The sequence below is a fragment of the Danio aesculapii genome, chromosome 4, assembly GCF_903798145.1.
Source record: "Danio aesculapii chromosome 4, fDanAes4.1, whole genome shotgun sequence".
NCBI classification, from domain to species: Eukaryota; Metazoa; Chordata; class Actinopteri; order Cypriniformes; family Danionidae; genus Danio; species Danio aesculapii.
The window spans coordinates 39,184,562-39,256,650 of record NC_079438.1 but is presented as its reverse complement, the minus strand read 5'-3'; the positions used below and the strand labels follow the sequence as shown (position 1 = coordinate 39,256,650).

General features: G+C 36.8%; 1 protein-coding gene across 1 annotated transcript; it reads right to left on the bottom strand.

Moving 5' to 3' along the window:
* Nucleotides 1–12,038: 12,038 nt before the first annotated feature.
* Nucleotides 12,039–46,845, bottom strand: drd4-rs (dopamine receptor D4 related sequence). Its single transcript, XM_056455049.1, has 6 exons — nucleotides 46,505–46,845; nucleotides 25,185–25,355; nucleotides 24,580–24,854; nucleotides 22,208–22,320; nucleotides 17,081–17,784; nucleotides 12,039–12,801 (listed from the first exon to the last, which is right to left on the bottom strand). The coding sequence occupies exons 3-6, from the start codon at nucleotides 24,814–24,816 to the stop codon at nucleotides 12,599–12,601; spliced, it is 1,257 nt and encodes a 418-aa protein (XP_056311024.1). The 5' UTR covers nucleotides 24,817–24,854; nucleotides 25,185–25,355; nucleotides 46,505–46,845; the 3' UTR covers nucleotides 12,039–12,598.
* Between the last annotated feature and the right edge of the window lie 25,244 nt (nucleotides 46,846–72,089).

Below are 72,089 nucleotides of genomic sequence, written 5' to 3'. Positions count from 1 at the left end.
GATTCCCACTAATTGTAGTGGCTCTTTTGGGCATGGAAGAAAATACCTGGAAGACCTATCCAGGGGTCTTTAGAAAACCAAGCTGCCCCTGAAAGAGTGAGCGATTCCTGCTAATTGTGGCGGCCAATTTGGGCATGGAAGTAAGGCCTTGGAAGTCCTATCCAGGGGTCTTTAGAAAACCAAGCTGCACCAGAAAGAGTGACCAATTCTCACTAATTGTGGCAGCCGTTTTGGGCATTACAACACATATTGAGCTCTCCAAATTCTCTTGCAGAAGGGTGCTATCATTGATGCTATGACCAAGTAGTAAAGGCTGTGGCAGAAAGCATATGCAATGCCATCATCTTTGGTAAACACCATCTTGCCCTAAAGGGGAAAAATGCTTTATAAAAGATGGGGAGGATCCTTCCAACTGCAAAGGGCAAGGTTGGGTCTCCTTCACTCATCTTCTGACTGTCGACCCAGGAAAGCAGTTGAAGTTGCTGCAGCATATTGTCACAACAGATATACCAGACATATATAATTATCATTTCTGAGGCAACAAAACAGCTGATTGTGCTTCAACTCAGAGTACCCTCGGGAGAGCGGATGGAAGAGACAAAAAGTGCAAAGTCCCAGGGACTAATAGAGAATTGTAGGAAAGGGGGCTGGAATACTCACTGTAAATAGAGGTTGGCTGAATAGGTTCTGCAGAGCATTCACTCTGCAAAGTCCTCAACCAACTAGGCCTAACAGCACTAGCTGAGAAGAGGACCATTAAGTCTTTATGTAAAGTTGCAGAAAAGACCACAAGGTGAATAAAAATAGCTGATTTGTGAACAGTTGCAGCTGGGATGAAAGCTGGGTTCTGATCAACCTCAGCTGGGTCACTAGGGCGAGGTTCTCTAATGTTGAAATACCCATAAAAACCCAGTGACCACATGCAGGGAACATAACTGATGATGCATCCCAATGCATCCAGATGATGTATCTTGCACACTGCACACACACTGGTGTCACCATTTATGACATTTAACAATGAATAGAATACAATATGAAGATGTGGTGTAGTGGGCTTTAGTATCCCTTCCTCTGCTGTTTCCAAAATAAGTCCTACATACATAGTGAGTTTAAACTAATCTACATACAGTAACCTTGAAAATAGCAGAAAATGCTATATTATCACTTGAAAATTGTGTAATGTGTAATATCACTAGGAAAAATATAATATCTCTAGGCCAATCAAACGCAGCCTGAGGTGTGTATATTAATGATCCAGTTTGCAATGTAACAGTCTGTGTTTTGTTTACGATTGGCCTGGTTTTCACCAGTATTTTACACCTATGAGATTTATATGAGAACGAGGAAGCAATGGTGTTTGAAGCTGACAGTATGCCATTTCCATGTCCTAACCTCTTATTATTTAGTAATCCCAATATATACAGAGTTCATTATATATAGCACCTTTAAGATTTTTTTTTTATTAACATTCATACTAACTGCCTAAATCTAACTCTCTCAAATATTATTAGTTCTAATTGTTGTATCAGAGATTTTTGATTTGCTCTAAAAATGTTGCAAATACAGAAATAAGTCTTTGATGTGTCTGGAGCAGCAGTTTTTAAAAAATGATTATAACCTAACAACAATATTGACTCTGCTTACCACATAACTTTACATAACACAACTACTGCAGAGAAATGTAACTCAACCTCCGTACAACTGTTAATTGGCAGACAAATCGATGCAAATGTGCTTAATGAAGTGTAGTAATGGTTAGAATCCTGTCTATTTTAGCAGAACAGTGACACGGAGACCCCGCTTTAGCCTTCAGCATTGTCTATTTACTGCCTGTATCAGATGTCTTAAATTGCCTCTCATTAGACACTGTACTGGGTAAAAATTACTTTTCTTTTTCAGACATATTTTATAAAAAGATCGACTGATTATGGATGGACGGACAGACGGACGGACGGACGGACGGACGGACGGACAGACAGATACGGAAGGACAGACAGACAGACAGACAGACAGACAGACAGACAGACAGACAGACAGACAGACAGACAGACAGACAGACAGACAGACAGACAGACAGACAGACAGACAGACAGACAGACAGACAGACAGACAGACAGATAGATAGATAGATAGATAGATAGATAGATAGATAGATAGATAGATAGATAGATAGATAGATAGATAGATAGATAGATAGATAGATAGATCTACCTTTTGTTTGGTAAATGATATTGTAAAGAGGAATTTAATTAATTCTCAATCATTTACTAATAAATTGGGAGCTCCATTAGTTTTTTTTCTGTGAACACTGTTGAAATTAGTTTTCTTTAAAAAAGTACAATCAACATATTTAATTAGTTTGCACCCATTAAAACATTCACTTTGACAGCCGTAATACAAATACATCTGAGATACCCTTTCATCTTCTATGATTATTTCGCTTAATTAGACACTGAAACAGAAAAAAAAAAAAACAGGCTGGCAGTGACGAACCTCACCAGCGTTTGTGAAGCTAATATCAGACTCAGTCTTTTGTATGAAGCAGATCCCCACATTCAGAAATAGCTTGAAATAGTTTTTTGTTCTCTGGATATTGTGCAAAAATAATTGAAGATTATGTCTTATTAGATATTGAGTATAATATACTACAAAACAGGATGACCAGATCCATATGACCCTGATCAATGTAGCATTCTCCTTCATAGCTGTTATTATTATTATTATTATTATTATTATTATTATTATTATTATTATTATTATTATTATTATTATTATTATTATATGATTCAAGCGAACCATTGACTCTCAGACTAATGGAAAAACTATGCCTGTAAAAAAACATGGTGTTAATCACAGAGTATGGTATATTTAAAAATAGTGGGTGTGAGATGTTGGTCGAAACTCTTTCCAGTAACACTGATGGCTCGGCTAAACATCATTTATTTTGCTAACTGGAAAGTAGTTCTTGGAAAAGTACAGATCTTGGTTTTAAAAGGATTAATAAATGTAAAACGACAGCAATATTAACAGCACACATTTCTTTTTCCATGAGTAAATCAATGATGCAGAACTAATTAAGACATTCAGATATTTCTGGAAACGAGAAACAGCGTTTACTCTCTAGATGAGATTTTTAACTGTGGTTTGATCTCATAGTGAATAAACTGACTTTTTTTTCTCTCTGCTACATTATAATTATTTTTTCTATCAATGCCCACCTTTCATATTTTATTTTTTCCGTTGTATGTTTGACATAGAATTGGTTTGATATTTAATTTAAATTTATTTATTTATATTTTCTTATTTCTTTTTAATATGATTTTTTTATGTAAATCAGATTCACTTAAACTAGTATACAATTTTTTCCAACATTATTTGTCTGAAATTGCTGTGTGCCATGTCTTTTGTCAAAAACCTCCAGTTTACAATTGTTACAATTATGAGTTCTAAGGGAATGTGAACATATATCACAAGTCAGAATCTATTAATTACAGTAATTATGATGTGGAGGGAATGCAATTGAATACAGGACACGAGGACAGAAAGGAAGTGCTATGAGTGCTAGATGTTCATTATTGGCCGAAAATGAACATTAATTTTTCTGTGGGATATAGGATTTGTTCGTATAATAACTGGAATTGGGAACTACAAGCATTTTATTTATTGTGAATAGTTCTTTCAATAATGTTTTTTGGTGTTTATATTTTCAGACCTGAGATGTAAATAAGAGCTTATTAGCTTAAACAATTATTTATTTACTTAAATCAATTATTGTGTACATTTCTTTTTACTTTACAAAACAAGACATTAAGTATGATTAAGGTAACTGTTGAATTCATGTTTCATTTTGTTCATATTGTAAACAGTAATATTCAGTTTTGTACATACGGTATGTGAATGTGGTAATCATTCATTAAAACAAGGTAATATCTGATATGATCACTTTGCTGCTAAGTACTATCATGAGAGAAAATGAGAGGAAAACAAGAGAAGAGGAGTGAACTGACACTGTTCAAGTTCAACCACAGGAGTTATGTTGACGCCATGGTCTGAGTAGAATCAGTGGGGTTACATTGGTGCCATGGAGAAAGTAGAAACAGAGGGGATGTATTGGTGTTGTGGGGTTATACTGGTGTCATGGTGCAAGCAGAACTGAAGAAGTTATGATGATGACATGGTGCAGGTAGAACCAGAGGGATTTAATTGATGCACTGGTGTTAGTAGAACCCATAGGGGTTGCCATGGTTCAAGTTCAACCACAGTGGTTATGTTGATGCCATGATCTGAGTAGAAGCAGAGGAATTTTATTTGTGCTGTGGGGTTGTATTGCTACACTGGTTCCATGATGCAAGTAGAACTGAAGAAGTTAGGATGATGCCATGGTGCAAGAAAAACCAGAGAGGTTGTATAGGTGCTGTGGGGTTATAATGGTACACTGGTGCCATGTTGCAAGCAGAACTGAAGAGGTTATGGTAATGCCATGGTGCAGATAAAACCAGAGAGATTGTATAGGTGCTGTGGGGTTATACTGGTACACTGGTGCCATGGTGCAAGCAGAACTGAAGAGGTTATGGTGATGCCATAGTGCAGATAAAACCAGAGAGGTTGTATAGGTGCTGTGGGGTTATACTGGTACACTGGTGCCATGGTGCAAGCAGAACTGAAGAGGTTATGGTGATGCCATGGTGAAGGTAAAACCAGAGGGGTTTTGCTGATGCTATGGTGTAAGTAGAACCAGAGCAACTAAATCAATGCCATGGTGCAAGTAGAACCAGAGGGGTTTTATTGGTAATGTGTGCGAGGAGAACTTATGGCATTATAACGGTATGAGTCAAACTAGAGGGGTTTTATTACTGCACTGACATTAGTAGAACCTAGAGAAGTTGTACTGTGCATTGGTGTCATGGTACAAGTACAGCCCAAGGGGTTTTGCTGATTCAATTGTGTGAGTAAAAGCAGAGGGGCTAAATTGTTGTCAGGTTTTGAGTAGAACCAGAGAGACTAAATTAGTGTCATGATGTAAATAGATCCAGAGTGGTTGTACTAGTGACATGGTGCAAGAAACAGGGGAGTTTTATTGGTGCACCGTTGTAAGTAGAACCCATAGGGGCTGTACTGGTACATTGGTGCCATGGAGCAAGTGCAACCAGTGAAGTTCCATTGATGTGACGGAGCGAGTAGAACCAGAGGGGTTGTATTAGTGCTATTGGGTTGTATTGGTACACTGGTGCCATGGTGCAAGTAAAACCAAAGGGGTTTTATTTGTGCACTGGTCTTAGTAGAACCCATAGCAGTTGGTGCCATAGTACTAATAAAACCAGAGGGGTTACGCTTATGCTATGTTTTAAGTAGAACCAGAGCAGCTAAATCAGCGCCATAGTGCAAGCAGAACCAGGTGGGTTGTATTGACAACGTGGTGCAAGAACCATAGGGGTTGTATTGGTGCTGTGGGGTTGTATTGTTGGTGTAATGGTGTAAGTAGAACTTATGGCGTTATGATGGTGTGAGTAGAACCAGAGGGGTATTATTACTGCACTGGTGTTAGCAGAACCCAGAGAAGTTGTACTGTGCATTGGTGTCATGGTACAAGTACAGACCAAGGGGTTTTGCTGATGCAATTATGTGAGTAAAAGCAGAGGGGCTAAATTGGTGCCATGGTTTAAGTAGAACCAGAGAGACCAAATTAGTGTCATGATGTGAAAAGAACCAGAGGGGTTGTACTAGTGACATGGTACAAGAAACAGGGGAGTTTTATTGGTGCACCAGTGTACGTAGAACCCATAGGGGCTGTACTGGTACATTGGTGGCATGGAGAAAGTGCAACCAGAGGGGTTTTATTTGTGCACTGGTCTTAGTAGAACCCATAGCAGTTGGTGCCATGGTACTAATAAAACCAGAGGGGTTACGCTGATGCTATGTTTTAAGTAGAACCAGAGCAGCTAAATCAGCGCCATAGTGCAAGCAGAACCAAATGGGTTGTATTGACAACGTGGTGCAAGAACCATAGGGGTTGTATTGGTGCTGTGGGGTTGTATTGTTGGTGTAATGGTGCAAGTAGAACTTGTTTAGTGCCATGGTGCAAGTAGAACCAGGGGAGTTGTATTGATGACATCGTGCAAAAACCACAGGGGTTATATTAGTGTTGTGGGGTTGTATTGGTACCATGGTGTGAGAAGGAAATATGGTGGTGCCATGGTACCAGTTGAATTAGTGACATGGTGCAATTAGAACCAGAGAGCTTGAATTGATACATTGGTGTGAATAGGACCAGAGTGACTGAATTAGTGATATTTTGCAAGTAGAACTAGAGGGATTGAATTGGTAGGTTGGTGTCATGGAGTGAGTAGAACCAGAGGGGGTAACTTGAATAGGATCCAAATGAGAGTGTTAGCTAATGTTATGACGCTTGTCACTTGGAACATGATGAGTAGAATCAGAGGATTTACACAAAGACATTCCTATTATCTTAAAATGAAAGAGGCTGTGTTCCATACTAATTGGTTCATGCCCATTCCCCAATCTCTTTGAATAGTGAAGGAATGAAGTACTCTATGAGGCCTTCCTTTAAAGCAGGGGTGTCCACACTCGGTCCTGGAGGGCCGGTGTCCTGGAGAGTTTAGCTACAACCCTAATCAAACACACCTGAACCAGCTAATCAAGCTCTTACTAGGTATACTAGGAACTTCCAGGCAGGTGTGTTGAAGCAAGTTGGAGCTAAAGTCAGCAGGACACCGGCCCTCCAGGACCGACTTGAGACACCCTTGTTTAAAGGAAACTAATGTTACTATACTGTACATATAAGTTAGAAATAAAAAAATAATAATGTTACCGTAAGATTTGTCACAACTTCAAAGCTAGCCAGTGGTTTTAATTTATGTTATTTCATTTCTAAGCCAGCAGCTCAGCTATTTTATTTATTTTTAGAGAGCATTTGATTGGACAACAATCTATGTTGTCCAATCAAATTCTCAGTCTGATCAAATCTTCAAAAATAAAATTAAAAGTTTTATCCAGTCAGAAAAGCTAAAATAATTAAACATAGTTGGCTAAAAAGCAACTGAACAAGTTTTTATGCACTATGAATGCCCAAACAACCTGCAATATATTTAGCCTGACAAGTAAAAGCTTAATTAAATCACAACTGGAATATTACATTTGTATTCTGTCAAAGAATAATGTGAAAATACATTGTGTAAATTAAAATAAAACCCCATTTTATCAACCTAATGAGTGAACAAGCATCCCACAGCACTCTGTAGTCATGTACTAAGTCATAAAACTTGTGGTGGTTTTTAAATGTCACATTCACTGATTGTCAAATTAGCAGCCTTAAAAAACCTCCCATGGAGCTGAAATCTCTCACACAGAGTTACATCCAGTTTTCTGTAGGAGTGTAACCTTCACACCAACACCTATGACGTCCATAATCCAGCACAGAAGTTCAGTGAATTAACGTCACTTGCGGAACTTCCAACTCATTAACCGTTTCTCATTAACCGATAATTTGACATTTAATTTTGGCACCGCGGCCAGTTTAGTGTTATAAATGACTAGAGAGCTCTGTCTGACCTGCCCTTCAACGTGGCCTGTGCTCCATCTCGCTGTGCCTTGTTTCCCTGGTTACTTGACGCTTACACAATCCCATTTAATCTATTTTTGCGGACACCCACTTTTCGCAAGCATGAAGAAGTCATCAAACCTGGTTAAACAGACCAGCATGTGGTTTATTCCCACCGGAGGATCTTTTTGTATGCAACCAACCCCACATCAAAACAAGGAGAACCAGCTGACTGTTTACATCTCGAGGAGCTCGTCTTGTCAGCTGGAGATCTTTTCCAAAAAGAATATGCATTTGCTTCAGCTATGAGAACATCCTTTTTCACAACATAAAGCCTTTATGAGGACTCCTCTGTGAATTTCCTGCCGAGTGACACTATTTAGGGCACAAATTGCCTTCATTTCCTCCATAGCTCTTGGTTGTGTTCTCATCTGCGTTTTGACAGCTGTGTTTATAGGGCAGAAAGAGATCTGAAAGTAGATAAAGAGTTGTCTAATTGAGGGTTTTAGCATCGCGCTTGAGAGGGAATTGCATGAATGCTGGTATATTTGATTGCCAGATTCTTGTATAGATGGATTTGAGAAGGATTTCTGAAGACAACTAAAAATGCTGTATTATGCATGCCAGGTCAGTAGGCGGTGGTGTAACTTTGAAAAATTCAACAAGTCTGCTTTTGGTTTGCATGTATCATTCATAGCTGTGGACTGAATGCATAGGCTTTATCCGAAATCCCATCTATACCCTTCAACAGTGTACTATTTGAGAGAGCAGACATTTGTAGTGCTGTCTAAAACCAAAGTGGACGTTCTGAAGTGCACTCAATTAATCCCATAATGCATCACTCCACCAATTCTCTCGATGTGGAGGAGTAGCAGCTCTACTTCGAGCTCCTCCGGGGTGACAGAACTCCTCACCCAATCTCTAAGGTTGTGTGCCCTGCCACTCTGCAAAGGAAACTAATTTCGGCCGCTTGTATCCGAGTTCTTGTCCTTTTGGTCATGATCGAAGGCTCAAGATCATAGTGAGAGTAGAACCGTAGATTGGTCAGCTTTGCCTTCTGGATTAGCTCCTTCTTTACAACAGCAGACTGGTACATTGTGTTCCACAGCCTGGATGGGTACTGGATTCTCCTCTCCAGTACCCTGGCATAGACTATTCCAGGGAGGCTGAGGAATTTGATCCCCCTATAGTTGGAACACACCCTCTGGTCCACCTTCATAAAAATGAGAAGCACCACACCATCACCTGCTTCGGACTCGATTGAATGGCCGTTATCAGTGGTTATCAGCTGATAGATATAAGCCAGTAGGACCTTTCTTTGCCTACTGGTAGGCTTAGAAGGCTGTTGTCATCCATCCACATGGTTAATCAGCTAACTGGTGGGTGCAGAATGGCTTATATCTGGCTTATATCTATTAGTTGATAACCAATGAGAATGCCCATTCAATTGAGTGATAACATTTGAACCAGCTGCACCCCAGTTGCCCAATCCAGATATATTGTCCTCAACATGCAATATTGCAGAGGCATATCAGCCAAGACAGCCCATCACAACTGATAAACATGCCATTTTTATACATTGTTATGAATGATGACAATGTATTTTAAGACAAATAAGTAAAACAAAACATTTATTTTCTCCGTTGGTTTGTGGTCGTAATTTAAAATCCCACGTTATGAAATTAACATTTATTATGAAGAACTTTGATTTATTGTATATACAACTACTATTCAAAAGTTTGGGTTTGCTATGGTTTTTATTTGTTTTCATTTTTATTGTATTTATTTATTCATTAAATCTATTCATCTCTTAAATTTCAATTTTATCAGAAATATTTTTTTTTTGTATATACATATTTTTAAAAATGTAATTTTTGATTAATTATTTCAGCGTTGTTACTTCAGACATCAATGTGACATGATTATGTATAAAATAATAATTATAATATGCTGATTTGATACACAAAAATATATTTATTTGTATTATCAATGTTTAAAAGACTTGTACTGCTGTAGTTTACTGTAGTTTTGTAGGTATTTCAAATAGAAACAACTCAAAAATCTTTTGTAATTTTATGAATGTCTTCACAGTTATTTTTTTTATTAATTTAATGCTTCCTTGCTGAATAAAATAATTAATTAGACATTATAATAAATGAAAAAATAATTTTCTTAACCCAAACCTTAGACAAAGCCCAAACCTTAAACAATATTGTATGTAGTATATTATGCATGCACTGTCGTCCAGATGTCTGAGACCACATATACTGTAAATAGTTATGTAAATTACCTCACAAATGATTATCAGCACAAAATGAAAAAATTGAAGATTTGTTTTTAAATTGTCAGTGTATTATCAGTAAATTGTCAGCGTAACCTCAGACGTATGGATCCCACAGCATGGCGTAAATATATTATTGGTACAATTTAAGCAGCAAAGCACATACATCTCCATAAAGTGACAGATGCACAGATGATCCTGTACAAGAACAGCAATACTCATTCCACAAGTCTCTTTACGACACTGATTCTTAGAAGCACAATTACTATAATCCACCCCAGATAATACCCACAATCCCCTGTGCTATTATGCAGTTTTATTATCACACACCGCTGAGCATATCTACATGTTTTATGAGTTTCATGACACTTGCAACAAAACTAAATCGGCAGACTGTGTGCACAAGGGCAGAGAAAGGCATTGATTTTGGCAACTGTATGTACAACAGTTGGCACACTTTCCTTTTTGTATGAAGCCACAGGATTAACTTCTTAGTGTCATTTTTTCTGACTAACAGCATTTGAAGGTGAATCAGGTAAGAAAATGAGATATTAACTTCTGATTAATGTGTCACTCTTTCCCTGTTTATGTCGACAAGGGAAGTCAGAGGAAAGAATTGTAATAAATCTCATGTGCACCTTTAGAAATCAATTGCTGAGTTCAGAATAGCATAAGCATACTACCCTACTTTTAGTAGACAACATATTTCTAGTATGTAATATGCATACTGTTTGCAGTACGAAAATTAAACACAATTTCAACCATATAGAATGCAGCAGTTAAAAAACTTGTCATTCCATATTGCATACAAACATTTACTACTGTGCATTATTTCTTATTATTTAGCAGAATTTATCAAAAAAAGTTGCAATTTGAGAGTTAAATGACCAGACCAGTGAGTGCTGCTAAAAAATGGGATAATTTATATGTCTCGCTGTAGCTGATTTGTAGGGTTGGGGGCCCGAAATGGTCCCATCACCTATAAAAACATTAATTACTTAATTAATTACTAGAAGGCAGATTTTGATGCTGCATTGCACTGCCACTTAAATTCCTGAGCATGTTTCTTTATATGAAGAATACATTTAGCTACATTTTGAATAACTAAATTCATGATATAACTGTATTTTGTAATTACGGTAAAACCTGCTTACTGTATATGTTCAGCTTTTCATTCAATATATGAGCAGCTAGCACATGTGCTTTGAACAAATTTTGCACTACTTAATTTGTCCACACATGTCAGTACTCAACCAGGCTTTTGTTTGTTTCATAGGTAAATAAGAAATGGAGAGACAGAACAACAAAAAGGAATTGACATGTGCATGCGTAAAGTGAATAATCAATATCAGCCACTGCACACTAAACAAGTACAAAGTTATTTGCATCATTGACACTGCAAATCTTTCCAACCCAGTCTCGATCTGAAAACGTACCGCTATAAACATTTATGGAGAGCGGCAAATACATCCCAGGAGGTAGTTTTTGCAGTTTTTGGTTTTGCGGCTCCACCAGAGGCCACTGTGTACATATTCGCGGCTGCTGTTCTCACATAAATCCACCAGAGGCCGCTGTCAACTGACTGACGGATCGACTGACCCACCCACCTCCTTTACTAAACCCAACCAATAGTGTTTTCAAAAGCATTAATTGACCCGAAATGTATATAGGGTTATGTTTTCAGAAATGTCCTGAGGACATTCAGGACAAGTCAGGAAAATGCTGCTGTTGCCAGTTTGTCCAATTAGCTCGTCATATATGTTGGTGGACTTGAGACCCAGAGAGGAGTTGACCACAACGACGAGGTTCGAGTGCGACAAAGAACGGTTCCAGAAAGTAAGACAAAAACAGAAAGTAACCAAATAACAGAGTGAGAATGTGGTAAAATCTGAAAATGTGGTAACAATCAGGCAAGGACTTTTCTTTGTTTTGGATTGTTTTATAAAACTGTTGGTTGGGTTTAGGAAAGTGGGGGGGGCGGGATGCGCGGGTAAATCGGTGCTTTTGAAAACAAAATCAGTTGGGTTTAGGAAAAGAGGGGGGTGGGTCAGTCAGTCAGTCATTCGGTCAGTCAGTCAGGAGTGAATAACAATCGGAGAAGATATTTGAGATCTCACAAAGCATACACAGCAGCCTCTGGTGGATTCGTGAAAACAAAAACTGTGAAAAACGTAGCTCCTGTTGTATTTAGCCCTCTCCAGAAAAGTATATAGGGGTACGTTTTCAGAATGAGCCTGGGTTGAATAAAATAATTATTTTAGTTCATTCAGCTAAAACCTGCAAAAATTCCATTGCATGTATGCTGTTATGCCATTCCAAACACAGCTCTTGATAACATCCAAATGTGTTGACTTAGCTCTTAAACCATGAAAAAAGCTTCCTGTCCACACTGCATATCTATTCAAAACAAACAACATAAGAAAATCCATTTAAAAAAAGAATTAAATGAACACTGATACCAATCACATATCAAACACAGACGACTGTTATTTCCATTGTGGACATTTTCACATATTTTATGCCTCTGGGCTATGAAATCAGCAGTATTCTGTTATCTACTGTAGTGTTCAAGCAATCGCTTTACAAGAAAAAAAATGGTCCAGTTAACTAAGGCAAGAAATTTTCCTTGATGGTACATTCCACTGCACACCCTATTATCCATAGTTCAAGCATTCCTATGCTTGGAGATCACCGTGTGCTCAGATCTTGATTTTTTAAATCAGTATTGTTTGAATGGTTGAATTACTGCACATTCAACCTCAGGAACGACAGCAGAGAAGTTTGTGAAAGACGTTCCTGAACTCCACATTGAAGGCAGTGTAGATAATGGGGTTGACGGCGCTGTTAACGTAACCAAGCCATGTGACCACGCTAATCAGTGTTGGTCCAATATCACATGACTCGCATAGTGCCTTAGTCACATGAACCACGAAGAATGGAGTCCAGCAGGCCAGAAAAACACCTGAGGGTGAGAAGATCATGTTAGGAGTTTATGTAAATTCTTAGTAATTCATCCAACTCTTTCATGTGGCCGAATGAAGTCCAACAGCAAAAAGAACACACCGTTTGTTCCACATTGTGTCTAGTTTGTTCTCTCCGGGCACATTGATAACAGTGTCAGTTTTCTATTGTATTCCAGCACACTTTGATTTCAGCCTTTGAAAGTTGTGCAGAGAACAATGGTGTACAATCAGGATGCTTTTATACCTGATAGGACATCTACTAGAACATAAACCAAGGGCAGCAGGTGTCACATTAAACCGTAGAAAATTTCCTGTATTTCTGAACATGACATTCTAGAAGTGTTTTCATCATACTTGACCACCCCGATGGCAGTCATTTAGTTCTCACAGCTCATGCATTTATTCATGACTGGATTAAATATTTTCACATAAAGCAACATTCAGACACGCATTGTATCCATTGATGTATACCCACACAGATTTGGTTTCTAAAACCTTTGAAGATTTAAAAAGAGCAGCATGGCCCAACACCAACATTTGACTTAGATGCCTAGAGTATGTTAGACTATTATCTTCTCATCTACGGTTTGATTTCAAAAGGCAGTGTACATCATTGAGGCTGACTTGAGGCAGATCTAAATGCATATACAGAATGATATATTGACAGCTGATAGCCCACCAGAAATGCCTAGAGGTGTCAATTGAAAACCAGGAATGGGGATGGGGAGAATCTCCCATTAACAATACAAGATCTAGGCCAAAAATGAAAGCAGATATTGATGGAAATAAAATGTGTGACCTTGCATATGTTTGTCAAAACAATGCCATGATGAAGACAAACCATAATCAAACCAAAGACGATCCAAATTATGGTCTACTCTAATGTCTAGTTCATGCTACAGGATTTCAAGCCCAATTGGAGCCCAATTTACAAGTTAATGAGCTCACTGAAAGATTGGGCTGTAATCGGGGGGAAATTCTGTGGATGCTCGGCGCTCAGCTGTCTGTTTGTGCCAACTACTGTACGATGCATTAAAGAGGCTAGCTGACTCGTTACCGACAACTCACAGATGAAAATTTAATATCTAGTATGCTAAACATTGCTGACCAGTCAGTCAAATCAACCCCACATGGGTTGAATGTAGTGATGAGCTGCAGTCTATGAGAAAGCAAGTCGTGAGCTGAATGGCTGTTGTGTTCAGGAGCTCAACAGAAATGTTTGTGATTGGCCATGTTCATCGTTGCACTTGTTTATTAAGCATATTGAAGCCACATCTATCCACTTAACCTAGCAGATATATGAGCAACTGATCCACTGGCTGGTCATGCTTTCAAATGATCTCTTGAACACTTGCAGAGAAATTTCAAATGCTGTGTGTCAGTGATGTCATCATCCCACAAGCAGCCAATAGTGTTCAGCTCTTTCTGACGGCTCTGCCCACAACATTTCATTGGCTGTGGTTTGGGGGCTTGACAGAGCTGTTGGATGAAAGAGTTGTTTTCAGATCATGTAGTGTGTGACCCCCCCTCATGTGGATCATTTATGTAGTATCATGTAGTGTGAACACCACAACGATTTAAAGGCAAAATCAAGTTATGTAGAGTGAATGGCACAGCAATCTCCTGATGTTTAAAGTCATGTGATGTGAACTAGTCTTAAGGCGAACCACTCTGCAAAGTCTGTAAAGTGTGTTATGTGCCTGTATACTGGTCTGATCAGGCTGATCAGCACCAGCCGTGGCTTGTTTGGGCTGCTTATTTATAGCCTGTGTTTTCATCCTGTATTGTCAGATTGTTTGGTTCTGCCTTTGTTCTTGGTTGTTTGTTCATGGTCTTCAGTTCCTTTTCTTTGCTCCCTGTGAATTCTACTCTTTGGTGCCTGTGAAATTCTCCTCAGTTTTTGTGTGTCTCACTGGCTGCCAGGACTCACGGCTTCTTCATAGCTGCCCACTTGCCTCACTGTGCTGCCGTGATATTTGCTTGATCTCATAAGCCCTCTTGAACTTTTGCACTGCAGTTCTTGACTTTTTCAATAAATAAACTTCAAAATTCTCTACAGATTTCATGTTTGATTGTTGTGTCAGATTGATTACATCATGGATTCAAAGAATGCATCAGATTTGAGAAACTTGTCTGCCAGCAACAATGCACAACTGGACCATCAAGAGTAGCAGATGTGGGCCATGATTCGGGCTATGTAAGCTCTGGTAGAGCAGGTGTCCGAGCTCACCAACTAACTACAACAGCTGAGATCACCCACTGGACTATCCTCGCAGCTAATTCTATCAGACCAACAAACTCTGAACATCAGCACAAACCAAACCTTCCCCCATCAGATACATTTGAGTCTGATAAACTTACAGTATTGTTTGCAAAAGCTTTTTAACTAAATGTTCTTTTCCTTGCAACCTCTGATTTTTGCTACAGAACAGTCAAAAGTGGCATTAATGTTGACGCTGCTGTCTGGTGCATGGCTTTTTGGAGGACCATGGTATGGTAGAACCAACACTCTCAGAGGAGACGAAGAGTGTCTTTGAATGTGCAGTCTTTGTTAGCTGACCTCAAACATGGAACTAATGTGAGATTATTAAATCAGGTTCCAGACTCTGGAAACAGTGAAAGTGGAACGTGGAAGTACAGTGGTATGTACAGAATTCCATCAGGGGTTGGCTGACCATATTCATAGAGACTCTCGTGATACCTTGACCCACCCATCTTGATGGACTCAGTAGTTTAATTTTACATGCTGATATATACCTTGTGACATGACCAACTTATTCACCATACTTTAGAAATGGAGCTCCCTGAGGCCCCTATGGCAGCTTCCTGTAACACATGCCACTTCCGCTTCTGAGCCCCGAGTTTGAGTTTTTTCTGAGTGCTGAGTTTGGCTCTCCCAGAAGGAGAGAAATTGATTAAGAATAAACTTTAACCTGTACTGTTGTGCAGCAGGTCAATTTATGACAGAGTTTCCACTAAAAGTCCAAGTCCGGCAGTAGGTCTTAGTTTAATATTGGGTGAATTATCACTATGAAAAATAGTTTCAGCTGCCATACATGCCATTCTTCAATGCAGCAGTAGATACAGTTCTTTCCCAGTGCTTTTCTTCAGATTACAAGGTGCACTTATCCACATTCCTGAACTAATTTCCAAATGATGTGCTGAGTGTTGCTATTTACTAGGCGAATGTCAATCTGTCTTTTTGTTTCTATTCTCAGAGTTATGGCCAGACTGAGCCAGGCCAATCAGGGTCTTGAGAGAGAGTGTTGCGATATATGGTAGCACTGAACCTGCCTCGCTGAAACCAGCAACTCTCATGGGTGAAGTATGCACACAACTCATTACCAGAGTAATTCATGGGCCTCTCTCCATCTGAGTAAAGTCTAGGTTACCAGCCACCCATTTTTCCCTGTCTGGAATTGAAAGCCAGGGTCCTCTCTGTCACTTTTATCCAGAGATGTTGGGAACATGCACCATCTATGTTGTAGGTCATAAAGTGTGGCTTTCTTTTAAAAATAATCTTAAAAGTGAATACTTCGCTTAAGCTTAAAGTACCACCAAAAGTCATTGGCCCATTCACTGTCACTAAGATTGTTAGCCCAGTGGCACTTCACCACAAACCTTGGCATTGTAATCCTGGAATTTTACCATGGGATAAGTTTTCCAACATGATTAAGAAGTAAAAACCTACACCCTGCTGAGCTACCAATGAGTTGTTATATTCCTCTTAAAATGCCTGGGTTGACATCACTCAGGGGAAGCACTAGATTCAGCACCGGTCTCTTCGCCCGTGTTGGCATTTTCTCCTCTGTGTGTTTGTGCTTCGACTTATGTCTTGATTTTGTTTCATTTGCAATGTTTCAGTTCTTGTTTTGCTAACTGACATTTTTGTGTACTTTTTTGTGTACTCTTGTTTCTAGATTCTGAACGGCCTTTATAAGAGTTAGCTTAGTTAGCTAACTGATGTACTTTATTTACTTTCATTAAAACAAAAACCTCAAAATTAGCTAAGAGTGGTGTCTGGAACTAAATTTAGGCATTAACCTTCTTTAATCAAAACTATGACTTATTTGGCCAATAAGCACATTTATAATATAATCATAACAGAAATATGAACTTACTTGCATTGATATTTGCAAAATGATCTCTTGATTGATTTTGTAAATGGCTTTACATTTTATATGCACAGATGGACATTTACATAGTCACTATTACCTTGTTTGCTCCCTGGATTGTATAAGGGTAAGCATTGCAATAAACATACAAAATAATACATACCCACAACCACAGGCAGCACCTTCATTGCCTTGCGCTCCCGTCCGCTGACCCTGTTGCTCTTGCTGTGGCGGCGTCCAGTATGAGGTCTATGGTTTTTCCCCACACCATTTTCCCTGCCACTATCATCCTCAGTGGCCCGTTCAGGGTTTTCTGCATCAGACACACTGTCCATCTGCGTTGTCATGGGGTCACTCTCTGCTCCTGGCATCTGACCCTCAGCAAGATCGTCCGTGGTGAGAGTAACAGGACTGGTTGAGGAGATTGGAGTAGTTGGAGTAGCAGTAAGAGATGTTGGACTGAGACCTGCAGGCATGAGATAAACCACCTTCTCCCTTGCCCGTCCCTTCTCCTTCTGTAGAGCTGCTCCCAGTCGCAAAGACAGACTCCTGCGGCCTCTGGGTGGCCGGCGGAGGTGTGACCGGTTACGACCAGAGCTCCATCGCTTAAGTCCTCTGAACATCCAGTAGTAAAGGAAAAGCATGACAGGGCAGGGGACAAAGAAGGAGCAGACGGAGGAGTAAACTACAAATTGGTTGTCCTCTAGTTTACACACATGAGGGTTCCTGTTCGGCACCTGGTTCAAGCCGAATATAACAGGACTGGCTACACCCAGGGAAAGCACCCAGGTGGCTGTGATCAAGGCCAGCTGACGAACGCTAAATTGGTTCCTGTTGTACTTCAGTGGGACAACCACCGCAATGTACCTGAAAATGAGAAATAAGATTGGTTCAGGCATTAGGCTAAAGTGGCCAAAATGCAGTTTAGATATAAGTGATTAATTCAGAGTTATTACTGTAATAATACAGTTTTAATTTAATAATGACACAGAGATACATTTTTACCTTTTACTTTGTCATAATTTGAATGTTTTATCTTATATTTCTGACATTTTAGTTTATGTAAATAATAATTTTATCTTATCTCTTAATTTAGACATATTATGGCATGGATTTTCTGATGGATCCAGGATGGAGTAACACATACATTCTTATGTCTTTATGATTGTTAATAAAGATGAATGTTTAAGGGCCTAGATTACATGATGACCTTAGTGCCATTCCTCTTTAGAGTAAAACTGGAATAATATGTCTTTTTTTCTGTATGCCAAATGATTTGTTTCCTACCAAGCCAGGTCAGAGATCATGAAGACCTCTCGTGTGGAACTGGACACTTAAGAAATCAGAAACAACCGTTTCCTGGTTTTTTTACCATTTAATGTGTTAAATCTTTTAAAATTAATTCCTGTTTGCAAGCTGCCAGTTTGGATGTTGATTATACCAGTTTTAAACCAGGTTGATAAGATGGCTGAGAGTACACGAAAACAGCCTTGAGAATGGAACAGATTGTACTTGGTGTGTGTGTTCTATTTGTTCTTGGATCAATATTACAGGTCTGGGATCAGCTCTGAATAGCCTACGCACGCACGCAGGAACGCACGCACACGCACACGCACACGCACGCACGCACACGCACGCACGCACGCACACACACACACACACGCGCACACACACACACACACACACACACACACACACACACACACATTATAATTGTTGTTGTTTTGAGATTGTATTTTTGAGCGGCCTATGAACTCTGTGCAAGTGTTACAGCTAGCTTCTGCTGATGATCATCTGCAAACTATCTTCAGTAAACTTTATTTACTTGAATCTCTGACTCCAGCTCTTCTTCATCTGACTGAATGGTCATTTTTTGAGTTAACATTGTTATTTCCTTACACATACTATTTTCTTTTGATAATTTTGTGATTGTTTTTAAATTTTATCTTATAAATTTTGACATTTTGTCATAACTTTGTCTTTTTATCTTAAAGTAATGACTAAAAATCTCTTTATTTAAAATCTTTTGATTTCTGTTTTCGTTCTTTGTGGAAATGTAAAATGAGCTGCCATAACATGCCATGAAATCAGATATCATTCACAAGTGAGGAGTAAACAGTAGTTTTTTTTAAATTTTAAACTCACAATATATGAGTAAATATTGTGAGTTTTTCATTCATTCATTCAGATCTACTTTTTGTATGAACAGCATGAACCACATGGAATCTGATCTCTACATTACATGACCCTAGATCAACATTCATAACAATTTTGCAATAACAAAAGTCACTACTTTGCATAAAGAAAATTCGTTGATCGCTTTATATTATAGTATGAAAGACAGATAGAAAAGCAGTCTTTTGTCTGCTTTTATTGCAGTTTAATTTTTATGTAAACCGAGACTGACAACTCTTTAGAGCATGTTTTCTGTTCACGTTCGTTAATAAGAGTGACCCACAGAGACGCAGGAAGATTCTAGTGCAATCATTTTTAAATTGCATGAGACCTCAAAAGTCTGTTTCATCTTTTTAATTATCCATACTCTTTCGACTCCAAACCTTTGTTTTCATCTTCAGAGACTAGCTTGCTTTTGTTTTAGTATGCGTCAAAGAAAGAATGACCAGCTCTGCGCCTTGGTCTGGGACCTCTTGAAGTTGTTTTATATTGTTTACGTGAAGCGGTAATGCATGATGCACTGAGTAAGTAATGAAATTCAGCTCCATGTCGTGGTTTCATTAGCATCCCACTGGACAGCCAATAATGCATAACCAGAGAGTTAAGATTCATTCCGTGAACACACCGAGAGGTGCAAAACAGACCTGCTGAATGTTAAAAAAGCCATTAAAATTTCATCTGAAAGTTTAGGGACCACCATAACAAACGTGGATAATGTGGATGAACAAATGATTATTTTTCTTTTAATCTTTTATGCAGCACTGAACGTGTATGGAAGTCCATTTTTATACCCTAATTACTCAATTTTATATTATGCATTCTAAATTTTGTCAGATTTTTGACTTTTCGTTTGCTTTAAGGACATGATTCAATTTTAACATATGCATTAATAATTGTTTTTGTCAAAATTCTGGCTTTTATCTTATGACTTATGACTGATAAATAATTTAAATGTATGAGAAATGTGAATGTAAGTAATGAGTAAGAGTTACTTGTTTGACACTCATAATATGTGAGTTACTTTTTACCTTTAGATTTCATATTTGTTATATTTATTGATTGTTAAGGAGCCCTTATTATGAGTTTTTGTAAAACAGCTCTAAGTGAATAAAAACATCCAGCTGAGGCTTGAATCTGAAAGTGCACCTCATTTAAAACTATTGATTCTCAAAAAAAGAGTAGACTCAGAGTCGAATATATGAATCAACTTCGACACAAAACAAGCCAAGCCCATACACTGGGGGGGTTAGGATGGTCCAGAATTTGTCCCATTTATGAGCTCATTTGTCCTTTGACAGCTATGCCATTATAAATTGTCAAAAAAAAGACGGTTTTAAGAATGTCACTTTAGTGTGACTTCAGCTAATCAGTTTTAGCCAATCCAAACAATTATTTTTTTTTTGAGTCTAATATCCAGTTGTGCATGAAAACACAGACAATCTGACGTAAGTAAAGTCATCTTTCACTACTGACCAACGGTACTGTTGTTAAATAGAGAAAACATTTTTGATGTGAAATTTATTCTAAATTTTGGACCTCATTCTTAAAAGAAAAAATGAATTAGAATTTTCAAATGCATTAATTTACAAGAAAGGTCATTACGCTTTACGTTATTATTATCATATTTAAATTTTCAAATGGCCAAATTCTGACTGAGGAAACTTGAGTGTGCTGGCCAGTTTGCTATTTGCCTAATAAATGACAATGGGCTACAGTTAATAATGTAAAACTTTAACAGATGGGAAATGTTTTTGATACATCAAAAAATGTGGTTATGATGACTATCCGACAAGCTAATCCAGCAAAAAATAGAGCTTAAAATACCACTAAAATTCAGTATTTAAACTGTAATTAAATAGAAAATGAGGCAAATAACTGTAAAAAGGTCCACTTTTTGAGGAAAAACAACTACCCCTTTCATAAGACTAGCTACGGGCCTGCAATCCATTTATGAGGTGCAGGATTTGGTAAAACATGAACCCACCCTTTCTTTCAAACAACACTATTGGAGTACGAGGGATGGGATTGAGATGAGTGAACACTGATCACTGTGATATGGCTAGAGATGCGGGGCTGTGGGGAAAAAATGGTTAATTAATGGTTAATTTTCACAACAATACCACAGCCAAACCAACCGTGCTGTGTTTGTTCCTGTCATTTACAATAACCTACACTGCAAAGCGGGACTCACCGGCCATTTGTTATTAAAGGAAGGATCAGCAAAAACTATTAATGTATGGAACTTTGTTGGTACACAGTTCATTTGGACCAGATTCTTCTTCCTCCAGATCATAACCTGTAAGTGTGACTAAAGTGATTGCCTCCTTGTTTTCTGTAGCTTGCTAAATATGTATTTAAAATATGTTTAACATGTTTTGTAACTTGTAATTGCTCCGCGTGGCTTGTACTGTATCTCTCAGGTTAATGCTTTATGGGGCTATTCACATATCATGTCTAAAACAAATGTGCTTCTGAGCTTGCGATTTCCTGTTATTTGTCATTGCTATTGTCACAATCAGCTGTTCTTTGCACACGTGCTGTGGTCAATTTTCAAAATGGTTTAACTTTTGCCACTGTGTCAATTAATACTGAATGTGTGTCATTGTTATTACTCGGGGTTAGGGTTTAGAATAGAGCAATATGCTAATGTTTAACTGCAATGCTTTTAATGCATTCTTGCATTGGGCTCACACATACAGTGTAATATGGCTACTCCATGTTGATGGTGGTTTCTTTCCATTGCATGCTAAACAGTAGACCAATCATAACAAACTGGGTCATCTGACCAATCGAGAGTCGTTGGGATAATCAGCTAAAAATAAATGCATATCATAACTTTATAATACGTGTTTTTTGACTCTGCATGCACAGCAGCCAATTGTTGGAGACCCCCAAAACCAAAATATGACCTTTTATAATGCATAATAGGGGTTCTTAAAACTTCTTTAAAACAGCATTTCTGATCCTGTTTATTCATTGTTATTCAGGAATGCTGTCAAAAGACGGTCTCATTTTCAGACAACATGAGTTAAAGTTTGAATTATTTTAATACACTGTGGTATGTGTGTGTGCGTGCATGCGTGCATGCGTGCGTGCGTGTATATACACATCTCACCTGTCCACACTAATTGCACATAGATTCAAAATTGAGGCAGTGCAGAGCATAACATCCATAGTCATCAGGGCATCACAGATGTACATACTGAGGGTCCATATCCCTCCCAGAAACTAAAACACACACAGGGAAAAGAGACTGCTCATTCCAAACTATGCAAAATTATTACATTATTACAATTATTAAAAATGATATCAAAATACATAAATGTCTAAACCTAAGAAAATTGGCTACATATTTAAAGTACATATTACATATAACAATAATAGGGGCAAATATCAGGGAGTGTGTGGTAGATTTATCACTCAGTGGTCTTGACTGACTGAAATTAAAGTTTGAAAAACAAACCAAATCCTTTGTTGATTCACGCTACCATAAAGCCAATACATCTAAGATGGAAATAATTCACTGCTGCATCAATATTCACTTCACAGACACAATAAACTCAAGGGCAGTGGTTCACACCATGAGTCTTTATAAACCTTTTACTGAAGCACAAAAGTCATAACATCAATATTTAATTAAAACTGTCAATGTGTTTTGCAATAGAGTATATATTCCTTGGATTTTTGTGAATGATACTGTTAATATTTCCAAGAAAAATGTATCTTTTTATCAAATCTGAAAATGTATTTTTCAGCCTCAACCTTCTAGGCTGTCAAAGAGACTGAATTGATTTCTCTGTTTGTTTGATACAATGCAGATATTCAAATGAATCTTATTCTGTGCATTTATTTAAAAAACCTTGCATTATCCACAAAATATTTCCAACAAGATAAGATCAACATCACCTGAATGTCTCAGAAACCTTGTAGCCATCAGTACCTACATATACCATCATCTCCTAGCTTTTCAACAGTAAAAAAAAACTTATATCTATAACATATATCTATGTTTATGCACGTTTGCTACTTTCACAACTTTGCCAAACATTTTGAATTGGATAATTAAAGTTAACTTGTACTTATTTTGTCCTTTAAGGGAAAAAGTACAAAAAGTCTCCACGAAGGAGCAGCACTTTCTCTTATTAATGAATTGTTTAAAGAAAATGTGACTTTTAATTAAATTTTGTATTAAAATTGAATACAATTTAATTACGGTACATTTTATTTAATTGATTGATTGATTGATTGATATTTATTTCCTTTATATATATATTTCTCAAGGGGGCTAATAATATTGACCTTAAAATTTGTTTTACATTTTTTGAAAGCTGCTTTTATTCCAGCCAAACTGAAAGAAATAAGACTTTCTCCAGAAGAAAAAATATTGCAGGAAATACAGCAAAAAAAGTTACTATTTACACTATTAAAGGTGCAGTAGATGATATGCCAAAATTCTGTTCATTAGCATAATATCTTTGAAACAAAGTTCATCCCCTGGTGTCCAAACCTCCTGAAATCAAATACGCGCACCTTAAAGATGACAGTTGACAACCCACTAGATCATGTCACTTGCCATTTAGAAGTATAATACTTTATAATACTACAATTCTAAACGGAAAACTGTAGTATATCTAGCAGGTTTTCAGTTGTGTAGCAAGCAAAACTTGTCATAATGTGCAAAATTTCATGCATGCAAGGATCACTGGTCTCACTCTCTCACGTGCTTTGTCCTAAAGCAACTACTGTATGCTGAGTGGTTGGCCGGCGGCGTGCAGGAATTACACTTATTACAAAGCCGTACTTACATGCTATTTCAGACCGAATATTCAAAGTAGCATGGTAAACAATATAGGGAGCGCATCACAGGTTGTCATTGTTAAAAAATGAACCAATATGAATATAAATCCAACTTCAGCCAATAAAGCAGGCTAGGCGGAATAGTGCTATGTACTGATGGTTTGTTGTTAAACTAAATAAAAATCTACATTATCAATGCTGTAAGAGCTTCCTTAAACTTAAAGTAGTCACATCAAGTTTTCTTATCTCAATATCTTTGAGATGTACAAATCTACATTTGTTGACAGACAGTTTGGGCTAATCAGAATTACTCTATGGGAATTGTCGGCCCAACAAATTTTAATTGGATGAACATTTTTTTAATCTCATGCTTTACCCAGCATATAAAAATACATGTAAACGCATTTAGATCATTTACTTTATCAGTACTATTGGAATGCAAAGAGACTTTCAACCAGCACAACAACAAAAAAGTTTCTCAGGAATCACCTACTGCACCTTTAAACTTGATATTAATGTCAACACAAACGATTCAACCTCTTTTTCTAATACATAAAAATACAGTGACTATATGATTTTAAAGGATTCAGCAACTGGAAAAAGATGCCATCAAAATTGTATACCATCACATGCCTAGAGTCAAACAGAGATTTTAGACCACCTACATCCATCATCATCTCTGGCCCTCACCTCAGAGTAGACGTAAAGTGGCAGAACGAGAATGGCCAGCAGGAGATCAGCCACGGCCAGACTGACAATGAAGTAGTTGGTTGCTGTTTTGAGTGAGCGTTCTGTCAGCACACTGAGGCATACCAGGACATTCCCCAAAATGATGATGAGGATGAGAGGCACGCCACATATCAATGCCAGGTAGTTATACCCCTCGTGGGCCAACGTTGGGTCTATACTGGGCGTCACATTGACCATGATGCCCCGAAGTTCAGCTGCCAACCCGGATTCAACATCTGTGAAATGGAAAGATTGACACAGAGGGGGCTGTTTATGGAGATGAATAGCTCTTTGTGTGTGTAATATATGCTAATACGTGTTTGTGTTCTTGCCCATATGTTACAAGAAGAGGAATTATGACAAGATGAAGCCATAAATATGAACAGGCGCCCTCATTTCTCAGTCGTTTATATGCAGAGTGCTTGGAAAGGATGTTTATTTTTGCGACAGTAACAGACTCTCTCTCCATTTGTCTTTTCTAATCCAAATAAAATGTCATTTTATGGTGTAAATGTGTTTGGATGTTTGTTTTGCCTGTTTAATTTCACTCTAGTCAAAGTTCCTACCTTGAAACTGTCGCAGTTTGTAGGGGGATGTAAAATACGTTGACTTGTCTGACGTCTGGAAGTGTTGTAATCACATTTTGGAAGTGTGTGGGACGACGTCGACGGTTTCCGTCAGTGTACATGACGGCCATGTTGGAAGAGTTAACACTTCGCTCATGCGAGCTGATAGAGCTGAAAGAGAAGAGAGGTGATAATTGAGTTTTCTCTTCATGCTTTATATAGGCATCATCAGCAATGCACATGACTTCAGTGAGTTTAACACCCCTGCATTACCAAAGTTCGGTGAAGATTTGAAGTATTGCTGTTTTAAGGTTGTCACAAGCTAAAATGTGCTTGCAAAGTGATTTGCAGTTGTTGTTGTACATCAGAGTTAGCCAAAAATAAGTGTGAAGTGTATTTTGAAATGTCTATTTTTCCTGGACCTAAAAATGATCAGATGTCATCTGTAATCACACTCATATTCAATTAAGCATTGAAAATACTTTGTAAAATATGTAACTTTATTTTTAAATAATACAAAACTTTCATCATTGAGCATAATAGGACAACTAAATATAGATTTGGGTTAAATGCAAATAACCATGTGACATCCTGCTGAATCCAGTGTGTTTGTTGTGAAGATACTATTCAATTTATAGCTAGTGACAAAACATTTTAGCAGCTAATTTCCTATTTTCCTAATCTCCTTTTAGCAGTTAATTTTTCTTGTTTTCTACAAAAAAACAAACAAACAAATGAATGGAAAAAATGTCACATCAGTTTAAGCTTTTCAAAGCTTTGAATCAACAGAACCAATTGATTTCCAAAATAATTCACTGTTTCAAAAAGCTTGAAACCCCACATGCTGAGGACACCTGATGATCAACAAAAAATAGCTTTTACAAATGTACTGCAAACATTTTATCTAAAACATTATCTGTCAAATGCATTAGCCAGTCATCTAATACCATAATATGTATTATTTTATACATTTTTAGCACATGATTTACTTGTTCTGTGAAAGATTTTAACAAAACAAACTGGCGGAAGACTACACTATTACTCATTTATATATGTATATAAATCTCTCATTAAAACAAATTTATTAAACTGATCTGAGATCAGGTAAAACTATAGAAACTTGAAACAATGTTTGGGATTGAGGTTGCCATTAAAGTTTTAAAACAGTTATGCTGAAATAAATCATCGTTTGCTTGACAATTTCTTGTCTACAAACTTTCTCAGACAACTTGGGATGTTATTAATCTTGCGTTCAGTTTCATCATATGATGTTCACACATTGGCAATAAAAACAGAATTAATACACAACAGCTCTTACATATTGCCGCTTTAGACCACTATTTTAAATAGCTGATTACATCATTGTAATTATATTATTGTTAATATATAAGAGTTATCCTTCAAGCAAAATATTGACTTTTCTCTGACAAAAAAGATGACTGATTGAAGTTGAGTGTGATTTCCTTCACAGATAATAAACTGAAAAACAGGCCACTGTTGTGCTTATATGTTAATAATGTAATATTAAAATAATATGTTAAAACAATGACATAATTTAAAAATGTTTTAGCTTGAATATCATTTTGCAACTGTTAGAGCAACAATGGATAATTTACCTCAGATTTACCTACTTAATGCTTGTTTGTACTTACTGTTTGCTTGGCTGTGAAGTGCTCCCTCTCACATATTTCAAAGCTCAATCTTAGTTTAAAAAAATTTTCATTTAGTGGCCACTTTTTTGACTCAGTCTTTGAAGTGGTCATTTTGAAGCCAAATGTACAGTTAAAGTCAGAATTATTAGCCCCCCTTTGAATTTTTTATTTATTTTTTTTTATATATTTCCCAAATTATGTTTAACAGAGCAAGGAATTTTTCACAGTATGTTTGATAATATTTTTTCTTCTGGAGAAAGTCTTATTTCATTTTGGGTAGAATAAAAGCAGTTTTTAATTAAAAAAAAAAAACATTTTAAGATCAAAATTATTTGCCCCTTTAAGCTATATATTTTTTGATAGTCTACAGAACAAACCATTGTTATACAATAATGTGCCTAATTACCCAAACCTGCCTAGTTAACCTAATTAACCTAGTTAAGCCTTTAAATGTCACTTTTAGCTGTATAGAAGTGTCTTGAAAAATATCTAGTCAAATATTATTCACTGTCATCATGGCAAAGATAAAATAAATCAGTTATTAGAAATGAGTTATTAAAACAATTATGTTTAGAAGTGTGTTGAAAAAAATATTCTCTCCGTTAAACAGAAATTGGGGAAAAAAATTAACAGGGGGGCTAATAATTCAGGGGGGCTAATAATTCTGACTTCAACTGTATATCCTGAAATGTATATCCAGACACATTAGCCATAATTAACAGATGCTGTCTGGTAATGCATTTGACTTAAGTGATTGCTGGTTGATGAGCATCAAAGGAATAAAATGGAGCTAAAAAAATAGGCTTACCATAACAATAGGCATGAAACAACTTGAAAAAAAATTGGCATGGAATAAACGGGAACTACATTTTCAATAGACAAACAAAAATCTCTGATATTCCATGATGTTCCAAAAACTCCCATAGGAATCTTATTATAAGCTGTACACACACTGGCATTAAAAAGTAGAACATTACAATTCTTACAGCCTCTTTAAGCCACTTCTTTAATACCTGATTATATCACTGTGTTCTTCAGGAATTGGTATTTGAAAAGGCGCAAAGGCGTATAACATGTTAATTACATTTTTGGGTCAGTTCAAAGAGGTGCACTAAATATCGACTTTTCACGGTGTTGGCTGTCATCATATCATTCTCCTCGCTCTCTTTCTTGGCTGTGAGATGCAGTGGAGTATGGGATCAGAGGAGGCTTCGCTTCTGTGAAAGCACACTGTTTGAAATTCACCCCTCTCGCAACAACAGGTGAAGGTTGCCATGACAGCCTTCGCTGTGTGTGTGTGTGTGTGTGCGCGCGTGTGTGCACAATAAAGACAGGAGGCACTTGTGAACATGTACATAAATAAAAACCCAATCAGAGGCGTTCCAGTTCACCTCACCCTTTGTTAACTAATGAAAATGTTCAATTAGGGAAGTCTCCTCTCAGGTCGATGCTATCGCTTCTTCTCTTAATGGTCTGGTAGTTAAAGCGGGGTTGTGTGTCCTTTTGGAGAGAACTCAGTATGCCTTTTAAATGGCAGTTTGATTCATGGTAAACATCATTTTGAATTAAACATCAAGTATGGGATTATAAATAATATGATGTTTGTGAAGCTTTTCATAATATTACATTTATTATCATCATGGATAGACTAATAAACATGCTGTCATGTTTTAATTCAGAAATCGCACATAATTTCCACAAATCAACACTGCATTGAATATTAAAATGTAATTTTCTTGTAAAACTTGCAACAAGCTTACACATTACAACCTAAAAATAGTGCTGTTTACTTGCATAAATACGGTACACTCATCTAAATCGCTCATTTAAATTAATATTTTCTATAGGATGCTTTACAATATTATGCTTGTGCATTTACGTTAGATTAGTCAATACTGAAGCCAAATCTGGAGCTAATCTAACAAAATAACTTACAATAATAATCCAAAAATTAGTAGCCCAAAATTTATATGTGTCACAACCACCAGCGATCCAGGTTTGTAGATCGCTGGGAATCCTTCACTTTCGCTCAGAACTGCAAATCTGTCACCATATGGACTACGAATCCTGTCATGCACCACACATTCACATCTGATTCTGTTTTCCGCTAATTGTTTACACACAAGCTAAAGTTGTTCACAACTGATTACAAGTACTTTTAAAGCAGCCAGACACACACACTAGTTGCTGAGTCTTGTTTATCTTTTTTTTTAACATTACCACCCGTTTCCTTTGTCTAGACTTGCTGTGTTTTGAACCTTTGCTTTGTTCTCTCGTTTTGATTCCTTGCTGCTTGTACAAACCATTTGCTTGTTTATTCACCATGATCCCTGCATGCAACTTTTTTGACCATTGCTTGCCTGACTATTTTCATAAAAAACCTGCATTTGGAATCTCAACTGTTGTCAGCGTCCCTCACATAACAATATTTTAGGGAAAACGTTAAAAAAGAGAAACAAAAATTATATAAAATTTTCTTGAAATTTTGCAGTTTGTACATTTGTTTGCAATATGTTGCATTATATCTTTCCATTTCTAAAGATGTTCTGACCTAAATATTATTTTAATAAATATATCTGCTTAATGAATCTGTTTTGTTCAAATTGTTCCACCAATATATATTTCCCATATTCACTGAGAAATGGATAAAAATATTCATTTTCAAAATGGGGTGTACTCAGTTATCCTGAGCACTGTATGACACTGATTAACTTGAAATGCAACGTATACTTTGTGTTTATTTCATATTTAAAATTTTCATCAACGGTAAAAAAATAATATTATTAAATATAAACAGAAACAATATTCGTTTTTTAATGTTTAACATTTTATGGAAAAGAAAGAAGAATGCTGTAGCCACAAGGCTCAGATTTAATCCAAATTAAGAGCAGTATTAGACAAATTTGATTTCATTCATTCATTTTCTTTTCGGCTTAGTCCCTTTATTAATCCAGGGTCGCCACAGCGGAAAAACCGCCTACTTATCCAGCATGTTTTTCCGCAGCGGATGCCTTTCCAGCCGCAACCCATCACTGGGAAACATCCATACATACTCATTCGCATACATACACTACGGACAATTTAGCCTACGCAATTCACCTGTACCGCATGTCTTTGGATTGTGAGGAAAATTGAAGCACCCAGATGAAACCCACGCGAATACAGGGAGCACATGTAAACTCCACACAGAAACGCCAAGATCCAGCCGAGGCTCGAACCAGCGACCTTCTTGCTGTGAGGCGACAGCACTACCTACTGCGCCACTGCGTCATCCCAAATTTGATTTACTTCTATATATTTTTATACATCTGAAAATAACTTATTTGTTTTTTTATCATATTAAAGTAAGACTTATTGATTGCCTGATTGATTGCTCGCTCTATTGATTGATTGATATGGTAATTGCGGTTTCTCTTCCTGCCATTTAATTAAACATGAACATGTGTCCAATTTCAATTCAAAATTGACATTTCATGTTTTACTTCAGCTGATTTTTAAGCTGTAACATTTTGTTCAGACTGTGTCCACGCGCCACCCAGTCATCTCTCTGTGCATGGATCATGTAGCCTGTCATTGTGTGGGTATTAACAGAAATCTAAAAAGCACAGTATGATGACTCTTTAATCTCCCAAAGTACAAAGGTAAACAAACACAGCATGTGCCACTAGCAGTTGTCAGTCCGGTAATCAATCCCCATGCCTCTTGTACCCTGCTTTCTGCTTGTAAATGTCAACCTGGGCAGGACATCCCAGGGTAATGGAAACAGCACAGAAAAGACAAGCAAAAAAAACACAGTCGGACCAGAACGTTTTATACCATGCACACAGATAACACAGTCAATCCTGTCCAAGAATGTCCCTTCGCAACAGCCGTCAAAGCACAAATATCCTCCGTCCGTCTCTTCGATAGAGGACGACCATAATAATTTGATTATAAAGTTTAAAATGCCATTGTCACATTGACGTTCGCCCGAGAGCAGAAGGACTCAGAAGGTTGCATCTCATTACGCTCCACCTTCAAGCTCGGACTGTTTGATTTTTGCACATTGGAGTCTACTGAGGCTAATATGAGACGCTTTATTGGGATTAAGTTCATGCAAAAAGGTCGTTTCATTACAGGTGGAATGATTTAAGAATTAGTCTCTTTAGCGGAAGTGGCATTTAGAGGATTCGAATTCTCTGACCTTTTCTGAAAACGTTTGTGTTCTGCACTTTCCAAGAGAACTGTATATTTTATTGTTGCCTGATGTCATTTAAGAGAGCTGGAAGTGGATATTTCAGGGTTAGAAATATTAGATATGATGGATAAAATAAGCCTTAGGTGGAAAACTACTATATTAAATGCACATGTTTTGAATCTATAGCATGCTTAATGAATTAATTTCAGGGTTTTCCTAGTACTGAGTTATAGCTGGAAGGGCATCTGCTGTGTAAAACATATGCTTGAATAGATGGCGGTATATTCCGCTGTGGTGACACCTGATAAATAACAGACTAAGCTAAAGGAAAATCAATGAATTAATGAATTTCAGAGTTAGAATTATGATGGATAAAATTTGCCTAGGTGGAAAACTACATTAAATGCACATCTTTATACAACCCAGGCTCATTCTGAGAACGTAGTCCCGTGGACGTTTCTGGAGACCGCGAAATACGTAGCCGGGGGTACGTACGGCTGCATTTCATTTTTTTAAGCGAACGCTGCGGGGCGGTGTGACGCCGTTCCTTTCGGCACTTGCCGGCCGGCCAGCCGGCCGCTCGCCTCCGTGTGGAGGGCTTTCCCGCTGCAACCAGTTTGTCCGGTTAGCTCTTCGTGTACTCTGGCGGACTCGAGGCGCAGAGAGGGGCTGACCACGACGACGACGACCGGGTTCGAGTCCGGGGAAGAGCGGTTCCAGAAATCAGGTAAGAAAACAAAAACAAAATCCAAAAAATGAAGCGAACAAGTTCGTCACAGGGTGAGAATGTGGTCAAAATCCGAAAACGTGGTAAAAATCAGACAAGGGCTTTTCTTTTTCTGGACGGCTTTTGTGAATCGTTGTTGGTTGGGTTTAGGGACGGAGGAGGGTGGGTCAGCCGATTGGCCGGTCGCACGGTAAATCATTCTGTCATCAAGGCAGACAGGCGGAAGGTCGTTCGACAGCGGCCTCCAGCGGGTTTACGCGAGAACGGCGCGGGCAAAAAGCGCGCACAGCGGCCTCTCGCGGATACGCGAAAACAAAAACTGCAAAAATACGTACCTCCCGGGACGTATTTCACGGTCTCCAGAAATGTCCACGGGACTACGTTCTCAGAATGAGCCTGGGTTGTCTTTATAATATTAAACAGTATATATATTTTTAATTAATTAACGTTAAAGCATATTTAAATTGTTAACTAATTGTATTGATCACAATGAAAACATTTGGCTGTTCCATCTAGTTGTTTGATTATTTTAGAATATACTAAGAATTATGAAAAATCAATAAGAGACAACATAAATATTCTCAGTTTCTCTGGATTTATTATTTATTGGATATGGGTTAGAATAAATTGTTAATATTTGGTTTATTCTATAAATGCATTTGTTTTATTCTATGAATTAATTTCTATCAAATTTCAAATAAAAGCTAATTGAGCTTTTTTCTATCAGAAATTCACAATTGGTCAGAATAACATTAATTAATGCTTCCTAAAAATGAACATAAACATAGCATCTTTTTAATTTATGCATTGTTTAATAAAAAAGCTCTATTACTTTCTATTTTTAAACTGAAGAAGGTGCAAGTGGTCTCTTCATGTTTTCCATCAATTCATTCATTCGTTTTTGGAGATTCCAAATCTCATTGCTATGACTGTGTAGAAAATGAAGAAAGCTATAATAAATATAATATTTTAATCCTATTCAAATATAATTAAGATCACTTTATATTTTAAACTTTCAGTGAGGTTTTTTATTGCATGTTAATTGCATTTTTGAGATTTTAATTTTGATGTATATTTTACATCAAGTATATTTTAGAGACAAATCACAAAAGTGAGCAAAAGAATTTAGGTACACGCTTGTTTGTTACAAAAATAGACAAATGATGTTATTAATAGTGAAATAGCTGTATAAAATATATTAAAAATATGCAATGTTAGATAGCTAAATTTGTGTGCGTGTGTCCCTCTATGTACAGGCAGTCCAGGTTTTCACAAATTTTCTTACAAATGCAGTAAACAAGAAAAAAGTGCAATCTAAATTTATAAATGCAATCTAAAGTATTAAAATACCATTGTTATTACGTCTTCATAAAACAAAAATGTCTAGTGCTGAGTAAAATCAGACAAAACTTTCAATTGTGAAAATCCTCAATTGTAACAATTATACATAATTACAGTATTTTATTACTTATTTTTTTTGCTACAATTGCAAATCATTTTCTGTTAGCGTTACAGAAATGGGAATGTATTTACATCCTGTCAAGTGTGACTTCTTTCCTATAAAGAGCACTATTTAATAAAATTCACTGTTATTTCTGACTGATTTTCTCTTCTTGGTCACACGCTCATGTAAAATCATCTCTTAGTACCATTTTCACCTACAAGAAGCTTCTGTCACAAGCGATGGCAGCCGATTTTAATTATAGACAGAGAATTTCAGAGCTGCTACATTCCTCCATAACAGGAACAATGAAGAGTGATCAAGGTAATTACTGCCTTTCCTCTCTCTTTATTATAGTGATTTTTTTCTAAGCCAATCAGAGTATGCCAGTCTTTTCATAGGAGTTCAGAAACGTTTGCACCATCTTTATGACCATGAGTCCAGTAATAATGTTTGCATGGTATAAGTGCTGCCTTATTAGTGAAGGTTAGTAAAGTGTCTATTGTTGACTCTTAAACGGCGGCAAAGAAATAGAAAGAGATTCTGATAAGCCAGACTGAGGCATCTCACATGTCAAAGCCTCGCTATTTGAGCTGGTCATCTTTTTTATGTCGAGGTCTGACAGAAGGTGTTTTTCACCCTTAAATGGTTTGATTCATGAGAAGTCTTGAGAGGCGGCAGATCAGACGATGGTCTGTGGCATTTCCTTTGTGTGGCTGAATGACTTTTTGAAGATTTATGGCCATGAGGAGCTACAGGAAAACATTGAGGGCGCAAGAGGGGAGATAAATGAAGAGACATTCACTGCGACAATAAAAGCTCCGGAGGGAGGTGAGGCAATGATCTGTGTTAAGGGAGATGATTGCGTATTAAAGTCTGTGTTTTTTGCGTGTATGTGCAAGGGGCATGTGAAAAACAGAGGATTAGGGAACAAGGGAGCAAATGCCGAAAAATTTATTTAAGCAGTCTTTACAGGATTTGGAAATGAAATGCATTTAAAAGTATTTCTCTTCAAGGCAAAACTTGAATTTGGTAGTTTTTAGTTTAGTTTGTCTATTTGCTTTGAGCAATAATATATATATTTGGATGCAGATATCCCATAGTGTTAGAGTTCCTGACCTGAATGCAGATATATAAACCAATATACATGTACAATACCCAAATTTCCAAGTCAAAGAAAGTGGAGCCTTTGAGTAACACCAAATTACACTGTAAAAATGCAGGGTTCCACACAATTTAAGTTAACTTAACACTTTTAACAAACTTATGTGGATTGAACATAAAAAAATTAAGTTGTCCCAATGAAATCTCAAGAATTGTGTTGTTTCAGCTCATTATAAATAAGAAGCTTGAACAAGAAAATATATATATGTTTATAATTTTTTTTTGAGTGTACCTGCAACTACCTATACACTATATTTTAATAACCACAGACAAACAATTTTTTTATTTGCAAGCTGTTTCAAACTCTTGAAACAAACTTCAAATGGGTTTGTTTGTTTGGTCTGTTCTAAATAATCTCACACCAGTTTGATTTGATGTGATTTGACACTTTAAGAATATCACAGTCATTCATATGTCCTTGGCAGCTAATGGACCTAGAAGTATCCATCTTATTTTGCAGATTAAATGCTCTCATTTTACATGCAAGGTTGAAACACTTCCTAACACAGACTTAGCTTTTTTTTTTTTGTTGACTAACTGAAAACGCAGTCATGTTGTCTTGATCAAGTCAAGTCAAGTCGAGCTTTATTGTCATTCTTCTACATGTGTGGACATACAGAGAAATGAAATGTCATGTCTCGCAGGTCAACGGTGCTACATAAATTAATCATAATATAAACACAACACTGGGCATAAGAGCTATGTTAAAAAAAAAACTTAACTAACATATACTATAAGATACTTAACTATACAGATATGACAGGCCATACAAGAGATAGCCTGTAAATATTCAGGCTATATTTACATGAGACTGAACAATGAATTGGTGCAGGATATTGCGCAAGAGAGGTATTAAAGGTGAATATTGCGCAAAAGAGGTACAGGTATTTAAGGTTTAATATTGTGCAAAAGAGTTATTTAAGGTTTAAGCGAGCAGTGCAACATGATTGTGGTACATTTATAGTAAACATTGTTTTCCTTATTGATCCCATGTAAGATGGAGTTTAGATAAAGTGTCAGGTGCATAAGAGTGTTTCTAGAGGTGGTTTGTCAAGCCCACTCACCTGTATGAAGCACAATTTGAAATGCACAATGTTTCTAAGAGATATGGAGTGATTAAGAGAGTGTCTATAGTGCAAATGCGCAACCTGGTGCAATAGTCAGAGAGATGAGATGGTGTCTTTTCTACAGGTGGTTTGTTAAGCCCACTCACCTCTATGGCACATACTCAGGAATGCATGAGATTTCAGAGGGGGGTAAATTGACTGGAGTTGAGGGCTCTAACAGCCTGTAGGAAGAAGCTAGTAGTGTAGCTGAGCAGGCTCTAATACTTCTAAACCTTCTTCCTGATGGCAGCAGCTGGAAGAGACTGTGAAAGGGATAGGTAGAGTCTTTCACAACACTAACAGACATTTTTCACAATGTTAACAGAAACCTGCTTTAGTAAAGTGACTTCATGAGTTGAGCTATATACATCACAACATTAAAATGGACAACAGATGTTTTGCAGTGGCAAATTTGGAAAGTCACTGCACAGCATGATGTAGACACAGCAAAAAAAAAAAAAGTCATCATCTTGACTTTGGTCATCCAGTGCAATCCAAAAAATTTAAAAAATTAACATTATTGCAGTATAACTAGCGTTAATATTAATATTAACATTTAGTATAACAAATAAAATTCTGGAAATGCAAGAGCCAAAATATTAATAAATTGTTATGGCAAGTAGTCAAGGGTTGGGAGTGTGAATGTGTGTCCTGACTGAGTACCACAGAGAGGCTCCAGGAGGATAAAAGGAGGAAGGATAAAAGAAAATCTCTAGGAGGATAACAACAGGATAGATAGTCTCTACTGCACAGTGAAAGCCAGATAGGAAGAACTATGCTTGTAAATCCTAAATCCCCTGGCATCAAAGAGGTGTGCAAGTAACTAATGCTAGAGTCCTGTATTTAACTCTCTTGTTAGAATTCCCAGTCTGTCCACTTCCCATTGGAAATGTCGATTTGAATCCCACTGAGAAGGGGTGAGTCAATCCAGATTGGTTACATTGGTATTACTGGTAATGACACCAGTGTGATTAAAACATCACTTCCTTGGCCTCAAGTGGCACACTTGCAACTGACTAGAGGCTGCAGTTTTTAGTGTCCCTATAAGCGCAATTACCTCACAAGTAAAACTGGAGGGGTTGAATCGGTGCAACCCGGTTAGGTGTGAGATTTAAGGGGATGAGCATGACAGAGGTCATCTTGCAAGAGCTGGGTGACTAAACCAGGGATGCCCAAACTAGGTCCGTGGGCCAAAGTTGGCTCACAGTAATCTTTGATTTGGCCCGCCATCCCATCTGAGAAGAGAGGAAGATTTATGGGCATGGTTTAGAGATTGTCATTTCAAATCTAATGTACCCTTTTGTTTGTTTGTTTAATTGTTAATACCTAACTGAAATTAAATGTTTTAATTAAATGGTGTAAACTAATCAGATTTAGATTAAATGTACATCCTGTCACCAGACAGATAAAGGACAAATCAAGGCAAAGGCAGATTCTGCATGACTAGTGTACTCATAATTGAAATCTACTGTTATAAATGTGATCGTTTACATTATCATTGCAATAAGTATTATTTTAAATGTTATACTGCATTAGTTAATATGTTTTAAAGTAATGCTTTCTATTTACTTTTAAATCTACTGAAATAAATTAGGAAATTACCCATGGCAACTTTCAGGGCCACTTCTCTTCTCTATCTACACGGCATCTTTAGGAACAGTCATCCAGAAACATGGTTTTTCCTACCACTGCTATGCTGACGACACCCAGCTATACCTCTCTTTCCACCCTGATGATCCCTCGGTTCCAGCTCGCATTTCAGCCTGCCTGTCAGACATTTCACTCTGGATGAAAGATCATCATCTCCAGCTTAACCTCATGAAAACGGAAATGCTTGAAGTTTCTGCCAACCAGACTCTTCACCATAACTTTTCAATCCAGATGGATGGAGCAACCATCACTGCATCCAAAATGGTAAAAAGCCTTGGAGTTACGATTGATGACCAACTGAACTTCTCTGACCACATTTCTAGAACTGCTCGATCTTGCAGATTCGCACTCTACAACATCAGAAAGGTCCGACCCTTCCTATCTGAACATACAACTCAACTTATTGTTCAAGCTCTTGTCCTCTCCAAACTGGACTATTGCAACTCTCTGCTAGCCGGGCTACCAGCTAGTTCTATCAAACCTCTTCAGCTGCTTCAGAACGCAGCAGCACGAGTGGTCTTTGATGAACCCAAAAGAGCACATGTCACTCCGCTACTCACCCGTTTGCACTGGCTGCCAGTTGCTGCCCGCATCAAATTCAAAGCTCTGATGTTTGCTTACAAAGTGACCTCTAGCTGTGCTCCTTCGTATCTGCTCTCACTTCTGCAGATATATGTGCCCTCCAGAAACTTGCGTTCTGTGAATGAACGTCGCCTCGTTGTTCCATCCCAAAGAGGGAAGAAATCACTTTCCCGAACTCTCACATTCAATCTGCCCAGTTGGTGGAATGAACTCCCTAACTACATCAGAACAGCCGAGTCACTTGCTGTCTTCAAGAAACGACTAAAAACGCAACTGTTTAGTCTCCACTTTCCTTCCTAATCTGCAATTGCCTCTCTGGCTATACCACTAACTGTGCCCTCTTTCTCTCTCTCTCTCTCTCTCAAAAAAAAAAAAAAAAAAAAAAAAATTTCTACTAATGTTTTGCTTCTTAGACTTTTACACACCTGAAACTTGTCTATAGCACTTGTTCACTGCTGCTCTTGTAGTTGTGTAAATTGCTTCCTTGTCCTCATTTGTAAGTCGCTTTGGATAAAAGCGTCTGCTAAATGACTAAATGTAAATGTAAATGTAAACTTTAATGTAATATAGCGGTATATTTACCTTCGACCTACAGTTCTCAATATTTGGCCCTTTTGACCCTTTATACAAAACAGTCTGGGCAGACCTGGACTAAACTATGCTTCATATACCTTTAAAGGGGGACAGGTGACTGACAAATTGTGGTCTTTAGTATTCATGTTAGTACATCTCATTGGATATGCCAATTTGAATCTTGCTTGAATTAGGGCAAGTAGAACTGGAGGGGTTGCACTGGTGCATTGAGGTGTAGAGGGATGATTCTAACTAAGAAAACTCTACACTGCAGGCATCAAGATGTGCACCAGTAAATACCACATGCTCTTTTTTGGTGCACTTGCCTCCCACTCAAAACACCCGTTTGCATGAAAGGCTAGACTGGTGCTGTGACCCGGATGAGAGTGAGGATTAGGAGGGTGAGTGTAAAGGTGGCAAGCAAACAAACAAAAGCTGTGTAGGTAAACCCTACTCTAATGGCCTCAAGATGTTTTATACTCGAGTTTGCAGTCTTAAAAATCCTTCTTAGTGAACCTCCCTTCTTCTGGACACAGTAGTTTGAATCGCTGATTGGTGATAGGTAAGTAGAGCGAGAGATGTTGCATTGGTGCTGTGACAAATACAGGTGTGTGAGGTTTAGGTGGAAGAGCATAACAGAAGCACAGCAGAGACTAATGCTTGAGGTTGCAGTCTTCCTTGTCAGTGTGTACACCTCCCATTGAAAATGCTAGTTTGAATCCTGCTTAGGGGAGCATTTCCCAAGGACATAGGTCATGGATGAACTACCATAGTATGTGGCACCATGTGGGAAATAAATGGGACAAGCATTTCCTAAACTCTATTGCAGCTACATTGTTTTAACCATGTTAGTTAAAGCTAACTCCATCAGCTCCAAAGAACACAGCAAATAGACACAATGTGATGAAATTGGTGCTGTGACAGGGGTGAGAGTTTTGGTGGGTAATGAAGGTAAACCTCACCTCCCTGATCCAAAAAGCATCCTTGTTAGCATGCCAGTCATCCATGCTTGATATGCTGTTTCAAATCCCACTTGGAGATGGGTAAGAAGAACCAAAAAAAAAACTCTTACCTTGAATTAGCAAATCGCAAATAGACCTGTTTCGTTGGATTCTGGTGCTTTAACACTAATATGTTATTTCCCAAGAATGGGTATGTGTGTTAATGGCTCATCCCTGATAGACATATCATTACATGTACACAATATGCACATATGGAAACTTGAGCAGTGTTTGCATTAAGCCATTAATGAGATAATCACAGTGTAATGTCATGGGTTAATGAGATGTGCCTCTAAAATAATCAACAGAAGCTATCAACAATCATTCTCTATGTTAAATTGTGTCATCCCAGCGCAGACCATGATAAGTTTCAATTAATTTTGAGCTGACAGACATATGAACCTCAGACTGTGTAATGTGGGCCTACTTCATCTACTTCATGACAGTTGCCCCGCTGTGAGATCTTGATCATTGATTTTCATGTCTTAAGTCTTGTAGATCAACTGCCGCCTTATCTAGAGCCCCTCTCAATCTCACGGTCTCATTTAAACAATTAGCATTCAACACACACTTAAGATTCGAAAATAAAAAACAAGCCCAGTGTATACGTTTTGAACAATTCACTCTCTAGAAGTTTTATCTGTGTGATTGGCTTGATGTTATGACACCAAGCTTTGCAAAAATACTGCTTTGCCCAACACATTCTCACTCCTGACTCGTACTGATGACACTTCGTTACTCTTTGACGCTTTGGGTTGCACCCCTCATGCGTCATTTTATGACACGCATGTTCGTCAGTTGCTTTAGTTGAGAAACTTTTTGTGCACATATGCTGATGCAAAAGACATTTTCAATGTTAGCGTTATGGCTAAATGAAATATTGGGTCATATTTTTTGCCGTTATTGGGATATGAATTTGCCTAAAGTAAACAGTCAAAATAATTTGACACATTACGCTACGAATACATTAACAAGCTCATAAGCCAGCCCTAACCCAACCACATTTTAATATGGAACACAGGATATAACTACAGTTGCAGATTATTGAAAAGATACAAATATTCTATAGTCTTCAGAGGCAGTCTCCATTCGCTGCACAGCTCAGACGTTGAATGTAATAGATTCAAATTCAAATACTACTGGCTCCCTCTGTCTCACATAAGCAATCACATCTTTTTTAAGGGCAAGATATCGTAAGTAAGTGGGAGCCGTATTGTTTCAGTGACTGAAACCTCACAAACTACTCAATAAAAACATTGTTTGGCTTCACAAGACTTGAAATGCAACACAACTTGTTTGCATCACTTTGATGGAGTTGTTTTTGCAATATATACACATGACTCCCCATGTATTTGCCTGCTGCTTATTTATGTTGTTCAGAAGTGGGTAGGTTTAGGGTTAGGTGCGAGGTTATCCAAAATATTTCTGAAATTATGCATTTTCATTAAATGATTAGTATTTTAAAAATACATGTGAACCATTTAATGGGATGCATTATGTGAACAATCCAAAGCATCAGCCCAGCAAGCATTTTAAAAAAAAAAAAAAGATGTCTAATAGACGTTTAAACATAGTCTTCCTGGCTAAAACAAGGCTAAATTTGGACTGTCAGTGAAAACCTAATAGATGTCTAAGAATAGGCCAAAACTAGACTAGTCATCAAATAAACAGGAATGAATCACTACACATGTAAAGTCTGACTAATCTGTCTATTTGACAACTTGTCTAGTATTGGTCTATTCTTAGACATTTATTAGATTTTCACTGACAGCCCAAGTTTAGTCTTGTTTTAGCCAAGCTGTCTATATTTAGATGTATATTAGATGTCTATTAAACACAAAATTGTTTGCTGGAAGAGAACCCATATATCAAAAAAATAATGTCAGAGGGGTACCCGAAGCATCACAAATTGGATAAAAGGGGTCCTGACTGAGCATCAATATGTGACGAGCAGGGAGTGAGAATTTGTTGCTCTCCCCTACTCAAATTAGAGATATTTTGTTGGCATCCACATGACAAAATATCATTATGGTTGTGAATAAACGGTTCGGAGAAGATTAGTGTAAGGTCACACTCTATCAGACAGCGCCCTCCGACTGTCAATTAAGATGGTCTGTGATGGAGAAAGAGAAAAAGAGAGAAATGATGGGACAAAGCAATTTTAAAATGAGATAATTATTCTGATGGCAAGCCAAGATTAGATATGAAAACGCACTGGAATCGGTCTGAGACACAGCAGGCTCTGGATCATAGTGGCTTTTGGTTATTAATTCATTTGTGTGTTCTGAGAGGCTAATGATGATGTACAATCTCTGTTAGGTTTCATGTTAAATATTGTCAGTTTGTGTGAAAATATTTCCAACGGCTTATTTAATTTCACAGTTTCTTATAGAATAAACACAAAATGCACAAATTAATGAAACGATTTTCATTAGTTTATGAATGTTAGACAAAGTCTTTATAAATAAAACTGAATTGTACTCAATAAGTCTAAATAATAAAAAATTAAAAAATGCTTAAATCTTTTTTGTTCTTTATCAAATGTTGTAAATTATAATTCAGCTTGATGTTTTTAGTCAGTTTCATGTCATTTAAGTTGAAATAGCAGCAACTCATTTTGTAAAATGCAGGAAGAAAGTCCCCAACACTTATATTTGGAGACTAAATAGTTGACCATTCTTGCTTTACCTTTTTTCTCTCCCTTTCTCAGTTTTCCCATCTCAGCCATGCCTTCTGCTTTACTCCACAAGAGTGATGCCTGCTGTGAGCTGAGCCCATCTGCTTGGATGACTCTTGAATGAGTGAACTCCTCTCTATTACACTCATACACTCACATCAGACTCTTCACCATGGTCAGATTATGATCCAAACCCCAGCTTCAATGTTTCCCAGTGCCAGGTATTTATGTCCCCAACAGCTTTGTGCCAGACGGAGCCAAGTGGCTTATAAGAACAAGATATGATTGACCTTTTCCTGCTTGATCTTGGCTTCTCAATGGATTTATAGACCTGGCATCCAACAACATGAGCTGCCCTTTTAATCAGGGTTTAGATTCAGCTTTGTTTTAACTCTGACTAAGTCTAGAGGAAGCACACAAGCTAGATCTGCAGTATAAGTTCAATCACTCATGGTGCTCATTTTGTAATGCAATTAATAAAAAATGGTCTTCTAAAAAATTTATATCTAGCTTTAGAAATTCTGACTCATTCTAGTGAATATTATATTCATATATAAAATAGTGAAAGGTATGATTTATTGTAGTAAGCATGATTTATTACGATTCATTGTAGTGAACATGATTTATTCTGAATCATTTTGATTCATTGTAGTGAGTCCTAAATGATCCTCTGTTTTGATATATCCTATGTATATTATTGAAAGGTCTGATTAATTAAAGTAAGTTGAACTGCTTTAAGTACATTTTAAAGCCTCTCTTCTTTTAAAAGAACTTATTACCAACCCTTTCCCTTATATGTTGCAGTGAAAAATCTGATTTAATAAGTGAATTTCATTAATTCATGAAAGACTTTTCTCTCATTGTCTTATATAGCAATGTAAAGTCAATTTAAAGAGCTGGATTTTATTTTAAATACATCTAAAAAATTAATCTGAATCATTCTAGTGAATCTGATTCACTCTAGTGGATTCTCTTATAATGTGTGATTTGTAATGTAATGAACAAAATTCTCCCACTTATATGTGGAAATGGTCTAAATCAAGTTTATTTGGATGGTTGCTTAAAAAATCAGTTGAATCAATTAACAAAGACAACAGACCCAAATCTTAGACCTGTTTTCAACTCATATGTTGTCTTTACAATAAATTATTCTTGCTTGAAGTTTGATATTACCCTAGCTTAGATTAAGTATTTTACATTTATTCACTATTTATTCATATTTTAATTTATTCCCAAACATTCTGCCAACCAAAAAATACAATATGTGCAAATCAGAATAGCTTGACAACAGTTTAAGTCATTCATTCATTTTCCTTCAGCTTAGTCTCTATTTCAGAGGTTGTTACAGCGGAATGAACCACCAACAATTGCAGCATGTTTTTACACAAAGGATGCCCTTCCAGCTGCAACCCAGTACTGGGAAACACCCACACACACTCATGCACTGCAGATAATTTAGGTTATTTAATTCACCTATAGCGCATGTCTTTGGACTGTGGGGGGAACCGGAGCACTTGGAGAAAACCCACACGAACACAAGGACAACAGGCAAACTCCCCACAGAAATACCAACTGGCCCAGCCTGGACTCGAACCAGCGACCTTCTTGCTGTGAGGCAACAGTGCTAACCACTGGGCTACCGTCCTACCCCTTACAATTGAACTATTTCAAATTATTAGGCTTCAATTTTATTCATAAATTCAAATTTATTCGATCCAATTCCAGGTAGACATCACTATTTACAGATGTAAACAGGGTATAAACTGTTCTGAACTTGTCTACTTTTGCTTCTTTTAAGGTAGTCAAAATGCATTTGATTGGATTAATTTCATAGTTTAAATACTCACATTGAATGTGTTTAAACAAACACATAAGATCAAGATCCTTAAGGGGCACACAGTGATAACATGCACCAAACAAACCCAGAATAGGTGGTCACAAAAGATGCACTGAACATATAAGGGGTAAACAACAATGCAATCTTGGCTGAAGGCTTGTGAACAACAACACTCATAATTCATGTCCCAAAAGCTTTACGGGTTTCGTTTTTGTTGTTGTTGAACACAAAAGACAATATTTTGAAGACTTGACATCTATAGTGGGAAAAATATATATTACAGAAGTCAGTGGCTACCGGATTCCAACAATCAACAGAAGAAAGAAACTGTGAGTGAGTGAGTAAATGGTGTATCTTTAAAATCAGTTGAAAGCAGGGCCATAACATTCCAAACCTGATCTTTAAAAAAACTAGACAGCAGACAGTCTTCAACAGATCTTCAACCGATTTTGGGCCAAAAATTGTACGACAACGTGCAGTCTCAATTGGTTGTTGTTCGTTCATTCCTGACCTCAGCCTTGACCTTAATCTCTCCACACAACTTTAACTCTATGCGTATTTTTAGATTCTGTAGGTGACCAATCTACAATATTTCACATTCAAGCTTATGCTAATGAATAGCTATAATCTATTCTCAACCCACAGTGCTGAGGGGCGTTTGACAGTCATAACCAGAGGCCTAAAATAGCACACTGATCCATTTCCTGCACCTCTCAAGGGATGCTTCATATGTGTAGCTTAATTGTGTACATTACACTGAACAATGGAAGTAGGGCTGGGCAATAAATAAAAAAGTCCGCCCACTTGCAGTCTACAATGCCATAGCAACCAACCTGTGGATTTCCATGGCAGATGGTCATAAGGAATTTAATCGCCCGTGTTTCTTAACTTCTCATGGTGTGTGGCATAACAAGATTCCAGATGTAATTAAACGCCACAGGTTTCCTCAAAGGGCCACTGGATAAGCGTTGGGGCAACTGGCAGATGAGGTCTCCTCTGATATGAAGAACTGATTTGAATATGAATACACTTGATCGATGTTCTGCAGATGTCGAGCAGAGGTGTTTTCTTGTGCGAATACTGACATGTTGTATTTGTGAGCTGAGCAACAGGTGCTAAACAGCCCAGACTCCATTACAGCCATCTGTCCGGTTCGGGCAGGATCACAGTGTGGTTGTGTTGGACTCGCTCCATTGATTGTCCGTCACCAGAGGAAATGACAACCTAAATGTGTCTCTCTGACCAGCTGTGTGCACAGCAACAACAGCGTGACAGCGGTGGGGGGCGCAGGGGAAACATTGAGCTGGTACGGGACTCACGGTCAGACACTGTGTGTGTCCATGTGTGTGTGTAAATGTGTGTTAGTTGCTATGGTTTCTAAAACTCATGCTCATTTCAAAGCACTGTGTGCAACACGTACTTCATGTGAGAGGTGTAAATGAGCCAAACCAATCCCAAGAGAAAACATAAGCAATTTTACAAGTTGGCAGTTTTACGATTTCATAAAATGTGATCTGCATAGACATAAATCTTAAACATTACAGCCCTAAACCTTACCTTCATTTGGATATGAAATGACTGTACAGAAATAAGATGGGCAAATTCTTTGAAATGTAATAAATAAATAAATAAAAATAAATAAATAAATAAATAAATAAATAAATTATTGATGACGTTGAAATGATCTCTAGGGAGGGTTAGATATAGGAAATGGCACATAATTGGGCATGAAAGATTACTTATTTTAAAAAAATAATAATTAAATGATATATTTGATATGCTGGGTATATTTGGTTTATTTTTAAATATATTTTATTTATACACTTGAGTGAATTGCCAGTTTATATTCATAAAATAACACTGATAAATGATACATGCAGCAGCTTTTGTTTAAACTGCTAAATATTAATAACAACACTAATAAATGATGAATGTAGTTGCTGTGTTTTACATTTATATTAGGTATCTGCACCTTTTCACAAACCTTTTACACCTGTTGAAGAGATTTTCCTTTTCCTTTTCTGAAATATGTGTATCTTATTTTGGCCCTTTTTTTATTTTCATATACATAATACAAATAAAATGGAAAAATTCAATGTTATATTTTAATTTATAACAAATTAATGGGGGAAATGGGTTTAAATTACATTGGTAAAGTATTAAGTTTTAATACGCCAGACAAGATGTTATATATGTATTTTTGTATTCTTCTATAAACTATTAATGTGCATGACATTTTAAATCAGGAAAAAACTGTGTGATCTTCATTACTTTTTTCATTATTCATTTTAAATTAGACTTTTATAAAATATTAAATATATGTTTTAGAAATTATTACTACTAATATTATTACTAATAATGGATAAAAGAAGAAACTGCAGCTTTGCTCATCAGTCAGAGGAGTTGAACATAATTAGCTTGTCACTTTTGCAGTGTTTTGTTCCAGGTCATGTCTCATTTGTACTTGCGATCAAATGCACACAAAAGAGAGAGATTTCACTCAAGCAGAAAAGCTTTGTATCGGTACACCGTGAGCCCCGTCTCAAACCTGTGCAGATAAGTCCGTGCTCATTCATATTCATGAGTTTTGTTTGTCATTTGCATAATTTAAAAGGCAAATGTTTCTGCTTCCCTCAAACCTACAGAGCTCCATTTATGTTGTCACATTCACCTGATTTAGTTAATTTGCTCAGGGCTCTAAGATAGAGTTTTGAAAGATTCAAATTTTCTTACCTGAGACCTGAAACTCAGAAATCGGAAATCCAATAAAGGTGTCAGTGCAGAGGTCAAAAAAGCGTCCCTTTCAGTCTCCCATTGTCTTCAGCATATTATGTTATTCTCCATAGTAGATGCTTGTCTTCCTTTCTTTTTTTCTCTGTGTGCAACCCAATGATGCGCTCTGGTTGGTGTCAGAAAGTTTCCTCAGGTAGAAGATCTCCAGCTTTATACGCACTTCTCGTCTCTCGCTCTTTTACTTCATTAGCTGCTGTCTGTGGAAAGGAGGTGAGAGAGCGCTCTCATCCGCTGCTCTCTTCTCTCTGCATGCCACATGCTTCTCCGCTACTCCCTCTCTCTTTCTCACCTCTTTCTTGGTTTATTTCTGTGTTTCTTTTCTTCTGTGTGTCACAGGCTCTCTTTACACCTGTCTATCTCTCTCTCTCTCTCTCTCTGTTTTTCTCTCTCTCTCTACTCCACATTTAATTGGCCACGGTGCACCTGTAGCTCTGATTGGTTGACAGATGAATGACTTCAGCTTTTTTTTTTTCAGAACAGCTGCTGACCAATCAATGACCCACAACAAGCTTCTGCTTCTGACACTTTGCTCAAAAACTGCTCAATTTGAGCCCAGGACAAGCTGTCCAAAATGAGGTATGTCTCAGTTATGCTTACATGGACATCAGTATTCAAATTATTTCCCTTATTCTGAATACGACAATATTATTAAGGTGTTTACATGAGTTGCTTTTAGAATATGTCTTAATTTATTAATGGCACACGCCTTGTGTTTCGTCTTTGGCGTTCCCTACAGAATTAACATGATATGGTTAATATAGTGTTTGCCTTGTGGTTGTGGTACCACATACAGTTATGGATATGTTTAATATTTAATATTATGAAGGCTTCATGTGCAGTCAACTATTTGAAATGATAAACTTAAACAGATGACAGTAAACAGACGACAGTGGTTGTTGCTCAAAGACTTGATCTTTTGTCTGCCACTTCTGTATCATTAGCTATGTTTCCATCCTGAAAATGCCAATGAACTTTATGCGCAAAACTGGATTATCGCATTAAAGACGTGCGAATAAAGCAGCGTTTCCATCCAACGAGTCAAAGCGAACAAAATCATCACTTCCTAATTAACTGGCACCAAATATCAACAGTAAAAACTGAATTTACTGTGGTAGGACAAGCTGCGTCATTCTTTTCTTCATCTAATAAATGACTTGCGCCTCAGAAGGCAATCCTGACACGCAGTGAACACGCGGTGACGTTTGAAGGTGTCAGACACGGAGCACAGACGCTCTTGATTCTGGAGGTCATTAATAATATAATAACACTAATACTTAAACAGTAATGTGTTTCAGAATGACCAAATCAACAGTTCTGATGGTTAACAGTGTGCTCAGCCTGCTGGTTTGTCCATTTACGCATATCATCACATGATCTCTTATAACAAAATCACATAAACTTTTTTAATGTGCATACTGAAATTTGTGCGGTGAAAGTGTTTCCATCGTAGTTTATGTGCATCTTTTCTTATCGAATAAAACGTTTATCCTACTCAGTTATGCGCATACGTTTTTTATGCAAATTTTCAAAATTTATGCGCATCATGGCGTTTCCATCAACCGTTTTTTATGCGCATATGCAAAATGTGCATAAAAATAGGTGGATGGAAACATAGCTAGTGTTTACATGTCTATATACACTTCCATAATGTGACTACAACATTAATTCAACTTCAAGTATGACTTTAGCCAGATTAAGGTAATCAAAAATTTGTTAGAGTCTTAATCTGACTAATTCAATTTAATTCAATTCATGTTTATTTCTATAGCGCTTTTACAATGTAGATTTTGTCAAAGCAGCTTAACATAGAAGATCTAGTAAATTGAAACTGTCAGTCCAGTTGAATTTCAGTTTAGTTTAGTTCAGTGTCATTTAAATTTCACTGCTGAAAGTCCAAACACTGACTAATGTCATAACCCTTTTTCAGAATATTGTTGTCCGTGTAAACAAGCTGACTGAACATGTTTACTTGCACACAAATACACATATTACCCACAACAATTCTTTGAAACAATGCCTGTTCACATGCAAAAAAAATAATAACCTGCCAATGCAAGTCAACCATGTTTATAAGACTTTAGTAATCATGGTTGAATTTTATGTTCAAGTTCTCTGAATGAATTTTTTTAATCATGCAAATTCACATCCCTGATTCACAAAAGCTGTTAGTCAAAGTCTCTGCTCCATCATGTTGCCAGATATAGTCATTATGCGAGGTGAATCATTAGACTTGTTTTATTTCTAATTCAGACAGCATTAATACAGTAATTTATTAATAACGAGAGATTAAATTCCATTATATCGTATTTGCAAGATATAATATATGAACTTATCTGGTACATTTTTTAGGTTGGGTACTTTAATTTTTTTGGCAGCAATATCTGCATCATTGACACTCGACAAGCAACAAATCAAAAAAGCGCATTAATTATTTATTTGCTGAGGAGAGCATAATTGGTAAGTTAACACAATGATCATCATGATGTTATCTGTAAGGAACTGTGCAAAACACTGTTAAAACAATAGCTTAATAACCCTTATACAACAGATCTGTATAACAACAGATGTTAAAGGGGACCTATTACTAAAAAAATCACTTTTATCAGGGGTTTAAACATAATTGTGTGGTAACACTCTGTGAATATAACCAGCTTATAATGGTCAAATTGATTAATTATTATGTTTAATTAGGAATAGCAATGCTATTTACAGTGGAAGCCATGCTAAAATTCATAAACATTCATTAAACATTTATTTTCATGTAGATTCATAATCATACACCAAAATATATAAATGAAAACGGTTACATCCAGAAAATATTAACTCCAGTATTGTTACATGACAAAAATCTAACAGTGATGATCGGTTTATGCTTAAGCTGTTGAGGACTTTACTCCATAAAGGAAAACAGGTTAATCCATTTACATTACCACATGCATTGTTAGATTATTTAGCACAATCGGGTTAAGAACGTGCATGTAGACCCACTGAGTGGTAAATATAGTCAAAGGAAGGAGGAAGGGATGGCTCTTCTGACTCTAGTGTTCAGTTGCATTACCTATCTGATAGCAACCAATTTAATTCTGTTTGCATTGGTTGTGGCGGCCGACCCCAGAGTGACCCTTCTTGGTTGCTTTTATGTATATCTGTTTGAGCTTTTAGAACAGTAAATGTACCTGAGCTTGGGTAATGCAAACAAAATCTGGGTTATTTATGCTCGAGTGGAGGATTTAGGGGATGGATAAAAATGAAAATGTGTAACGTGGGTTGTTGTGTGATATGTGTAAAAACTGTCTTTTATATATTGATATTAACTGTATTTCAGCTAGTCGCTTCTAATTCAGGCCAGCAGTCAACAAATCCTCTGTAAAAACTGCACGTGTCAAAATAATTGCAGGCACAGAGGTGCAGTTTTAATTTAAAAGAGCTGAGTGCTCACTGAAAGCACCTCACTTACAGATCATTTCACGTTTCAAGTCATTTCAAGTACATTTATTTTTTAGGACGTGATGATAGCTCAGTGGGGGAGTTGTTTACTCTGTAATTAGTCCATCTATTTCTAAATGCTTGAACCACTTGGACTGACACATTGACCACTTGTGAACAAGGCATTGAAACAGTAACAAGCCTTGTCTTACAACTTTTCACCTGCAGTAGATTTTGATCGCCTTTGAAAAATGTCATTGGACTGTTTTTCTAGGAATTGGTGTGTTGACTGTTGACTTCAGTGACTCGCTCTTATAAATAAAGATGGTTACATGAAAAACTTTCTCATTCCAGAAAGCTTCTTTATAGTAAAAATAGTCTTTAAATTGATCAAATATTCTTCACACTTTGAAAAGAAAAAAGAAATTCTGTTCAGAACTCTTCCCTGAAAGGTTTCTTCGTTGAAATCTTTATTTTTAATACTGTGAATTTAAAATGAGTTCACACAACTATAAAAATGTACTCAGCATTTGCTCACCTCTAAGTTGAACCAAAGCTACAGTATGTGTTTCTTTCTTCAAATGAATACAAAAGTAAGTCAGTAGCTTCAACAGTTCGATTACTAACATCATGGTTTCCGCTACATTCATTATTCCATGACGGGGTGCCACACCAAAATTCATTACCGCTTTGGCTACATTACAGCTTCTCATTCAAAATCTTAAGTTGTTGCTTTTTTTATAGCAGGTTATAATCGCACCAAAACGTATTAAGATGTAAGTGAATTAGCAGCATTCAGCAGAATGCAGCAGAATTCAGCAGCATTTATTTAAGAGCGCACAAGAAAGTCTGCATTTTAACAGTATATATTTGAGGGCATGCACGAACAGCGTTTTGTGCACGAACAGAGGAAATTTGTCCTCGACTTGTAATACTGCGCTCATGACATTTGTCATTTACATAACGACACAGGTAATTGGAAGATCTGTGTAAAAGGCCTGCCACCACAGCTTGGAAAAAAATCCTAGAGAAAATACTGAACATTAACCAAAATATCTTATTTTATGTTAATAAAATAAGATATGCACTGAATGTGCACTGAATGTTGTACTCAAGAGTAACTTAAATAGCTGTTATCATTGACTTTCTGGCTCTTTCTCAACATAAAACTCTGGCATTGTGAAAGTCTAGGCTGTTGTCCAATGAAAGCCTTTTTGTGCATGTGTAGAAGTATAGATGTTTGACTGCTGTGTTTCATCTGTTTTGGATGCAGGAATTGTAACACGTGTGCTAAACCTCTGCAAACACTGATAAGGCGAAACATGGATTGCTGAACATTTGCTGCCTGCTGATAAAGCACAGCGGGTCTATCAAATATGAGGTGAAGGAGACCCCAATTAAAAATAGACATCATTGTGACCTGTCAATCTCATGCAGGCTAAGGTCACCGCTTTTTCAGAAAGGTTGGGATTGGATGCACTGCTGGTTATGTTTATATAGCATTAGCGTTAGAGAAAAAGTTATTCACAGACTATATATCTTTTTCAGACATTTTATTGTGCAGTTAAATAATGATTTAATTATGGTTAGCTAAACATACTGTCTTGCTGGTGTTACTATACTGTATACTGTATATTCATTTGCATAAATCATTCGCAGAGAATGTGGTGAGTGTGTGTGCTTTGTTTCATTCTTGAGACACTTCCCAAGTTTTCAGTTAAGTCACTGCAATAAACAGCTCGAGTAAATCTTCAAACTTTAATTACCCACTAATTACACTGATTAGATAATCACTCTTGCCTGGTTAACAAATGTTGGAGAGAGGGAAACTGAACCCCAGTTTTGGCAAAGGAAAGAACAGAGTTTGATTTAGTCTAGGAATCTATTCCTGTTTGTGTCATTTCATGATTTCATCTAGCACAGTCAGACATGTGATGTCTGATCTCTGTCATAACATGCACAGCATATTAAAAAAAAACTAAAGGTGTACAATTTCCATTAACTTTCTTTCTTTTTCTGTTACAATATATTATTCTGTTATAATATATTCCACTGCTCTTATATAGTCTTTTATTGTTTTACAATGCATTAACACACACTGTTAAAATGACTGGAAAGATGAAAATGTCTAAAAAAATAACTACTTAAGAATAAGAAAAATATTTTATTTATGTCTTTATTCAGAATATATATATTGTCACAATCACCAGCAATCCAGGCTTGTAGATCGCTGAGAATCATTCACTTTCACTCAGGTCTACAAATCTGTCACCATATGGACTACAAATCCTGTCATGCACCACACACTCACACCTGTTCCGGGTTTTCAGCTGATTGCTAACACACACAGCTGAAGCTGTTCAGAACTGATTACATAGACTTTAAATGCAGCACTGACACACACACACACACGTGCTGAGTCTTGTTTTTGTTTTTATCTCTGAGCATTATGATGCATTTTTCCTTGTTTAGCCTAGCCGTGTTTTGACCCTTTGCTTTGTCTGTTTGTTTTGATTCATGGCTACCTGTACCGACTATTTGCCTGACCACGACTTTGGATTGCTCTGCATGTACTTGTTTGACCCTGTTGACCATTGCCTGTCTGACCATTCTTGTAATAAACTGCACGTGAATCCTCAACCCCCTCACATAACAAACATATATATATTAAAGCTACTAGCCTATTCAAGCCTATTTTTATCTTTTTATTCTATGCCCACAGTGGAAAAAGAAATCAAACACTTTTTTCATTTCTAATTAAAGAAATTTCTAATTAAAAGTATAATAACAACAAACAATAACACAAACAAGTTATTACCTTTAAGAATGTACATAGAGAAGTCTTTTTCTTTGCTCTGTTTTTACGAACCAAGTTGCCTCAACATTTGTGACTCATTCTTGTTCTCTAAAAACCTTAAAGTAGTCGTCATCCCATCTGCACACACCTCCCAACAAAAGCTACTTTTATCAAACCTCACGCTCTTCCCCCTGTTCTTTCATGAAAAATTAATTGAGTTTTCTCCCCGAACCTCAAATATGGCAGAGGTTTTGACGCTGTTGCCATTTCAGGATGTGTGAAGAAGAGCGAGTGTGAAGCTGCTTGCACCCAAAGTATGCTTTCCCTTTAATTATGTACATTACATCTGACAAAGACATGTTAACCATGATTTTATTTTCAGGGTCCGTTTATTTGTTGCCTAACTATGTTGCGCAAAGAGAAATACCACCATTAAAAGACATTTGAAGACTCAGTCAGCATGCAATTATCATCTGTGGTCACAGTTTTGTTTTTGTTTTTATAATTAGTACAATGTAATCTAAGCAAGAATGCATCTTTTGTAGAGAGGAGATTCTCCCATTAAGCTACTGTAAGGTAGAATTTATTATGACAATTGTGATGTAATGATGTACAGTAGAAGTCAGAACACATTTCTAAACATAATAGTTTTAAAAATACATTTCTAATAACTGATTTATTTTATCTTTGCCATGATGACAGTAAATAATATTTGACTAGATATTTTTCAAGACACTTCCATACAGCTTAAAGTGTCATTTAAAGGTTTACCTAGGTTAACTAGGCAGGTTAGGGTAATTAGGCAAGTTATTGTATAATGATGGTTTGTTCTGTAGACTATCAAAAAATATATATATCTTAAGGGGATGTGTTTGTGTATGTGTTTCCCAGTGATGGGTTGCAGCTGGAAGGGCATCCGCTGCATAAAACAAATGCTCCATAAGTTGGCGGTTCATTCCGCTGTGGCGACCCCAGATTAATAAAGGGACTAAGCCGAAAAGAAAATGAATGAATCTTAAAGGGGCTAATAATTTTGACCCGAAAATTGATTTTAAAAAAATTAAAACTGCTTTTATTCTAGCCAAAATAAAGCAAATAAGACTTTCTCCAGAAGAAAAAATATTATCAGACATACTGTAAAAATTTCCTTACTCTGTTAAACATCATTTGGGAAATATTTAAAAAAGAATAAAATTCAAAGGGGGCTAATAATTCTGACTTCAACTGTATATAGAAACAGCCTCATTCAAAGAGCATGCCAAACTGTCAGTAGTAAAGCACTAAAAATATGAAGAATAAACATGAAAATGCACAAATTATTTGTTTTTTGTTATACATAATGCATAGTGAGATGGAATAATACATATCTAAAACTGAAGTATCCACATGAGAATAGAAAATGGAGAGAGAGACAAGAAGAAATGGAGAGAAAGGGAGAAGTGGAGAGAAAATAAAAAAAACAAAGGAATAAATATGATGAATTAGGAGAATGAAAAAATATACAGGACAAGGGCGTAAGACAATGAAAAAAGATGATGGGAGTAAAGGAGAGGCGACAATTACAAATAAATGGGAGGAGGCATGAGACACGAAAGAAAATGAGTGGAGACAAGGAGAGATGAAGGAGAGAAGAAATAAGATGAGACAAGATGCTGTTGAGACAAAATGAGGAGAAAAGAGAGGAGTGTCAAGGAGAGATAATAAATAGGAGGGAGAAGAGATTTGAGAAGAGACAAGGAAAGAAGGAGTGAAGACTGACAAGGAGAGGAAAGATTAGGAGAGGAGATAAAAGACAATGAGACAAGAAAACGAGAAAACAAAAGAAGAGAGATGAGGAGAGACAGGGGAGGAGAGCACACAAGACAGTAAGACAAAGGACATAAGACAGGGAAAAGAGAAAGAAGAGATTAAGGAGAGGGGGGAATGATGAGATAAACATTACAGAGGAGGAGAAAGACATGAGGAGTCAAGAAGAGAAGAAGGCATGAAACAGACATTAGCTGGGTTTCCATTACCCTGTGTAAATGCTTGAAAATCAACAAAGTGCAAGCTCCTGTCTTTTAATGGAGAAATGTCAAATTTTCCAAAACTGTTTGCCAATTCAGAGATTTAATTTCATGTTTGGAATCATCAACAAAATTTATTTTTCGCCATGCACAACCATATCACCCTCCAGCCCAAGACCGGTTACTCACTGTAGCTAAATAGGGCTGAGCTGTTGGAAGTGGCGTTAGTGAGGCCAGCAGGGGGCGCTCAACCTGCGGTCTGTGTGAGTCCTACTGCTCCAGTATAGTGAAGGGGGCGCTATACTGTCAGTGAGCACCGTCTTTCGGATGAGATGTTAAACCACGGTCATCTCATGGCACTTCTCGTAAAAAGTAGAGGTGTAGCCCCGGTGTCCTGGCCGAATTCCCTCCATCTGCTCTTACCCATAATGGCCTCCTAATCATCCCCATCCACCACATTGGCTCTATCGCTCCACTCCACCCATAGCTGGTGTGTGGTGAGCGCACATGCACTGTTGCCCTATGGCTGCCGTCACATCATCCAAGTGGATGCTGCATACTGGTGGTGGTATAGAGAGACTCCCCCCCCCTCATGATTGTGAAGCGCTTTGGGTGTGTGGCAATACACAATAAATGCGCTATATAAATACACATTACATTATGTTATTTCTAAACGTTTGAATTAAAAACAAAATGCATTTTTTCAGTGTGCCCAAGTTAATGCGCATGAGTACCCAAATGGAATGCTGCCACAACACCAACCTCCTTTATGGTTGTTTCTGCAAGATGAAATCCAGCATCCTCCAATCAAACTGCTACTACTTCAGATGTAATTTCTAACTTAAATGACAACAACCTCTTTGTTTACAAGTTTGTGGGTGTTCAAGTGGTTCCTGTCATGTGATTTGCTGTTGAACTGTTAAGGTGATAACTCATTTAAAAATGAGGTCAGGCAGGACATACATATGTTTTCAAGTGTAATTGGTTGGTTTAAAGGTGGAGTCTGTGAAGCAAGTAGTCAAAGATTTAAGCACTTCCAAAATGCAAAAAAATTATTAAAGCAATTATTGGGAGATGGAGCAAACGTTACTTCAACATGATTTGGGGCCGTTGCACACTGTGTGCTCACAGTTGAAAAAGTTTGAGCAGAAAAAGTACATACGTCAGTCGCGTCTATTTCATTCTCCAATCAAATGAAAGCAGAGGCGAGGTTTCCGTTGAGGTGACAGCAGTGTTTGTGTTGTCAAGACGACTACAGAGACTTTTGAAGATGGAGGAGACACTTGTGGTTGCTGTTTTGAGTTATCCTGAGCTGTATGACTTTACAAATCTTGAATATCACAATATTATTGAATATTAAAATTGTACCAATATCAACAGCAACACTCTTGCACAATATCCAGCTGATTTAGCTGTTGCCTAGCGACATAAAAAGCACACCGCACTACTTTTTGTCTTGTTAGCAAAAAAGGCAGTGCAGTGCACCTCACATTTTTAGAACGTAAAGGCGAGTTCCGTGTGATCGGCCCCTCAATCAGCTGTCTCCAATACGCGTGCTTTGTTTATTTTTGGTTACTAGGTTACCAATACTACAGTAAGCCACTCTAACAACTTAATGAAGTTGCACCTAATTTGCATATGTTTTTTTTTTTTTGCAAACATTGAATAGATTCGCTTCGAGTTAGGATAGAAACCTGGCTACAGACTCAAAGAAAAGGTGTGAAGAGAAGAGGACTGACCAGATTAGAAAAGATAGACAAGAAGAACAATATATTTGACAGCAGGAATAAAAAAGAAGGACAGATATGAGATGAGAACAGAAAAGAAGAAACATTGGTGAGGAAAAATTATAAGACCAGATGAGATGAGACAACAAGTGAGGAGAAACAGATACAGAAGAAAAAAAATAATTAGGAGATACAATGAGATGAGGCGAGTTTACAAGGAGAAACAGATAAAGAGGGGTGAGACAGTGAGGGAGGAGAGTAGAACTGATCAGAAGAGACAAGAGGAGACAAAAAAGACAAGGAGATACAGGGATGCAGGAGAGGAGAAATGATGAGGAGAAATGAGATGACAAAATTAGAAGAGACAGAGATGGAGGAGAGAAGGAACACAAAGAGGCAGGAAGAGTAGCTACGAGAGCAGAGATGAGGCAAAATGATGAGAGGAGATGAGGTTAGGAGGCGAGAAAAGAAGAAGAAAGAGAAGAAGAGCAGGGGAGAGGAGAGCTTGATCACTTCACCTCACTCATGCTCATTCATTTTCCCGGTCTCTGACTCTCCTCTTTCATCTGTGCACTCAGGCCGTTTCCACAGAGATCGCCTTCATTTGTCCTTCCCCGGTCCCTTTATCTCTCGCTCTTTCCCTTTTCCTCTTTTTTTCTATCTTTGACCTAACATCGAAGATGGCAGACACCCAAAAAAGACCACTGAATTCATCCATTTCTCGCTCTCTCGCTCTAACACACGCTCTCAGCAACCACCATAAGTGAAAAGCACACACACACACACACACACAAACACACACAGCAGGCCTTAATTGGGAGCGTAGCAGACTGGGAGAGCGATGGTACTTTTTACTCCCTTAGATCACTTGCTCACTCCTTCATTTATCTGGAAAGACAACAGCGGTCAGACGTTTATATGTATGTGTGTGTGGGTATGTCAGAGTCAGGATTGACTCTGATTGGATTTTAAAGGGGAGTTTTACTGTGACTGCTTTTGACAGATGTTTACAAAAACTGAACTACTCAAACGTTTGCCTCTATATGACGTTAGAGGTTAACAGGTTGTGTGTGTCTGGTGTTAAAAGTCTCAAAACGTCTGGTTTGCTTAACACCTCAGGTCTTTCTCAGAAGTTTTCTAAAATGCATATTTACATTATAAAAGCTGTCTGAGGAAAAAAAAGCTAGCACTTTATGTTTCGTGTGTATATACTCTGTACTTATTATCATTACATAGGGCTCTATTTTAATGATCTAGGTGCAAAGTCTAAAGCGTTAAGCATTAAGGGCGTGTTCGAATCCACTTTTGCTATTTTAGGGATGGAAAAATCTGCGCCACCGTGTATGGTCTTACAGAGTTGTGCTTATTCTCTGAATGAATTATGAGTGTGTTTTGAGCACAATGTGCATTAAACCAGTTGCGTCACGCCATGGCGCATTTGCTATTTGCATGGTGGACTTCGTAAGTGGAAAAACTGAATGCTTCACTAGCAAGAAAACAGACCATCTGCAACGGGAGGATAAAGAATGAGCCTCCTCCATTCGGACTCTTAATTTTCCTTTTACTTTACATTTACTCTTTACTTTCACGAATGGTGTTGTACGCACTCTACTTAAAACATCCATTAGCCAACATATTTAATTTTATGTGTTAAGCGCAAAGATTAGTTTTAAAACTATTTCTAAATTCAGTTCTAATTCCCAGCAAACAAATAAATGAACAATAATAATGAAGTGTGGTACATCCTGTGTGTAAAAAGCAATGTGTAAGCGTTTGAACCTGCATAGGCGCATAACTAACGTGCTCTGTGCTGGACTTTAGACCCGCTATTACTTGGTCAATGACACAGTCTATTTAAGTTCTTCAAAATAGCAACGCGTTAACAATGCACCTTTACATACCTCCTTTACACACCCATGAGTGGCGCAAATGAATTAGCTCTTTAAAGAACGTGGTGCAAAATGTAAAAATTAGGGTTGTGTTGGTCTGAAAGTAGCAACAAATTGTGCCCTACACGTCTGGCACCTTAATGTATGATAGGGCCTAAAAACTGGTTAATAATGAGGTACTATCCCTAAACCTACCCTGCGCCTTTCCTTAACCAACGTACAGTAGTCTTAAGTAAGTACACTATTAGTACACATACTTACTGTAAAGTCAGCATATGTGAAAAAGAAACCATATTTGTTGTTGTAGTTTTGAAAGATTCAGTTTAATATTTTCTTATGCTGGGCTCACACTACAGGAGTTTTATGGTGAATTATTTATATTACTTGACAACCAGAAAAAAATATATTGCTGAGAACCTTGGTAGAATCCAATATTCAGCCCAGATTATCTAGTAATGTGAGGTGTTTGAAAATTAAACACCAAAATGTAAACCTCCCGATCTGCTCGCAGACACATCAAGGCCACCCTATGAACATTAAACATGTCTGACATTTAGGATTTTACATTGGGATGATAATTACTGCAATTATCAGTACTTTCACAAAAGCCAATGTATCATCATAAAAACAAGCAGCTGTACAGCCAAATTGCACAGCAGAAATAAAGGAACTACAGTACTCATGGAAGCAACAATGAAACTGCAGGTATAACATGTCATAAATGTGTAGGTATAACATGTCATACAATATGTACCAAAAAAACAAGACAAGGACAAGGAGAAATGTGAATAGGTGCACTGGATTGTAGACTTCAAATAAATGATCATGTCATGATTGACTAACAGTCTCCATATTTCAGTATATTCAAATTTTAAAGGACAGCTGTGTGGCCACAGATGTGAAATTCTTTTGTGTGTTTGACAGACTGCATGCATCATAGATGGTCAATGCTGTTTAAAATGCTTAAATATTCATTGCATATCCATAACAATGATCAGTGTTGGGGGTAACACATTACAAGTAACGAGAGTTACGTAATAATATTACTTTTCTAAGTAACGAGTAAAATAACGCATTACTTTTAAAAAAAATAGTAATAATATTTATTAATTATTAATTGTTAATGAATTTTATATAATTTAAAACTGTATTAATTATATACTAATAAATTAATTGTAATTTGTGAAGCAATAATTTATGAAAACAAGGATATTATAGGTTCCTCTGTTGTTTTTATGTTAGCGTTCAAGCACCACAGTAACAAAAGAGGTAAAAAAGCCATGCACACACATATACAGTATGTATTTTAACTGACAGGAGGGCCACTGAAGGACGCAATAGAGGTCAAAGACACAAACACACACACACACACACCTGTCCATGTGTCATCTATCACTCAATCCTCATAGCTGAAGGGCGCTGCAGATAAAACCTGCATCTCTTTTGTCCTTGTTGCTTTCCGTGTGTGTGTGTGTGTGTGTGTGTGTGTGTGTGTGTGTGTGTGTGTGTGCGTGTGCGTTCGACCTCCCTCCGACTATTGTGTTTCAATCAGTGGCCCTCATGAAGCGCACATGGCTCTGTGTACGCAGGTCTGTGCCTGGCTGACGTGGCCTCCCTCCTTCTTCAAGCCATCTGGAAACGGCACAGTTTCATTTGCCACGTCACTCAAAAAAATAACGCTTTAGTCCTGTAATCCTGCACGTAAGAGGAGATCAGCAGGAGAGTGAGAGGCTAAGATTCGGGTTGTCATTCGGTTTGACTGACCTACAGTGTTCCTTGAGAGCGGGACGAGGGCATTCGAAAGGCGCGACAGCGGGGGGGCACTTAATGGTATTTAAGTGCCATCTATTTTTCACTCAATAGGTAAATAAGTGATTCAAAACACACACGACCGTCTTACACACACAGACACCTGCACTTAGTCACTGTGCTACACATACACACACTCTCCATTCCCACTTCTTCCTATTTCCTCTTCCATTTCCAGAGGCAAGCAAGCAGATTAATCCGGACTTCAAGGCTGGTGCTCGGAGATAAACATGGAATGGAGACCATGTGATGGATACCGATTACCAGTGACTGCGTCAATGCACACACTCACAAATAAACATATACACTAAGTAGATGGCACATATCTATCTGCACTCTGAACTGTCAAGCACCAACTTAAATTTATATTATAATTCCATATAAAATATATATGTTAAGGCAAAATGAAGTAGGCGAAAGTATTTTCTGGTAACTTATGAGATTTGGGGTTATTTAGACCCATTCTGTAAAATTTAAAGAGAATTTTCTCAGCAGAATTTCATTCATAAATGTTCAGATATTCATATTTACAGTATGATAAATATGATAATGTTAAATTACCCTGAAGTGGAGGCACTGCCATCTCTAATGTTAAAAAAGCAGTTTACAAAATATTTAGCCTTCCATGGTATGTAATATTTATATTATGTATGAATTTCTGTAAAATTATGTATTATATATATATATATAACTTCACTTTGTTTCCTCAGCCACCCTGATATACAAACATTCTCAAACATGTCTTTTTAAAGTGGAACGATTTTTCCCAGTGTGATGCGAATCTCCCGATGAGTGTTTTCTGCCAGTGTGGTGCCACTCAAACAGACAGTGTGTGCATCTGCTCGGCCATGTCCATCTGACTGCTCTAATTCAATATGCTGCAGCAAAACCCAGCAGAGCTAAAGGTTAAAACCTTGTTGGCATTTCATAGGAGGATACTGACCTAATACAGGCCAGAGGCACACTTTCTGCTCTGACGTCTGCTTCCTGTTGAGCCCATTTTGCTTTATTTGCAGTAGAGACAGAAACTGCTGTGGGCAATAAATAAGATAGAAGGTGACTTTATTTTTATGGGGCTTGCAGCAAAGGAGGAGTCATATCTTTAGCATATAAATACATATGCAAAATTATTAATACATACACACATAGCCCTCCTGTGGAACTTGTGGAATTTTCCCAAGTGATGTTTAACAGAGACAGGGATTTTTCACAGTTTTTTTATAATAATAGTATTTCTTCTAGAGAAAATCTTATTTATTTCAAGGCTGGAATGACGAATAAATTTGTAACAATTTTTAAAGATATTACTTTTTCGATTGGCTACAGCACAAACCACTTTTATCCATCGAATTGCCCAAGTAACAACTAATTACTTGCCTAGTCAATTTATTAATCCTAGTTAAACCTTTAAATTACACAGTAAAACTTTACAATAAGGTGGTATTAAGTTCAAGTTCCCCCCAGGGAAGGGACTTATGCTTCACAAGACCGAGAAACACACGAGTCTTTAATTTAGACTTAAAAATTAGCAGTTTTAATTCTAGCGACAGCACGTTCCAAAGGCGAGGACCGGCTATGGCAAATTCACGTTCGCCCCTACTTTTGAGGTGGGCCTTTGGGGTTTTTAATAGAAACTGATCAGTGAAACGCAAGTGTCTGGATGGAGTGTAGGCCACAATCAGTCGGGATAAATAACGAGGCCAGGCCATGTAAGGCTTTATACACAAAAAGAAGGATTTTAAATTCGATACTTTGTCTTATCTGTAGCCAACGGAGAGACCTCAAAATGGAAGTGACGTGCATATTTTATTGGGCTTTTTGTTAAAAAATCTAGCTGCTGCATTTTGCACTAACTGGATTAGTTAATGTTAGTTAATGCATTTACTGACATGAACAAACAATGAACAATACATTTATTACAGTATTTGTTCATGTTAGTTAACATTAGTTAGGGAAATTAAAGTTGTTCATTGTTAGTTCATGTTAACTCATGGTGCATTAACTGATGTTAACAAGCATTAATTTGGATTTTAATAATGCATCATAAAACAATGAACTATGATTAATAAATGCTGTACAAGTAGTAAATATATTAACTAACATTAACTAATGAAACTTTTTTGCAAAATGTGACCATATACCTGTATACTTTGAGATGAGTTTATCTTGCACAATAACTAGTAAATTATTATGTACTGTCATCGTGACAAAGAAAAAAAATCACAGGAAAGCTAAATTTCAACTGAACCAACTTCAACTGAATTTTCTAAATAATTGACACTTTATCTTTAATAAAAATATGCAGTTACATTTGCTTTCATTTGTTTAGTACAATGCTTTACTCTGCCATAAATGATTTGTAAGGGCAAGTTACTTTGAAATGTACATGTTTGGAAGACCAAACTCATCTCTGAAAATTCTTCATGATAATGTATCCTCCAATTTACTGAACTTCAGCACTATATACATGCAGCCCAATATGTACGGTATGGGTTTTTGAAGATAAATACAAAATTACTTTCCTAGTCTACACAATTATTACCTTTCAATTTGCAGCTCTCAGTGATTTTCTGTACGTTTCTGCACTACTGGTTATTGGCATTAGTAATTGCGCCAGGCTGAACAGCTCTTAACTGCGACTGTATTTTCTTTATTTGGCCAATTCTCTTAAGCTCTATACCTCACACATGCGCTCACACACACACACACACGCACACACACACGCACACACACACGCACACACACACACACACACACACACATACACACACACACACACACACGCACACACACACACACACACACACACACACACACACACACACACACACACACACACACACACACACACACACACACACGTGTCTCCAGTGCTCTAGTGAAAGGCTATTTTGAGAAATCAATGATAATCTGCTGTGAAAATTATTTCTTATGGGACTTTTCAAAGCTTTATCTCTATGTTCTCTCACATATCGTTCCCAAAGCAACAACCCCTCAAAGGTGCACAAATTGGATATTAAGATTTTAACGGTATACCTCACAAGAAGCAGAGCTGAAGCAATACTGCATATCTGTTAAAGGTGCAGTCGACAGCATTTAGGGTATAATGTTGACTGACACAAAAAAATATTTCCAATTTTAATTGTGTTCAGTTGTGTGTTTTGGGTTTAATTAAAAAGTGGCTACATTTACATGAACACCCTTTGTCGCGATTGAAATTAAATAATTCTGATTGATGAATATGAATGTAGTGTTTACATGAATACTAAATAAGTGATCTGGTTGATGTGTATTACTATTATGTATGCCACTTGCCCAAACAAATCGAGTATATATAGAGCAGGCATGGGCAAACTCGATCCTGGAGGGCCGGTGTCGCTGCTGAGTTTTGCTCCAACACTAATCAAACACACCTGAACACCCTAATTAGTGTCTTCAAGATCACTAGAAAAGCTACAAGCAGGTGTGTTTGATTAGGGTTGGTGCAAAACTATGCAGGGACACCGGCCCTCCAGGATCGAGTTTGCCCATTCCTGATATAGAGTTATGCAGAAATGTTTAGTTTCCTGTTTGCTCTACCATTGCTTTTTTCTTTGTTTTAAAGAGCAGACTTAATATTCATCTACTTTGGGTCCTAATTAAAAGATGAAGCTTTATGTCATGCTGCTTATATTTATCAAGCTGACACAACAACCATCTGTGATTACTAGGTGAGCACTGATTAGGTGTTATTCTGCTCCACCCCTTCACAATGAGAATTTTAGAATGACACCACAAAAATATTTCATTCCCCAAAAAACAACTTGCGTCATATCACCATTTGCACATCCTTGCACATGCGCAGTACCTTCCAAGGTCACTTTATTTTAAGGTGTCCTTGTTACACACTCAAAAAAGATTTATTTAAAATGAGATGAAACAACACAATTCTTGAGTATTTTTTAGGGACAACCTAATTGTTTTATGTTCAATCGACTTACATTTGTAAAAACGAATACGTTTAATTCCTTCGTATTGTCTTAAAACAAATCGATTATGTGGAACCCAACATATTTTACAGTGCAGTGTAACTACACTGAACTGATTTACAAATTTTTGTAAGAGGCTGCAAACAATTTATATGGGCTGAATTTAAACAAACAACTTAAATTGAGTAATGTTCAACTTAATTTGTTTGCAAACACTTGCCTTAAAAAATTGAGTAAATCCAATGAATCTTTTTTTTTCAGTGTATTCGAATCACTTAATGTCCAGAAAACACCCTCAAAAAGGTCATACGATTTCAGTGGTTCAATTGGAATATTACAAGAACATTTGTGTGCACTTAAAACAAAAATAAAGACTTTATTCGAAGGTTTCTTCACCTCACTGTTTAGGGTTTGCGAGCCCTGTGCACTGGAATGCCTGCACACAAAGGACAGGTGAATCTGAAGTATCCAAGGTCAGCAAAGTGACCAAGTGTGACTCATAAAGAGCACAAAGTTCTTGCGAACATACTGACACTAAGGAGAAGAAACGGTTTAAAATAAATTTGCTGTTTTTGTTTTATGTGCACACAAAATTATTCACATATTTTGCGAATATTGCAGTTGTACCACTGAAGACATATAGTCTCCTTGTCTTTGCAGATGGTCCTTTTCTGGACTTTGAACGAGTCGGGACTATTACTGTCTTCGGAGGATAAGGGAGCGCTCAGATTTCATTTAAAATGTCTTAATTTGTGTTCCGAAAATGCACGAAGGTCTCGAGGGTTTGAAAGAACTTGAGGGTAATTAATAAATAAAATAATTGTTATTTTTGGCTGAACCTTATGAACAGCGGCTACACTAAATATTTCCTTTCTATTTTCTCTATATCCACCTGGGGATGCTCATCCCAAGGCCTCCAGAAATTGTGCAGTGCCCCTCAGATCCAACACCTGTTAAGAGACGATGCCAAACATCCGAGGACTTTGAGGGCAACACATACACTTAATACACAAACACACTTCATTGAACATGTACACATAGATAACACCTATATACTATATAACTGCAGGTTAATTGTGTTTATATATAATGATCGCCCTATACACAACTCCTTAACTTTTCTGATTTTGACTGCAATGCAATGATGTGCACCTTTTGTAAAGCTGCTTTGAAACAATAATTATTGTACTATACAAATAAACTTGAATTGAATTGAACTATTTAAGGCAATATAAGACTAAACATCAGTTTGCAACATATATAACAATTTATTTTAATTGGACAGCAATGTTGATGACCTATACATACAGTTGAAGTCAGAATTATTAGCCCCGCTTTTAACTTTTTTTTCTTTTTTAAATATTTCCCACATGATTTTTAACAGAGCAAGGAAATTTTACAGTATGTCTGATAATATCTTTTCTTCTGGAGAAAGTCTTATTTGCTTTATTTCGGCTAGAATAAAAGCTGTTCATAATTTTTAAAACCATTTTAAGGTCAAAATTATTAGCCCCTTTAAGAGAGGCTTTTAAGAAGAGCTTTAAGAGCAACAAACTTGCTTAATTACCCTAAGCTGCTTAGTTAACCTAATTAACCTAGTTAAGCCTTTAAATGTCACTTTAAGCTGTATAGAAGTGTCTTGAAAAATATCTAGTCAAATATTATGTACCGTCATCGTAGAAAATATAAAATAAATCAGTTGTTAGAAATAAGTTATTAAAACTATTATGTTTAGAAATGTGTTGAAAAAAAATCTTATCTTCGTTAAACAGAGATTGTGGAAAAAAATAAACAAGAGGGGCTAATAATTCAGGGGGGCTAATAATTCTGACATCAACTGTATGTGTTTGTTTACTGAAAAAACGCTGCCTTTTTTCTGTGCAGCTCTTGGAATTTCTGCATGCAGAGTGTGTAGGCTCTGGCCACATAGAAAGCAGCAGGAAAAAGTGATGCATTAAGGAGCTCAGCTCTTCTGTATTTGGCAGGCAGACTTTGAGGCACACTGAAAAGTGCTTAAGCATTTAAAGTGGTCCCATCGTGCCAATATTTCACTCAGGCAGAATAACTGTCTTAATGCCTAATTTCCAGCCATCCATTGAGCACGCTTCTGGTGTTTAAATGTCTCCTTTGAAACGATTGTGCACTCTGGAGAGGGCCAGGAACGGGAGGCCAAAAAAATGAGCGTAAGAAAAAAACCTCCCAAAGTCTTCATTACATACAACATTAAACCCAATCAGGGTGTTAAAATGCTGTGTAGCTCTTTTTCACCAATCAAGATAAAAATAGCACCAGAAAGTGAGAGCATACATGATCCAAAGCAAAAATCACAGTGTACAGGGTTGTTTTCACAGTTGTTGTTGACTAGTGAATGGGTCATGTCTGATCATGACAGATTGTTTTATTAGAGAAGGAATGGGTACAACAAATGTACGCAACACATATGGCAGCTAGAAAAAAAAGGTCGCTCTGTTCAAACTGGCAGTGATGAAATGAAGTCCCTGAGCTGTTGGTTTCTGGTAGGCGTTCTTGTTTTGATGTGATATCCATCTGTGAGGTGGCTTAATGTTTAATGTTTGGGTAAGATTTTTTTTAAGATGTATCTTATGTTCACAAAGTTTGCATTTATTTTATTTGAAAATGCAGTGAAACAGCATTATCGTAATAAAATAACTATTTTAAAATTAAAATAAGCATTTATTATATGATGTTATGATCTTCAATGTCACATGAGCTGTCAGAAATCATTGTAATATACAGTATTTGATGATCAAGACATATTTATTATATAAAAAATTCTAAAAGAGCATCATTCATTAGAAATAAAAATCTTCTAAAACATTTGTTACAGAAATGTCTTTTCTATCACAGTTACTCAATCTAGTGTTCTTTATCAAAATATTTCTTTAAAAACTTGAACACAAGTGTATTTGTATATATATATATATATATATATATATATATATATATATATATATATATATATATATATATATCCCATTGCATTTGACAAATTGCATTTTGTATTATACACATAATCTGTAAAATGTTACAACAAATTTGTATTGTGTTTACTTCTATGCAAGTTTAATTATATTTCTAAAAACAATTCCAAGTTTGATTCTGAAACAGATTTGCATTTGGATATTAAACTATATTATGCAAAATTCAACAATAAAATAAACTAGAAATGTTATGCCCATCATGAACAAACAAGAAAATAACTGCATTGGTTTCGATAAAGTTTTAAGTAATATTACATGACTGAAATCTACTGTAACCTGCTAACCTATTTTTATTAAATTTTTTTGTGATAGTCTGAAAATGTTATACTTGCCTTTGTTAGACCATTTAAATGCACCTTGAGTGAAAACAGCTCCTTATTTACCAAATCCCACAAAAAAGATCTGATCCGTATTAATAATTAAATTAATATGCTAACCAGGCTTGCAATAATCCATTTCTTAACACAAAAGTTCACCTCAGGAAAAAGAAAGAAGTCTTCCTAAGCTTCCCTTTCTAATATACTAGAGATCATCACACAGGAGTAAAAGCAGAAAGTAAGAAAGAGTTGTTCAAGCCCCAGAGGATATGGTAAGTTCTCATGTAACATCACACTGAGGCTCGACGGGGATTCATACAGATATAAAAATGAATGGAGAGTCAAAGAAATAAAGAGAGAAACAGAGGCTCACACTGCAACCTCTATTTTATCTGCTTTAGTGTAGAAAAGATTACATCATTTCTTTTTATATTTCTTTTTACCTTTTTGACAATGAACAAGAAAAAAGACAGGAAACTAAGAGATACAATGAGATCGGGGCTGCGTTAACCAAAATCTTCTTAAAGCTATGTAATTCTTAAGTTGTACCTTATTGTTAATATGTGTTTTGTGAATCATTCTTAGCTAACTGTATCTTCTGTACGTCATACCTTCATAAGGTACTCTTAGCTACACCTTATCACTGCTTTTTTACATCTACGTCTATGAAAATAGCTCTTTAAGTTGTAATACATCTAGTGTTTAATTAGGCTGTATAGAGTTGTCCTACAATAATGATACTTTATTTAAACACTGCAAGTTACAAGATTTTTTGCATTGTTTCTAGTCTAAATTTCTAGTAAAAATTAAGTGAGTTTTTCCATTAAAACAAGCTTAATAATCGGCTAATGAAGTAAGCAAAATAATCTAATTCAAAAAGGAAAACTACAATACCTGACAAAAGTCTTGTTGGTGATCCCAGTTGTAAAAGCAACAAATATTAACTTGACTTCTAGTTGATCATTTGGAAAAGTGGCAGAAGATTGTAGGTTTTTCTGATAAATCATCTGTTGAACTGCATCTCAATCATCACAAATACTGCAGAAGACCTTTTAGAACCCGCATGGACCCAATATTCTCATAGAAATCAGTCAAGTTTGATTTGGGGTTAAATTCAGTATGGGAGCGTCCGAGAGATCTGCAGAGTGGATAGCAACATCAACAGCTTGAGGTATCAGGACATTCGTGCTGCCCATTACATTAAAAACCACAGAGGAGGTCAAATTCTTTAGCAGGATATAGATCTCCTTCTCACGCCCCCCCCTTCATATGGGGCGTCAGCGTCAACGCTTCCCATTCACTTTAAATGGGTGACGTCAGGCGTTGCCGAACTGCATTATGGGTCCATCAGCGCCGCTTCAGTGGCGTTGCTTGCTGCAGAAGTTGGGAAATTCTCAACTTTTCAAGCGCCAACGGAAGCATCAGCCAATCAGATCGCTTCATGCAAATACCCCAGCTAAGACAGTAGCCAATTGCGGACTAATTTCATTGGCTGACACTGCTATGACGATCGCCTCAGCCCTAACTTCAGACATGCCCTCAGTCAAGCATTGATGCTGAAGGCCCGTGTGAATCGGGTGCCATACTTTAGCCTCCACGTCAAAGTTCCTGAAAGCAAAGAATGTGCTCCAGAATTTGGCCAGCACAGTCACCAGACTTCAACATTATTGAGCATGTCTGGGGTAAGATGAAGGAGGAGGCATTGAAGATGAATCTAAAGAATCTAAATGAACTCTGGGAGTCTTTGTCATTCTAGATGACTTTATTATTAAGTTATTTGAGTCATTGCAGTGATGTATGAATGCAGTCCTCCAAGCTCATGTGAGTCAAACACAATATTAATTCTTTTTCCACTGCACCATGACTTTATATTCTATACTGTACATTATTTCAGTTATTTGACAAGACTTTTGTCTAAGCACAGTCATAATTTACTGTCCTTATTAAATAATTTTTTAAAAAGGCATGGTCATATTTTATTTGGGTAAAATAAGCGTAATCTAGAGGCCTTTACCTAAGGCACTTCTGATACTAAATGATCAACTAGAAGTCAAGTTATTATTTGTTGTTCCTAAAATTTAGATAAGCGATAAGATTTTTGTCAGGTAGGGTAGAATATTTTTCTTACTGCATTGACAGATTAATTAACTTATTTTAAGATAAAACTCACTTAATTTTGACATTATTTTTTTAACAAATATTTTGTTTATCTAGAAAGACGCTTCTTGATGTAAAATTTTTTTGATATTTTGACTTAAAAAAAAAAAAATCTACAGTAAGTAAGAAAAGCATTTTTGAAGTGAAAAGAATTGTTTTGATTGGTTTGATTGATATATGCAAATAAACGTCTATATTAGAAAAAAAGGCTGAAAGATATTGAGATACATGTTTGTCTTTTCTTGTCCAGGTTTTCATTTTTGAAGATTCTGTTATAAAGAGACCAGCGTTGTTGGACTGGTATAATGTGGATGAAACAGCTGTTCTCTCTGGCACACAGGAATAGATGTGCTGTCTTTGTTGCTGACAAAACTTCAGATGTGAGAGTCTAAACTTCAGATGGGAGGGTTAAAAATAGGCCTGCTAATGACGTCTGCTTTGCAAAGCTGAATGAAATCATACCGTGTGATTTAGAGGAGGCTGAGTCTACATGCAGCACCTGGTTGTTAGTACCTGAACTCGTTTCGCACATTAATATCACCTTTTTATTGTGGATCATAGTGATGCTGAGCTCTTCGCAGTTTCTCCTGCACCTTTGTTCTCATCTAATTTACCTATTGTGAGGCATGAAAAAGACTTTTTGAGAAAATATATACTGAGAAATAATCCATTTTCCAATTTTATTCTACTTTGAAGAATATAGTTTGACTTATAATGCATTCCTCTGATGACAGCGCTGGATTTTTAACAGTCAATATTTCACTCTTCAGTTGCATTCACAAATTTCTATATCACTTTTTGGGATGTTGCATCAAAAGAAAAAGCTGAGAACACAAAGATGCAAATAACATTTTATCATATGTGCTCAGATAAGATAGATAAAAAAAGAAACATGAATAATGGAAACATATCTATTAAATTATTACATTACTATTAATAATCTAACACAATAAGATCAACTATTACATTTCTTGATGTGCAACAGATCATTGGATTGGATAACCAGCAGATTAATCTCAATACATGCTAACTCAAATGTGGTTTCAATTGTTCTGAAATACGTGTGCAAAGTACTTCATTAAAATAATTTATATTTATTTATTTGGCTTTTTGGATTTTTTTGTGAAAACTGATTCATCTATGAACAAAATGCTCAAAAGAGCAGCGTTTTTTATGTATTTTTATGTTGTTTAACATAAGTGTCTTCACTAAATGTCTTATTTGTTCTTGTTAAATACTTTTTTGAATATTTCTTATAACGCATAACGCAATCAGGTCCATTTTGACCCAAAGGATTAATTGTTCTTCAAGATTCATTTAGCATTATTTTTAAGAGATAACTAATAAAAAGTATTTAATTATTTGTTTATTTATTTTAGTATTTATAACTAGTATTTATACTTTCAGGGCATTTTGAACCATTTTATAAACAGAGTACCATTAAGTGTCAAAGACACTTTAAGTTAAAATTATCAACAGTATGAAACTATTTATAACAGTGTCAAAAACTTTTGAAAAATATACCATAAATAGCCTTTTCCATAATCTTCCCCACATTTTTGGGGTCGAATTGTGATGATCCAAAAGAGTGCATACACTTTTTACTCAAACAGTTGCAGTATGAAACATTGATCACTTTTTAAACTGAATTTATTACTTTTCATAGTAATATTTTATGCTATTTTTGACCAATCCATGAAATTTCATTGATTCTAATTGGGGTTCAAACTGGTATTCCTATTAATATATATTCTTGTAAAAAAAAATGTAATAAGATTTTCAGAAGCATCGCAAATTTTGATTTAGCGCATTGGCAATTTTTTTTTCAAAGCTTCTCTTGACTTGTCAGTATTTACAAAAAAAAAACTGAGGTAAAATGCAGTCACAATTAATGCATTATTAGGAATACACATTTATATTATACACATAAAGCTACATTATACTTATATAAATAAATACTTTTGTAATCACAAATAAGGTATCCAATGTTCAAAATAAACTAAAAGCGGTTAATGAATGTACAAGAGACTTGCAATAAGATCTAGAATGGCTCCATTATGTCTAGAACAGAGCTTAAATGCACTCCTACTGAGGTCTGAAAGTCATTTACTGCCATATAAAGCCTTTCTCTCATCATCTATCAGCTCTTCACCATCTAATTCCACATACTCATCCAGAGAGGGTGAAATTCAGCATGTCTGACCTCAACTCTCACCTGCAAAGGGAATTGATAGCCTTGATCTCCAATCACAGTCAGTTCCATGTAGTGCATGATCACCAACATGAGACCTGCATTAATAATGTGCTCTGTGTACACTGCTAAAGAGCTCACATGCAGTCAAATGCCACTCATCAGAACTAATGTCTTTTTTAATTAATCTAGAATTGCATTTAAAATTAGAATTCATGCGTTTTGTGCGTATGTGT

Coding starts and splice junctions, on each gene's coding strand:
- drd4-rs (XM_056455049.1), bottom strand. CDS start 24,816: ATGGTCAATGTGACGCCCAGTATAGACCCAACGTTGGCCCACGAGGGG. Junction 22,321..24,579: donor CACTTTACGTCTACTCTGAG/GTGAGGGCCAGA, acceptor TGTGTGTTTTAG/TTTCTGGGAGGGATATGGAC. Junction 17,785..22,207: donor TGTGCAATTAGTGTGGACAG/GTGAGATGTGTA, acceptor TCTCATTTTCAG/GTACATTGCGGTGGTTGTCC.